This window comes from Epinephelus fuscoguttatus, linkage group LG5 (genome assembly GCF_011397635.1).
Source record: "Epinephelus fuscoguttatus linkage group LG5, E.fuscoguttatus.final_Chr_v1".
NCBI classification, from domain to species: Eukaryota; Metazoa; Chordata; class Actinopteri; order Perciformes; family Serranidae; genus Epinephelus; species Epinephelus fuscoguttatus.
Window position 1 is genome coordinate 36,992,445 of NC_064756.1, and position 66,049 is coordinate 37,058,493.

The 66,049-nt window shown below is 40.3% G+C and overlaps 2 protein-coding genes and 1 long non-coding RNA gene across 6 annotated transcripts; 2 read left to right on the top strand and 1 right to left on the bottom strand.

Moving 5' to 3' along the window:
- Nucleotides 1-4,051: 4,051 nt before the first annotated feature.
- On the bottom strand, nucleotides 4,052-48,974 carry eml2 (EMAP like 2). Of its 3 annotated transcripts, none has more exons than XM_049577518.1 (22): nucleotides 48,673-48,974; nucleotides 32,755-32,985; nucleotides 30,190-30,307; nucleotides 29,161-29,262; nucleotides 17,363-17,391; nucleotides 16,782-16,911; nucleotides 16,283-16,432; nucleotides 14,749-14,818; nucleotides 14,259-14,369; nucleotides 13,992-14,087; nucleotides 12,137-12,271; nucleotides 11,882-11,981; nucleotides 11,376-11,530; nucleotides 9,923-10,048; nucleotides 9,648-9,779; nucleotides 9,409-9,476; nucleotides 8,605-8,693; nucleotides 8,350-8,447; nucleotides 7,865-7,952; nucleotides 7,589-7,684; nucleotides 6,996-7,126; nucleotides 4,052-6,166 (listed from the first exon to the last, which is right to left on the bottom strand). In XM_049577518.1, exons 1-22 carry the CDS (start codon nucleotides 48,743-48,745, stop codon nucleotides 6,044-6,046), a joined length of 2,451 nt encoding a protein of 816 aa, XP_049433475.1. In that variant the 5' UTR covers nucleotides 48,746-48,974; the 3' UTR covers nucleotides 4,052-6,043. The 3 variants fall into 3 exon arrangements, with proteins under 3 accessions (XP_049433475.1, XP_049433474.1, XP_049433476.1); XM_049577517.1 differs by having other exon boundaries at nucleotides 32,746-32,985; XM_049577519.1 differs by lacking the exons at nucleotides 29,161-29,262; nucleotides 30,190-30,307; nucleotides 32,755-32,985; nucleotides 48,673-48,974 and adding an exon at nucleotides 26,136-26,267.
- On the top strand, nucleotides 12,989-13,497 carry LOC125889490 (uncharacterized). Of its 2 annotated transcripts, none has more exons than XR_007449456.1 (3): nucleotides 12,989-13,019; nucleotides 13,122-13,338; nucleotides 13,472-13,497. It is a non-coding gene; the product is annotated as an uncharacterized LOC125889490 (long non-coding RNA). The 2 variants fall into 2 exon arrangements; XR_007449457.1 differs by lacking the exon at nucleotides 12,989-13,019 and adding an exon at nucleotides 13,031-13,061.
- A 2,451-nt stretch (nucleotides 48,975-51,425) lies between the features above and the next one.
- Nucleotides 51,426-57,840, top strand: rhbdd1 (rhomboid domain containing 1). Its single transcript, XM_049577524.1, has 8 exons — nucleotides 51,426-51,715; nucleotides 52,662-52,826; nucleotides 53,431-53,710; nucleotides 53,941-54,073; nucleotides 54,426-54,514; nucleotides 55,451-55,516; nucleotides 56,315-56,518; nucleotides 56,649-57,840. Exons 2-8 carry the CDS (start codon nucleotides 52,674-52,676, stop codon nucleotides 56,753-56,755), a joined length of 1,032 nt encoding a protein of 343 aa, XP_049433481.1. The 5' UTR covers nucleotides 51,426-51,715; nucleotides 52,662-52,673; the 3' UTR covers nucleotides 56,756-57,840.
- The last annotated feature ends 8,209 nt before the right edge of the window (nucleotides 57,841-66,049 follow it).

Genomic DNA, 66,049 nt, shown 5'->3' on the forward strand with positions numbered 1-66,049 from the left:
CGGATTCCAGAATGCAACTTTTTGGAAACGGCAGCGTCTCCGTTGTCATGTAAACTTGCAATATGCAGTTCCTCTGAAAACGGAGACTTTTTGCACATGCGCATTACGGTTCCAGTCACTAGGCATGCCGACCGTCATAACAACAATGCTGAGCTCTGTTTGTGCTGCTCACCCTGTTGATTTGAAGTGAAGTGTAGATCTACTGTAGCAACTCCACCTCCAGAAAAAGTTATCTGTGCATGCTTTTGCCATTGCGTATTCTTTTTTTTGGTTTGTAATTACCATGTTGTAGAGGAAAGCGCTTCAGCGCAGGCGCAGGGCGTCATGCCGTGGTGTTGCTTTGCAAATTTACACTGCCACCCATTGGCCTGGCATGCATAATACAGCATTTCCAGTAGATTTTGCGGCTCTGAATGAATGGGGATCGTTTCAATAATGTCATCATATAAACGCATACGTTTTTTAAAATGCAAAGGACAGACTTTTCCATTTTTAGAGAAACCGTTGTCGTCTAAACAGGGCCTAAGATTGGAGAAAAAAACGCTCCGGCTTTTTTTTATTTCTTTCAACCAATCACAATCATTCTGGGCGGTGCCACAGCAATGGTGCGCTTGCAAAAATATTGCCAGGGGGAAACAGGTTTTGGTGTAACACGCCCACAAAAATATCGCCTACGGGACGCGAACCATAGCAGAAAAATGGCTACATCCCCGCAAGATCAAACACTGCAAAAGTTAGTAAAGGACGTGTTGAAAACTGCTACACAACTGGAGGTGGTAGGGCGGGACTTCAGCGGGTGGCTCGTTCTGCCCAATGAGAGGCTGATCTATGCAGCGAACTTCCGCCCACTCAGACTAGCTTAGCATAGATGCATGTCCTACACCGTAGCCCCCCCAGAAATGTAAAGTCATGTAGCAGCCTCCTGCTTATTTTTGGTAAGATGGAAACCATTTCCCATGGTGGAAACAAAGCATGTATTCACAAATACATCACAAACAATAAATTGGGAAGGCAGTAAAGCCCCCACAAAATGGAATTCAGTGTCTTCTGTGTAATTTATCCTGTTTTTATTGAGTAGGGGACAGTCTGGTAGCCTCTAGGCTAATTTATGCAATGTAAAATATCAGGCTTATGCTAGTAACTTTAGCATGATGTATATGTTGAAAAAAAAAGTTGAGACAAGTGTACTACTGTACTAAGTGTACTACTGGTGAATCATGCGGGTTATAACTGAATTTTGTGACACTACCTTTGTAAAATGTTGCTGTTGTTCCTGGCTTTATAGAGAAAACGTCTTTAACTGCAAGGCTAATTTATGCAATGTATAATTTCATAGGCGTATGCTAATAACATTAGCACGTTGCATTTAAACGTGTCCTGTCGCTGTCCAGCGTTTTGGAGGCGTAGCTGCAGTATAAATGTTAACGACAGCAGAGGCCACTTATGCACATTTATATAACAGCCTTCATCGACACATCATCACTCTTTGTGCAACATGTTGACTGTTTATGACAAAGTGTTGTAGCTGACCCTTTTACACCCTCACCTACTTCTGTTTCACTTGTACTGCCCATCACAGAATATCTTTCAACATCCCCAGTAAATGTGCCTGGATCTGCTGAATTCAGATACAGTTGCACAGTATGTGGGTGCAAAGAGTGATAAAGAGAGAGTTGTAACATGATGCAGTGCACTCTGGTCTATATGCTGCTGTAAAAGAAGATATCTCTGCCTCTTCTATAGACAGATGGAGAGTACAGTATCTGCATGTAATTATCCCCCATGGTTATTCACATGATTTCTCTGTCGTCTCATTACAGAGTAATCATTTGCAGTTTGTCAAGATTAGAAAATCATACAAACGTTTTTTTGTTAAGATTCCCCAATTCCACTTCAGATACAGTGGGGAAAAATGCCTAAAGAGAAACAACATAAAGACAACGGAAGTTGCTTTACCAGCAAGAAATAATTATTACTGAAGGAACCAATTAAGTTACAGAGAGAGCTCTACAGAGCGTCTGCATACATGATGCAGCCACTCACTGCTGCAGGTAAGACTGAAAGTTCTTGTTTACTATGCACCCATCCAGATTACCTTGAATGACCTGATTATCTGAACCAGCAACCTTTGACCATAAACTGACTTTCCTTTAACCATCACACACACATGTTGACTGTCAATAGGTTGTAGGACTGTCTGCTTGCAGCTTGACATCATCAACCTCAGTTCAGCAAAACTGTCCCAGCTTTTGCTTTTAAATTCCCACAAATATATTTGTATTAATAGTTAAATTTTAGCTGATTTAAGAGTTCAGCACAACATGATTTATTGTGTAAATCAGACATAAAATTTATCATTTAAATTAGTATTAATATTAAACCACACACTGACAAACTTACCAAGTTTTTGGCTCTTTTCAACCAGCTGGAAATCTAAGCTCATTTGCCAGTGGGGGTCGCTATGGGTTCATGTGCAAGGAGATGAGCGAGATTGCCAATTAGAGTTGCCAGTTCGAGATGAACTGCGCCTCGCCTGGAAAGTAGACGAGAGCAGGCGGCTGCAGCGGGGGGCGGTGAGAAAAAGCTACGGTGAAGTCGGACAGTTTCCAGCTGCCTTCAGTCAGTACAGGAAGTCACAGACACACTTGCATACTGTCTGGAATGATGTCAATTCATTAAATAAGTGATCAGACCCATATATCAGTTTGTTTTCAGTCTCCAGTTGTTTTAATTATGATAGATTAATTTATTAAAATGCTTTACAGGTGATCTGTAGTTTATGTTCATGGTTTATCCTCCATTTGATATGAATTCTCCTGTAAATCAGCATCATATCAGTTTGACCTGTCCCCTCAACTACACAGGCTAAATAAACTATGTCTGACTATAAGGTTCATATTTTCAGAGGAAAAAGAAATACAAGACAACAGCTTTCATTAAGGCTCAGTCAGATACAGTCAGGGCTTCACAGCTGTACACGTTATTTAAGAATCCTCACATCCCACTGACCACAAGTCTCCGTGTTGCTAAATACTTCAATAATTAAACCGTCCAATATTAATATACAATAGACTATAGTTTATGATGAATGTATTTAGTCTCTGATGACTAAACTTCACCATCAGTCACATATATTTTCTGTTCACACAATAATCCTTCAAATCAGACAAATACAATCTTAATCTCTAAAATTCAACAAAAATGAGTAGTTTATCTAAAACGTACTGACATCTAAACCAATCAGCTGTTAGATCAGGTGAGAGCCAGGCGGTGCAGTCGGTGGAGAGCAACTGCGGCGCCTGGCTCTAAAAACTGCAGCCGCCTCGCTCTCGCGGTTTTATCGCCATCCACTTTCGTAATATGTCAGAGCAAGTTGAGATGAAGTCGGACACAAAACTAACCGGCATGCATTGTGCGCCAATCGCCGGTGATCAGATCTGCGCAGGAATGGCTCATCTTGAACAAGCCTGACAGTGGATGAGCAGTCTCACTCAGAGGCCCCTGGTGAGCTCAGGCAAGGAAAGTCAAACACTGTTTATTCACACACACTGCAGTGACACATAGCCGGTTGAAAATCGTAAAAGTTTCCCTCTGACAGTCGAAAACTTGATCAGTTAGTTTTTGGTTTACATTTTAAATGGAAGTAATAAATAATAAATGCCAGTTGGGTGAGCGGTTGACTTAATATAATATTGCTCTATTTTTTAAATTCACGTCAATTTTATCAATTCTGTAATTAATTTGTACACATTTCCTTCACTTCCATTTTTTTCCCCAAAAATATTTGAGACAACTTTCTTTAAATGATAAACAGGAATTTTGTGTTGAAAATGTTAAATGTAAGATGGGGAAAAGAATGGAACTTGGCGGTTTTCATTATATCACTACTGTTCAAATCAAATCGGCTTTATATCAATCAAATCAATTAAATCAGTAATTTATCACTTTTTCATTTCGTATCCATTTTTACAGATCCATTTACAATTAACATACATTTTCATCACCTAGTTTTATCAATTCATTTTTGTTACTTTAACCCATCATAAAAGGAAGACAATGAGCCTCCACTCAGTGGTACCTGGGTAAAAACTTTATTAACAAAACAAAAGAAGGCAAAGCACAGCTCAAGCTCACTTTCACAGCACAGCAGAACTAAATTACCCTTCTGTCAATCGCTAAAAGTGCCACAATAATATTAATAACAACATCCATCATTGTTACAATTAAATATTAAAATAACACAGCCACTCGGATATAATGCATAATATATAAATTTACTCTATAGACCTTTGCAACATTAACAGCATCTACAGGAGGAGGACAGCCTCGGTCATGCTCATTCTCTTGCATTGCAGTGCCATCTAGTGATACATACAGTAGTAGTACAATCAGAAACACAGCAGGGGCGAAATGAGAGGCTCCGCACAGAGCAGCCACTCCGTACCTTTACAGTTGCCAACAGCAATCTGTAATACTGCACCAGAAGAGTTTGTAAATCAGGCTGAGGGATGGAATAGTGGAAGATAACAAGGCAATGGGGTTATAGTAGGATTTTTAGAGGGGAATACCACCCATTTTAGGAATTCTAATACAATCTTCCTTTGCCCCAGGACAGCTCAGTCACTTCTTCTAAACATGCATTACTTTTTCATAAAGCTAAAGCCTAATTGACAGAAACACTGACTTACGGCTTTAAGAATGAGCAGTGCATACTCACAAGAATCTGTTGCGCTCACCTGGGGTGCAGAAATGACATGAATTCTTAAAGAGCAATGTGATTTTACATGTTTTAACCCTGTTATTTCAAATCATGTATACTTTACATCACAGCTCACCATTTTGCAAACCCAGCTGCTGTTTTAGATAGTCAAGTATATTTATCTTCAGTCTTCTCAATCCATTGGTTTCCATACATTTGGTATGGAATAAAAATCTATTAGAAAATATTTTTCTGGGTAATACATTACAAGTACTGTAGTGGTCAGGCAATATTTCACCTTCCAAACACTTTACTTTGGTGTCTGTCCACAGACTGTTGTTCCTCATGTTTTCCTCTTTAGCGCTCTGCTAGTAGCCGCACAGATCTGTTTAGCACGTCTGACACTCGACCTTTGACGTCGTCATTGTGTGTTGTGATTTGAACGGACAGAGTGTCTGGACTGAGACGCATCTGAAGAAAGCCGATTGGAATTGCATTTCAAATCACCTCCAAATGTAGTTTTGATCAGATTTGCAACAATCACCAGATTGTCAGTGACAGATAATGGATGGAATCAATTACAGTGAATCTCAGTTCTACATAATTCTCTGTCAATCTCACATTCTTGTTGAGTGGTGAAGCTGATCTAGTGTAGAATGATTTGAGAAGTCTGTACTACATTAACCAATTAACCTTACGCAAGTTTTAAGAGTCTGCAAACTGATTTTCATACTTTATGGAAACCAAAGCTGCTTGGAAGAGTAAGAAACATATCCTAATATAGAATACTAAAATCTGAATATCACCCTAACCATAACTGTGTAGCATGCATTCAAAACTGGTCAGCACAACTGTAAAGTTTACATTATTTGTAAATAAGGAACTAAAACTTGCAAACACACTTTCCCTTTAAAGCAGGTGGATCTTCCATTAAAGGGGGTTAAGATACAGTTTAGGCACAATTAGTACTAATGCTAGATCACAGGTTAACTGTTTCGTCACCACCAGCAGCTTCAGGCTGGGTTGGTGTTGCAGTAGTTGATTTTTTGGGAACAGTTCACTTCCTGCATGGCAACAAGTCATTTTCTCTACATTCTATTACAAACAGCAGGACACTAAATATTTCATTTATTACAATGATACTCGTCATCTCATCTGGTGTGACATCTATGGGTCAAGTTGTATGTGTGTGTGTGTGTGTGTGTGTGTGTGTGTTTCCAGTAGGCACAGTGGAGATACTGCCCCCTGGTGGCAGGAGGATAAAACAGTGAAGAGGTGACAGGCGTCAGAAAAGATGCTGGTCCCCACTTGTGGGGGATTAGAGATGTGGGTGGACAGCATTGCCTAGACCACCCACTGCAGGATGCTGGTGTCTTTCCCACCAGTGGAGATCAGGTGACTGTCATCGTGCAGGAAGGCAACGTTGGTCACGTGACTGCTGTGGCCACCATACTCGTGGCTTGGAGCCTGTAAATTAGAGTGGGGCAAAGGGAGGACATGAAACGCAGTAGAGTTATGAATTAGTCAGATGCTACATGGTGAAGTTTACAACAACAGGGTCAGTTATGGATATAATACAATAAGAATGCTTTATTTAGTGAACAATCACCCAAAATTAATAACTGATGAACTGTTTACACAGATCAGCCAAAATATCAAAATCACTGGCAGGTGAAGTGAGTAATCATCTCGTTGCAATGCAGTGTTCTGTTGGTAAACCTCAGGGCCTTGCATTCATGTAGGTGCCACATCGACATGCTCCACCCACCCAAACATCATTGCAGACCAAGTGTTTGGGTGGGTGGAGTGCGTCATGTGGCACCTACATGAACGCCAGCCCTGAGGTTTCCCAGCAGAACATTGCGCTGCAACTGGCTGATAAATGTTCATGAATATTCACTTCACCATCAGTGGTTTTAATGTTTTGGCTGATCGCTGTAAATCTTCATAGGAAGCTCTGCCAAACTGCACCTCCATGTTTCTACAGTAGCCCAAAACGGACAAACCAAACATTGGCTCTAGATAGGGCCATTTACGTTTTTGCGTCGGCCACCACACGTAGCAGCCCCTCCACAATGGGCCGAACGTGTGTTTTTGTACAACCATTTTATTTAGTGCTTTTACCAGCCTTAATCACTTGGTCCTTCTGTTTTACAGAGGAAGAGACCTCTGCAGATTATTTCGCTCCTGCTAAAAACCTTCTGAACTACAAACCTCCTGAGCAATATGTGAGTACAAACACACAGAAACTGATGTGTTGACAGTGTGGAAGTGCTTGTGAGTGAACATGACTGACCCTTGGTTGAGAGCAGGGGAAGGTGAACAAGTGCACTTTGCCAAAGTCATCAGCAGAGGCCAGCAGGGATCCGTCATGTGACCTGCACACGGCGTTGATGTCTGTGCCGTCTGCTCCATCTGGCCAGATTCCTGAGAGATAGAAATACAGAATAAGTCAAAGGGTGAGAAAGAAAAAGAAACATAATATAATACTGAGATTGTCTTCATGTTCTGCTTCTGGCTGCAGCAAAATGACGCTCGGTGGTTCGATCAAAGGTCAATCTGGACTTTTCTCCAACAACAGAAGTGAGTGTCAAAATTTTGCAGGTTGGTGAAATTCACAAAGTATTAGGGTCTTTATATCGACTTGGAAACTTCAGAAGGTTTGAATTTTTTGTTACAATTTAGAGCTGCCAATGAGCACATTTGCTTGGTGCAGCTTTATGCTTTTTGTTCTTCCTGTCAACTACTCTGAGCATCAGCCAACTAATGCTAAAATGCAAAGTATTTAAAACTGAAAAGTGAATTTGATAATTCACCTGGTGACACTATGGAAAGAGTCAGCTTGTTGATCTCATGTGAACTCATGAGTTTAGAGTTTTATGGACTTACCAAAGGTGTTGAAGCTCAGAGTGCAGGTGGAAGTGGCCCACTCCAGGTTGCGCACTGTGTCCATGTTGGTCACATGTTTACCACTGGATGCCTCCCCTGACAAAAAAAAAAATACCAAAGAATCATCATGCTCTGTGATTAAAATGTCACATACACATTTTATCTGTCTTTGAGACATGAGTGATTTGATTTGATATATTTTAGCATAAACTGTCATTTTGGCAATAAGATTAAAAAGGTGATCTTTAAGTGTATGTGAACAGAAGGAGGACCCACAGAAGAGGATCTCGTAGTCTCCTGAGTTGGTAACGAGGTACTGACTGTCTGCAGACCAGTCCAGATGGGTGACAAAGCTGGAGTGGCCCTGGGGAAAAGGAGAAGTTTATGTTGCTTGAAAAGTGATCACACAAAGACGGAGGGATTCATTCCAAACACTCCATTTTGGAAAACGTGACTGAAATTTCAGTAAGTGTTTTACTGAAACTGACTCAAAGGAGTCAGATACTGCTTATTATTCATTTATGTCAGGATGGAAACATTTATTTCAGCACTTCAAGTTAAAGTACCAGTTAAGTTTAACATTAAATAGATTATAAAGTTATCCATCTTTCAACTTTTCTCCTCTAATACAGTTGCACATCAAGAGCGACCAAGTGTGCACAAAACTGCTGCTACTGCTCAAATGAAAAAAAATATTTTAAAGCTTTCAGACAAGTGAGACATGAATTGTGAGAGGGCTTATTGTAGGAATGTATACTTACAGTGCATTTCCCCACACGGCTGTACTTGCGGCCATTCTCCGTCACAGCATAGATGTAAACAAAGTTGTCATGGGAAGCAACAGCCAGGAAGTTACCGTCTAAAAGGCACAAGAGTTAACAGTCCTGTTAGCAGAGTTAATACAGCACTGAGACATGACCATTCCTGAGCCATGTTATACCAGCGGCTCTTGTCACTGTGTCTACAGTTTGTCTTTTATGGATCAGGGTCAGTGATGTGAACAGCTTATGTTATACCTGGAGAGTACTTGACGTTGGAAATGATCTCATTGCCGTCAGTGTGCATAGAAACAAGATCCCGGGTGTCAGCGTCCAGCACCAACCACCTGCAACACAACACATACACATCAGAAATCTGGGAAAATGACCCTTCACAGGTTGATGTCTTTAAAAGAACAGTGTGTAAGATTTAGGGGGATTTAGTGGCATCTAGTGGTGAAGGACTGGAGATTTCTCCAAGTTAGTGCACATTTACGCACAAGGAGCAGCGAAACTTTATTATTCTAGAAGCTTAAAGTTTTTCTGTTTCCTCCTACAAGTTTGTAACTACAGTTTTTAGTTTTGTTGCCTAAATGTCCCACTATAGTTGCTACAGTGACATTGCTGCTCTGACTGCATTACTCTCAGCAATAAAACGCTAGCTTCTTCAATTTGCCAAATCAGCCATGTAAACAGCAGTGCGCCAGGTGCATACCCACCTAGGATTAATTACGGGACTAAATACAACCCCCTTGCCCCTTGCACTTTACTTTGTGCCCAGATTATGCGCCGTTTAACTTGCAAAAGTGGATTAAGACACGCCCTAAATGCAATTGTGCTATGTACTTTAGACCATGTACTATAGATGGTTTAAATAGGGCCAAAGACTGTAAATATGCTTGGCCAATTAATCCAAATAAATATAAACTCAGTAATGCCTCTTTACACAGTCTATAGCTTTACATGGTTGCTGCTTTTAAATAATGGATTAGTTGTCTTGCATGATAGTTGTTGCTGTGAATGTTGTGAATGGTGGTTAGTGTTAAGTTCTGTGAAGCTGACCTTCCAGTCATGGTCCCCACAGCCAGAACAGCCCCACTGGGATGGAAACCTACAGACCTCCCTGGATCCTGAAGCAGAGAAGATGATGAATCACTTTAATCAATTTATGACTCTTATTATTGAAAACAGAATTGTCCAATTGCTTTTAAATTCTTTGTTATATTCTAGTGCTGTCAGGTCAGTGCTTAATGTTCTGATGTTTAAGGCACAAAACAAATCTACATTCTACAACCAGTCACCTCGATGGTCTTGCTCCAGAGGGGCTGATGGGAGATAGTGTCCCACAGATGAACCTGTTTGTCCTGGGAACAGGTGACAAACTGCTCCATGGAGGGATGGATGTCCAGACCCCACAGCTCATCTGTGTGACCCTGTAACACAGTACATGTCTTATTTAATATACTGGAGACCACCATGTGCACACAGTTAAAATGTTTGTTACCACATTCCATTATAAATAAAATTATCAGTGTGCTCTTCTTAAAAGAGAAAGTGTCAGTGTGTGTGTGTGTACCTGTACAATAGGAGTTAATGTATCAGGGAAGGCGGCTCTGATGATGGCGTTCTTAGTGGTTCCTACAAAGAGCTCTCCAGGTTTACCTTCAGCCAGAGCCCGCACAGGACCGAGCGACTCGCCCACCTGGACACACACACAGCACAGGCTGAAAGAAAGCCTGCATGTTCCTGTTAAAGAGTCCCACACATTGTTTAGATCACTGGTTCCCAACTTGGGGGTCCTGACCCCCACTATGGGCCTTCTTGATTTTAAGAGGCTTAAGAAAACTTTTTAAAAAATATATACAGTGGGCCAAATCTCAGCCTTTCATATTTTTTCTGTGCAGAAAACAAAAAATGACTTTTTTAGAACCTTATCCAAGATATAAACTCAAAAATATCTCACAGGATAATGGCACAGTGAAGACCTGAACACAAGCTATATTCATAGAGTCTTTACTCTCTGCTAAACAGCCCTGTCCTGCCTCAGGAAAAGTATGCAGTAAAAACAACCAAAGAATTAATCGAACGTCAAGCATCAGGGAGAAAACACTGAATTTGTCAAAAAAGAAGCCCATTAAGTATATCAGTATAAAGTTTATATGACTAAAATATGACTAAAAATATCAGGAAAACTCATCTATGACGGAATATTCACAAGAAATAATCTGCTTCAAAGATTCAGTCAAACTGCTTGTTTTACACAAACTTCTTGAAGTTACTGCGTTCACTATTTTGGTTAATTGTACAGTTTATCAGTTGTTTTGCACTGTGGTAGTTGTTGTTATGCATTTAATATAATACGATATGTCCGTAAATTGTCACCTAGTCATGGGTCGTCAGTACTCCATGATTGAACAAAAGGGTCTCTTAAGGAAAAAGGTTGGGAACCACTGGCACAGATCACGATAGAGCTCAAAGAAAAAAGGACTAGGCCAACAAAGTCATTCAGACTTAAAATACTTGGCAATGTCAAGAATGAAGACACCATTTTGTGTTAAATTCAGGGCTGTCCCAAAGGATTCCAAGTTTTGAAGCTTTAATCGTTGCCATGGTAATCAACATCAAAATCAGTATTCCAATTCCTCATTTTTTATTTCGTTTTTTCACCAGCAAACTGGTGAAGGAAACTGAAAGTAAGTGTAAAGTTATTAATAATTTAGTGAAAGTGCTAATTCCTGCCAAAGTCAGGGTAATTTTAAGTGGTTCAATAGTGTATCTGAATATAAACCCCCCCATGTTCCTGAGGTCCTGTCACGTCCAATTGAAGCTTTGAATATCAATAATAGCAGTAATATTAATATAATATAGTAATGATTACAGGGGATCAAAGCTCCAAAAATGGTATTTGGGACAGCGCAAGTTATGATGCCTCCCTAAAAGGCTCCAATAATATCAAAGGGACACAGATTTTCTCAGAATTATTCTGACTGTGTCCCTTTAATGTAGACAGGACACTTCAGCTCCCTTACCTCCATCTCCGCCTGTTTTCTGTAGTCGTGGTCCCACAGCACCACCTTGCGGTCCTTCCCTCCTCCAGACACCATGGTGCCGTCTTTCAGGACACAAACAGAGAAAATCCCTCCCTCATGAGCCCCCGACACCATCTGGCTAATGCGGTTCCCACCTGTCAATCGGAACAAGGAGCAAATTGAAACACAGAGGACACAGGTCCTTTTATATTTTCAGGCTTTTGAATGAACAAATGAAAACTGCACATTACAGTCACTTGATGATGAGCCCAGGGAACATTTTTCTGCCTGAGTTGTGAAGGAATGAGTGACTTCCTCTTAAAATAAAACTGTGCGCCACAGTTTTATGGCTTTGTTTAAGTACTGATCCATGACTGGGATATTGGTTTGATTTTTCTGTATCTTTACAGGTTGCTTTTCAGCTCTGCTGCATTAACATTTTTCATACTTCAGTGACCAGCCAGTCTTTCAGTGTTTGAAGGTCATTGTTCTCATTGCGATTCTACCTTTGGCCCAGACATAGATGTTTCCACTGGAGTCTCCTGTGATGGCATCTCCATTCTCAGCAAATGCCACACACAACACATACTTTGGCTTCTCATGTTTCTAGAGAAAAAGAAAGAGACAGGCAGAGAGAGAGAGAAGAAATAATTTATTGCATATATGACTGCATTTATTTTAGCCAACTGTGCACAATGAAACAACAACTAAGTGTATTTTAGGGTTAACTTGAGGTCAAAGGGTTGTTATCATGGCCGTACCTCGAACAGGCCCTGTTTCTTAGTGAGAGTGTTGCCCTCCATGGTCCAGAAGTTGATGTGAGATTTTCCACAAGTGACAATCAGATTGGCATCCATGGGATGAAACACAGCGCCCAGTACAGAGTCATTGGAGCACTGCAGAGACACGAGGCATAAAGATGCAAACATGTTTAGTGGTCTGAGAGGAATTTGTAATATTGCAATCCTTTTGTCCTGGTTATCCATACTGTTTGGTAATTAAAGGGCGGGTCCATCTGTGTTCCTTTCTGTGTTTCTCAAATGCAGACTTCAACTCAATGGTGACGTAGGTTACAGTGCCAATAGATCAACAGTCATTTTATTACCTACAGTTACAGGGCAGCAGAGAGATTACCTGGGAACAGAAGCTACAGTACGCAATGTAGCGTCAAGGACCATTCTGAAGTCATCAAGTACCATTCTGAAGTATGGGGCGTCAGTGACTTAGTGGTAGAGCAGGCGCCCCATGTACAAAGCTGTTGCCGCAGGGGCCCGGGTTCGATTCCAGCCTGTGGCACTTTGCTGCATGTCACTCCCTCTCTCTCTCCCCCCTTCACGCTCGTCTGTCCTATCTATTAAAGGCTAAAAAATGCCCCAAAAAATATCTTCATGTACCATTCTGAAGTCATCAAGTACCATTCTGAGGTCATCAAGTAACATTCTGAAGTCATCAAGTACTATTCTGAAGTCATCAAGTACCATTATGAGGTACCATTCTGAGGTCATCAAATACCATTCTGAAGTCATCAAGTAACATTCTGAGGTCATCAAGTTACATTCTGAAGTCATCAAATAACATTCTGAGGTCATCAAGTTACATTCTGAAGTCAAGTACCATTCTGAGGTCATCAAGTTACATTCTGAAGTCATCAAGTACCATTCTGAGGTCATCAAGTTACATTCTGAAGTCATCAAGTACCATTCTGAGGTCATCAAGTTACATTCTGAAGTCAAGTACCATTCTGAGGTCATCAAGTACCATTCTGAGGTCATCAAGTTACATTCTGAAGTCAAGTACCATTCTGAGGTCATCAAGTACCATTCTGAGGTACCATTCTGAGGTCATCAAGTACCATTCTGAGGTCATCAAGTTACATTCTGAAGTCATCAAGTAACATTCTGAGGTCATCAAGTTACATTCTGAAGTCAAGTACCATTCTGAGGTCATCAAGTTACATTCTGAAGTCAAGTACCATTCTGAGGTCATCAAGTTACATTCTGAAGTCATCAAGTAACATTCTGAGGTCATCAAGTTACATTCTGAAGTCAAGTACCATTCTGAGGTCATCAAGTACCATTATGAGGTACCATTCTGAGGTCATCAAGTAACATTCTGAGGTCATCAAGTACCATTCCAAGGTCATCATGTAACATTATGAAGTCATCAAGTGGCCTACTGCTGTGGACACCACATTAGTGTGGTTATGAAAGTCACATAATATCATAAACTAACTAAGTGATCAGTGATAAGCAGTAACTCCTCGTATTCTGTGACGTAAAATTACTGTTTCTGTCAGGAGTCTGGTGGCTTTGAGCAGAAGCAGGTGCAAATTGTATTTTAGCCTCCTAAAACAAGAAACATCTAAAAAAATAATCAAAATCAGGGCTTGAGAAAATAGCATTTGGATGCTAAAACATATATACTTTGACCAAAATTTGAATTTTCGGATTTCAATACATCAGAAACACTACTGAAAATCTACAAAATGATATGAAAACAAAAAAATAAATAAAAAGAGAGAACCGCCCTTTAAAGTTTCGAACCAGGAGCTCAATAATGTTGCAGCTTTATCAGTGGGATCAGGATCAGGAGGTCAAAGGTAAAAGCTTTGGGTACCTTGACATCAGCAAGTTGCTTCTCCTTCTGCCAGTTCCAGACTGACAGGATGTGATCATTGGCGTCGTCCACAGCGCAGAGGAAGTTGCCGCCATTCTGAGAGCAAAACAAGGAGTAAGGTTTTTAAAGAGCAAAAAGGCAGTTACATGTATTTATTAGCATAACTTAATAAACATTTACTCTTTTGTAAATCACCAGTCAGTGCCTGATTGAACTGTGCACAGCATCAAAGCCTCAGTAAACTCTACAGGATTGGAAGCTGCTTACCGACTTAGAGAAAGCCACACAGGTGACCGCCCTGTCAAACACTCCCATCCCAATCACATGGAGCGTGTTGAGGCTCACAGAGTCCCAAACACGAACATGAGGAGCCAGCAGCTGAACAGACAGGCAACAGGGTTTAAATCAGACAAAGAAACAGTGTCAGATAAACCAATTTAATAGATGGAAACAAAAAACTGCAGTAAGACAAAAAAGGATCTGATAGCATAATTTAACAGATTCTTTTTTTTTTGCTTTATTTTAAAAGTTTTGTTTCATGTAAAACTATAAATCTTCTTACTCTTCATGCTACAGCCCTTCCTGCACAAAATAAGTCTTTAACAGGATTTCTTTTACTATTTATAACCATTGGCATTTGAATGCTCTGGATTTTTTCCTCTCTTCAGCCTTGTTCAAAGTCAGCTGTATCAAAATTTAGCAGTGAGTAAAACAGTAAAACTAAGTAGGAGGATGTGAATGATGGTTTTCACAGTACCTTTCCATCTTTAGAGTTTCCAGCCACTTGCCCCGTTGCTATGGTGACCATGTCAGGATGAACACTCAAGCTATGGAGAACAAATATAAATCATTACTTCATTTTAATTTTTTAATGATGCTCCTGGCTTTTATAGGAAAATTTTGTGAAATCGCAGAGAGACGTTCCACTGCAGATTTAAACAGCTGATTCAGATTCATGTGAACACTGAAATGATATGACAACTGGGGATTACTTCTACTCACAACTGTTTTGCATAGACTGAATCACGATGTTTGTTTAAAATAACTTCCGCATACAAGACTCCTGTATCACGTATATAAAATCAATCGGTGCTGAGCAAACGCTGTCTCAATTGTTTCATTTTTAGCCACGTAAAAAAAGTCCCACTGAAAAATATCAGCATCAGTTTAAGTGTACACTTTATTTAGAATATTTTCACCATTTCCTCTTGCCTTTTCTGAGGGGGAACTGAGGCCATTATCTCAAGCCCCCAGACTCCATTAACAAAAAAAATGTAATTTTACTTAACAGTGACACTGATCTACCGCTGCCTCAATGTAAGATAAAGGGGTTAAAATATTCCAAATATAGCATACACTTAAACTGATAGACTTTTTTAGGTGGTATATTTTGCTGTGGGCCCCCTCCACAGGAGGACGTTGTTTAGCTTCCATGCCCGTAGATTTGGTTAATCAAAGACAATAGCAAAGGAACACGGCACATAAAATAAGTGTCGCGGAAACGTCTAATGGGTTTAACTATATATCTTTAAACATTACAGTTACGGCTAAAAATCACAACAGTAAAAAACAAGTTTGCTGATTTGTCTGCAATGCAAAACAGCTGCTAGTTGTCTACCCGTAAATAATTGTTGTGGTTAGCATGACATCACAGCGATTTGGTCTATAGCAAGAAGAGTACTTAATGTGACGCTGTGGGAGAGGAGAACACAATTGGTTCCCTGTACAGATGAGTAGCTTTCCCAGCATGCCCCAGGGGGGATTCAGTTTGTTTACATCCCAGTGTTTCCAGTCACAGAGCTCATTCAGAATGTCATCTGGTGCTCATTAAGTAAACCGAAAATCACATACATGATAAATACAGTGAGCTGCATGAAGCTGTCAATAACGTGTGAAATATGTGAGTTTCAGATTTGACTGAATAACAGATGAGATGGATAAAGAAGACTTGCATGAAGCGTTTAAATGTTCCAACAGTGCTGATGTGTTGTTGAAAAGTCGTCTCACAGGAGATACAGAGTCACTGCTCTGTTTAAACAAATGTTTCCTCATCCGGCTGCTTTCTGTGTCCTGTGTGTTATTCTACGTGTGTGCTGAACACTGTACTTATGTAAATTATTTTTCAGCACAGGCTTTAATCAAAGAGGATATGTGTCCATGCACACAAGAACCAGGGTAAACGGGAGAATCCAGGTGAAGCAGGAAGTCAGACAGCAAGTTAGTCTACCCTGACCTTATGTTATATGTCAAACCCCTGGAGTACAGCTCTTATAAGCCTGCTGTCTTCTCACCATTTAACATCGTCATTGTGGCCCAGGTAGTGTCTCTGCTGCTGTTCCTCGGTGTTGTACAGCACCACCACAGAGGCGTTGAAGTAGACAATCTCTCCTGTGGGCAGCAGGTAGAGGTTGGAGCGGCAGTCACGTCCACGGTAGCCATACCTAGTCCACGCTTAAGTTAGGGAACATGACCAGGACCAGCAAATGAGAACATGTAATATTCAAAAGAAAAGCTTGAATGACCCAAATATTATATTTTAGATTTACTTCCTTCCAAATGACTGTGTTTCATTAATGGAGTTAATTATTCATATTTCTATCCATCTGTGAATGTCTATCCCAGGGGTTTTCAAAGTCACTGTGCACTGTCCTCTGATACAAACACAGGATTAACAGACAGACAGATAATAATTCATTCATTTCTCATCCATTCAAGCACTCTCTCCTAATCCATCAAAAAAACAGTTTCTGTGTGTATTTCTTAGTGTCCCTCTGCCAGTCTGAAGGATACACCCACTGCAGTTTAAGCTTGCGGTCAGGTAGGGCCACCTTCTGGTCGAGGCTGTAGCTCTCCCTCTGCTGGTCAGGGATGTGCATGGTGACAGGACGACCTCGGAGGAACATCCTCACGTAGCCGTCCTCTGGAGGGAGAGAGACAGGGAAGAAAAAAAGAGATGCAAGTTTATGTTGAGGGAAAGGAACAGAGAAACAAAAGTCAAGCTTCAGAGACACAGAGACACGTGTCTCTTTTGAAAATGACAACACTGCATATACTGAAAGTTACAAAAGCTCAGAGTCTCCATTTAAACACAGACTCATCCACACACTGACTTCCATCCTCTTTCTTCTAATCCTCTTTTTTTAGTGTTTTAGTGCTTAAAAAAAAAGTAGGTTTTCCTGACCTGACTCTACAAAAACAGGTGAGAGAATTGTGGCTCCTTGAAATCTAAAATCCATCGTACAGTAAAACACATCATCTACTCTGCAAAAACAGAAAGGGGCTCTTTCGAAGGATCACCAACTGAAGTCACTGACAGTGACTACAACAAAAACAATTAATTAAAACATGAGTGGGGTAAAAGCTCCTCTTACCTGCATTAAAGGTGCATTCTTTGGATTTGCTGAAACAGAAAAAAAAAACCCCAGAATGAAATGTTTCCTGTAAAGATTGTTGAATACCATGAGATAATTCAGGGTCTGGCTGTCATCATTAATGGAAAAATAATGGTAGTGCAAGCAGTAGTGCACCACATGTGTCAGCAGGTAATCAGACAACACACACAAGCTCCTGAGACTTTGTTCCATAAGATCACGAGTTCCTATAAGGTTCTGAATTATTTATTCTTTGCTCAACAGGCTGCAGCCCTCATTTTCACATTAACTGGATAGTAGGGAGCTGCAGAGCACAGAGTCAGCAAAAACACACAGGCCATGCATCATATAATTCAGACTTAGAAGACAGATCTTATCCTTTTCTAATTCTTTTCTGAGATGATGGACTCTGGAGGCAAGATGAAGGTCCCTCATGCTTGGAGAGATTCTTTTTCATGTACAGTGCATATTAACTAGAATGTTCAGTATGCATCAAACATGTGCAATTGAACAGTGGCATGTTTTTAAAAGGGCTGCCCCCTGAAAGTAAAAGATTTGAATCAGTTGGGGACCCCCTCAATCATCTAAAATTCCTTCAATCTGAGCAGCATTTTTATTTTTTTTTGTTCAGTCAGTATACAGTATTTTTGGGGACCGTGATCCTCAAATTTAGCTGGAGAGTGAGAACTCTTTGCTTTCTGCTCTCAGCTCGCAGCTGCGGATCCAGACCCATGGTAAGTCTGAGTGAGATGGAGGCGGCTGCCCAGAGAGAGAGAGAGGCTTTGCCCGGTCAGGCTCTGAGATAACGTTATCTTCTGCCTTCTGCCCAAAAGTGAAATTACAGCTCACAGCAACTTAATACGACATAGTCTCTGCATTTTGTTTGATATCTAGTGTTGGCAAAAAATTATGCTGCACATTTCTGACCGGTCATCAGTGTGTTAGCATGCATTAGCTTGGAGGGCTAACTTGGCTTGTATACGATATCACATGAATGTTGCGGTCACTCTGAAGTTCCTGCTGAGCCTTATTCAAACTCTATATGGAAAAAAGAGCACAAATAGTTGAATATTTGTATTGAACAGACAAATCCGATTGACATGACTAAGTCGAGTACAGTCCTAGTTTCCAATGCAACAACAGGTCGCTTGAGGTTGTTTGTTCAGGCATCAGAAATATTAAGACCATGATTTTAAGGTATGTTCATTTTTCTAGAGGTTTTTGTTATGTCATTTTGTTTTGTTTATTCATTTATGTCCAAGGCTCCTATAGACAGTTAATGCTACCCTGGGCATACATCTTTGTTACTGGATGAGACACAAAGCTAAAGACACATCTCTGCTTTTCTTTGATGAATACAGAAAATGAATAAAGCACTGACTCTTTAATGTGACAGTGTATACAAGTTGATAAAGACAGTCTTTGATGGAGTCTGCAGACACAAAGTAAACAGAGAGGCCCTATTATTTGTGTATCCACACATGAATGGTGACACTATGAGTTAAACACACCGTGAATGTGCTGTGCAGCCAAACAATGTGACAGAGGAGGATCACAGCAAAGACAAGACGGAGAATCATGAGTGTTTTGAATGTCAGACAGAAAAGCTGAGTGTGTTTATATGAAAAAGTTTCTGCTTTAAATTTTAAATGACAATGAATGAGTCAGCCACTTTGCCAAAACCCATAATTAGACCTCTCAATCAAAACCTGTAGCTGCCTCATCAGTTTGCAGCAGCTGAGCTATAGCCCCAGCTGTTCCTGAATCAGCTGTCTGTCAACCCGCTGAGCATTTCAGTGCATGCTGACCACTCAACCTAAACTGTCAGGATGTTGACAGTGATCAGGATGCTGAAGCGCTGCCTCAGCTGCCAGGTAGACATCACCATGGCAGCAGCAGTAAAAGTAGGGCTTGATAAGATAAGGGAGACTAGGGGCTTGACTCTTCCTGCTCAACAACAGGAGAGTCCACAACGATGTGTTTGACTTTACTTTGTGTGAGTGAAAGCACATAGATAGTCAGTGGTGGTAAAAAACTGAAGTAAGTGAAGAAGAGGATTTAAAGGTCCAGTGTGTAGGATTTAGGGGGATATATTAGCAGAAATGTAATATAATAAATATGTTATCTGTAGTGTATAATCACCTGTAAATAAGAATCTTGGGTTACCTTAGAATGATCTGTTTGTATCTACATAGTGAGCAGGTCCTCATCCACGGAATACGTGCGGATAATTCGGCTCCTGAACAACCTCCTGAATATGAAGTTTCAGTTTGTTGCAATCTGCAGTCCTCACAGCTGCATGCCACTAAAATCTACACACTGCAACACGAGTTGCACTACTGTAATCACAATTTTTGCTTGTCAAAAAAAAAAACAAACTCAACAGGCCACACACCAGGATGAACCATGTGTGTCTTCTTTCCCTGACATTTGTTTAACAGGGAGTTACCCAGGAAAAGACTCACAGCACTGAGAAGTCTCAGTGTCTCTTTGTGCTTGTCAGGTCATGTCAAGTGAAATGTATTCTTTTTTTTCCCTTTTTTTCCTAAACCAGGTTTGCCACAATGTGTTTTACCTGTCAATAAAGGCAACAAAGGTGAAGAGAAGAGAGAATAAATACTAATATCATAAAAGATCAGAGCCTGTATGTGTGTGTTTGAGCATAAAGAAGAAGATTCAAAGACAGTGCAGAGCGAACAGGCGGCTGATCTGACGACCTCACTAGTCACTGTTGTGTCCCTGAGCAGCTGGAGGCGAACAGCCAGGCTGTCGGCTCTTTAAAGGAACCACATAAAGGCCCGTTTGTCTCTTGAACTGTGTGAGTGTGAGTGTGTATGTGGGGTCTGCCAGGAAGATGAGGCGTGGCCCAATACTAGCCAATGAGAAAACAAGATTGATCCAGAGACAGTAATTAGTGCAGTGCATGCTGGGTAGCTGGCAGCCGGACAGGGCAAATAACTGTGGATCTAAAAGCCATGCGGCTGCAGCCCTTAGTCACAAGATTTCCAGGGAGAGGGAATGCACAAACAGACCACTCATTAACATGCAGCACTGGGTGCATTGTTGGCATTTTCTGCTTGCCTGCACTCTGAAAACCCAACTGGTTTGTGTAGGAACCACAGGGGACACAGCAAAGACCCTTCATGGTTCCTCTGAGTGTTGTGGAAGTGCCATAAAGATCCCTAAGACTCTTTGTGGAGAGCTTCCATAAAATTTTCCTCAAGTCGGAAGCTCCCCCAAAAGTTTCTTCTTTCAAATATGTTTATTGGGAAACCAGTCAGTTAACAGTGAAACTGACAATCGACAGTTACGTTTTCTTTCTTTCTTTTTTTTAAACAGAAAATAAAAAATAATAATTCCACAAACACAATCCCTCAGTTTATCTTTCAGAATAAATCTAATTCTCTCCAAATGTAAGGTGTCTGTCAAGTCAGTCAACCAGTGCTTGAAGGAGGGCACCTCTTTCTTTTTCCAGTAAAGTAAGATCAGTTTTTTTGCCATTATAAAACCATATGCCAGAAGACGCTGCTGTGCAACATTTAGTCTCTGTAGCTCATCAGATGTTCCCAGAATTATTAAAATAGGATCTGGTTCTAATTGGACCCCCAAAATCACAGAAAAAAATTGAAATATTTCATACCAATAGTTTTGAAGTTTGGGGCAAAGAGCATAACTATGTGATAAGGTAGCCTCCATAGACTCACATTTCTCACACAAAGGTGAGACTTCAGCAAATATTTTATGCAACTTCGTCTTGGAATAATGTAGTCTGTGCAGGATTTTAAATTGTATTAAGCAGTGTCGGGCGTTAATGGAACATTCATGGATGTACTCCAAACTCTCCTCCCACACGTTGGGAAGTATCAAGGCTCCAGTCTCTCTTTCCCACTCTTCTTTTATCTTGTCCATTTTGGGAAGGCACGTACTTTGTAGTGACTCATATAATTGCGAGATTATGTAACGTGGGTTAGGGAACAGATTAAATAAACTCTCTAGCTTGTCCGGGTTTGCCTTCTGAAAATTAGGAAGATGTGTTTTAACATAGTCCCTAATCTGAAGGTATCTGAAAAATTGATTCAGGTAATAAAGGCCCCATCCAGAACAGAGGGAGAAATGACACTGTATTGAGCTTGAAATGTTTCCTTAGTTGTTTCCATATCCTAATTGAGTCATAAATTATAGGATTATGTTTAAAGCAAGTTCTATTGACTGGCACGGGTGAAAGTATTACCGCTCTAATAGAGTATGGTAGGCAATCCTCCCATTCCATCTCTAGTCCATCATGGGGTGATGGGTTGTCATCTAACCAATGTACAATAGAGCGTATCCCAGTGGCCCAATAATATAAAATAAGATTAGGCAGTGTCAGTTATGTCAGTTATGTTTGAAAAGATGGTCGTTTTTTATTCTATGAGACTTATAGTTCCATACAAAGGGGAGAATGATAGAGTCCAGTTTACTGAAAAAAGATTTAGTAAGGTATATAGGCAGGTTTTGAATAAGATAAAGTAGATGAGGGAGAAAAATCATCTTAATAGCATTCACTCTACCCAATAGAGAAATGGGGAGTGTTTTCCAGAATTGAATATTGCTTGCTAGCTTATTTAACAGGGTGGGGAAATTAGCCTTATAAAGAGCATTGTACTTCTTGGTGATTACTCTCCCCAGATAAGTTAAGCTGTCAGATGCTATTAGAAAGGGAAGCTGTTTGAGCCATTCTTGATCCTTAACTTGTATTGGTAGTAGTTCGCTTCCCCAAAAGTTTATAACCCCTTTGCAGCCACACCAAATGTTTTACTTCCCTCAGTGTGGTCTGGAAAGGCCAAACAGACGTTTGCTTTAGCCTCGCTAATGGGCAGAGACATGGCTTTGCAGGTGATTAGAGCAGCCCTCAACCAACAGACAGCAACAGTAATTAATGTGCTCTGCTTCTCTGAAGACGTCAACATGAGTCCTTCCTGCAGCCCAGCTGAGCTTGGGGTTTGCTTCTGGTTTTTAAAACAGAGACAACACAGCAGGTGTTCTGCAGAGCTGTCACATTTTACCACAATTATTCAGAAAAAAAACAACATCTGAATAAATCTGAGGCAAGAAATAGGCCAATTAGGGCCCTATGATTCCTGCAGCGTGGATAACAGGGACAGAAATGAACTTGTTGACAGAAATGGAATCAACTGTAAAACACAAAACAAATTGTGGAATTTCCCCACAATTATAAATGTCTTTTTACAGTGTCTAAGCCAACTGAACAGAAAAAAAACTATACAGCTATATTTATGGGCTGACAGTGGGCCCTGGACGCAGACATGCAGAGGGCACCACCACCCCTCCTGCAAAGGAAAAAGGAACACAGATTTTATTGTTGTTCAGCCTTTTTTTTTTTGTTGTTGTTGTTTTGCAAGTCTTTGTAGTCGCTCTGCATCTCTCTATGGTTTTATGTCTCTTTGTAGTCGTTTTGTGTCTCTTTGTGGTAATTTTGAGTCAGTTTAAGGTTGTTTTACCCCTTTTTATAAGTTGTTATATGACTCTTTGTGTCTCTTTGCAGCTATTCAGCATCTATTTGTGATATTTTTGACTGTTTGTAGGCTCTATTTTTCTTGGAGGTCATTTTGAGTCTCTCCCTGGTCGGTATGTGTCTCTTCAAGTGACATTTTGCAGGTGAAGGACAGGGGGGGCCTGAAAATTAGGGCCAGCAAGCCTTTGCTCTGCAGGGTCCGTTCAGTTATCCATCCATGACTTTATTTTGCTGTCATTCTGGACACGTTCTTTCTGTGCTCTGTTCCCTGTGTGTTTCACTGAGGGTGGGGCTCAGCTCCTCCACACACACCGGCAGGTCCGCTGACAATGGGGAACACAAGATAATTTGCTGGAGAGACTTTGTTCTGTTCTCCCAATGTCTGTCTCTACTGTTAATGTCGGCAGGTTTGATCACAGAGACATGAGTGACTGCTAGCTTTACAGTCTTTTACTCGGTTAGCCAAGCTAGGTCAAATCTTGACCTTTTGTGCTTCTTGGATTGTCCAAAGGCAGCGTCCAATGTTTCTCGATCAAGCCAGCCGTCGCTCACATCTCTGTATTCAAACTGGCTGTTGCTAAAGTTGGAGTACCCCTGTTTTCTGACCTGTTATACATATGACTGTGGCCCATAATACACATATGTCCGCTTTTCAAAATGAGGTGTTAATACAGTGGAAATACAAATGGAAATGAGGTTGGATGGATTATATTCATAAATTTCATTCATCCACCACATTAAGTTCCGATGACAAAATAGGCTTGAATTGTAAAACACAGAATTCTAAAAAATTAAAATGGAAACCACAGATTATGGGAAAAACTAAGACAGATTTCGTAGGGTCCTGGACAATTATTAAATGTTGAATTTTTTTTTTTTTTTTTTTAAAAAAGAACCATTTCAGTGCCTTACGCTTGTTCCTGGGTCATATTTTGACCAAATCTTTAAAGTAACATTACCTGGCCTGCAATGTTTAACTTGCCAAATACAATCCATTAAATATAATTAAGCCTAGTGTGTACAATTATATTTATTAAGACTTCAGCTGATAATTTTGTCCAAAACTTGTCTTAATTTACATAATACGATTACAAGAGGTTCCTCATCAAAGAATAAAGTGCTTCATCAGGCTGTGAGATACTGCAGTGATGGATGTTGCAGTAAATCAGTTTTTATCACAGCGATGCAGACAGAGAGAAGATGGATATTGCGGTCATACTGATGGGTCGCAGCCCCCTGAATTGTGGGAGTGGTCAAGTGTGCATCCATTTCTTGGTCCATTATGACTTAAGTACTGGGTGATTTAGATAATGGACACAAACATGTCTGATCATCCCCACTCTTTAAAAAAAAGTACACAAAGACACTCAAGTTTTTTTCCATTGTACATTAGACTAATTCACTTTGAAGTTATTGTGGTATCAGACATATCAGACGAAATACCTAAGAGAGAGACAAAGAGAGTGAGCGAGAGGAAGAGAGATCTGATTTGACAGAGGGAAAAGATCTTAATCTTTTCAACATGACACTAATCTTTTCATCTTTTCCTTCATCAGAATTTGCATAGCTTCAATCTGACGGAGGGTTATCTCTTTAGTTTTTTATTACACTTGTTAAACTTTATTTACTTTACAAAGCTTATGTTGGGGACACAATTATATACATTACTATATGCATTAACTTTAAATTTAAATCCAGAGACAGTCATAGTGATGTTTAACCGGTTCATTGTGGCAAAACCTGGTTTAAGTGGTGCAGAATGCTTCTCTGCAATCAGAGACGATGTCAGTATGCTTGTTGCATGTTAAACAGAAGGCCCAATCAATGTTATCAGTGGTTCTGCAAACGAAGCAGAATAGGTGATCGTAACATCAGCTGCATCAGCCTCCTGCCTGTGGTCACAATGCTGCAGGATACTGTCTTTCAGTGTTTAAGGAGGGGGAAACCTTAGTTACAAGCTCAGCTAAGACATTATTCATTTAGAATCCCTTTGAGGAAACTTAAAATTAATGTGCAATCAAGATACAGATGTGCACCACCCACAGCAGCACATGCAAATAAAACTACATGAGATGATTTGTTCCACATGAACATACTGTACAGCGTGTAATGTCATCATTTCTTGTGAACTTCTATCAATAAAAGCAGGAGCTGTGTCCTGTCTGCTATCAGACTCAATCAGATATAACAAAACCGTCACTTAACTGACAGAACTGCTGAGCACAGCGTGACTGCAGTCTTCTGTCACTTCATATTTACTCATCTCCTATGTGTGTGTGTTTCATAATCAGACAGAAATGTGACATGGTTGTTTGTTTCCACCATCATTAGAAGCCAGAAGACAAAAGAGCCACTAATGACACTTTAAAAGGCGCATAATTCAAAGTATCTGTGACATAACGAGACCTATTAGGAAGCGTACCACATTTAGAAAACGCTTCATTATGGTTTCCATGAAAGTGATTTTAAGCAGGGGGTGTTGAGCAGTGTGTAACCCATCCTCTGAGAGCTTTCTTAACGAAAATTTGAGTTTCACATAACATAGCACAACTGACTTTTCCTTCCTTGTTTGACTTACACAATTAAACTATGATTAATTCTTCTGAACATGACATCATTTAGTATGTTTGTGTTTTCATCAGACCTGCCTCTTGCCTTTAGATCCATGGTTTACTAACACAGCTGGCTCTTGTGTCATGTTGCGTTCATGTTACTATGCTGCAGCCCCTCCCCACAGCAACCCACAGCAACCCACAGCCGTGCAGACGGGGCAACCTACTGCATCAAACCGTTTGCATGACAACAGAGTTTCATAAAACAACACAACTTCCTCAGGCGGTCATAAAGCCAGAGCTACTGACTGCTGACTTTTTGTAGACTGAAAATGAACCAAAACTTCAGATGCATGTAGCCTGAATGCATTTTATAAACCAGCCCTCCCTGTGTTTTATTGTGCAATCTGTAATCTATTTAAGCTAGTCAAACAACAGATGAGAGACCAGCTGCATGTGGCACAAAAAACACACTCCTTTTTTTCTAAAATGTATCCATCCAATTTTAAAGGCTGCATATGCATTTTTCCACATACTGAAGTTACACACCTTCTTTCACACACACATTTACTTCATTTATGACTCAAAGCGTAAGACTCTTTTCCAAAAAAGCTTTATCAGTAAATGCTCTTTGCTCACTCACTCTCTTTCTCTCTCTCTCTCTGTCTGTCAATCATTGATTATCCATTGTAAAGAGACAATTTACCTGGAAGATCTCTTCATGGCTGAGAGGTTTCCGTTACAGTAACAGTCAACAGTGGTGAGCAGTCAAAGCGGTTCCTGTCCTGTTCAACAGCTACAGCAACACACGACTTCCTCCTTCACTGAGCAAACTTTTAGCTCAGCCTGAGGAGGCCCCATCATCCAATCAGAATGCAGTTTCTTGACTGTGCGGACCCACCCCCTCTGCCCAATGACCACACCCCCCCATCATACAAGGAACTACTGGAAATCTGATCCATCAGCAGAAATAAGGGAGGGAGAGAGAGAGAGAGAGAGAGAGAGAGAGAGAGAGAGAGAGAGAAGAGGAGAGGAGAGCAGAGCAGAGAACGAAGCAAAGTGGAGAGGAAGTGAGTTAAGGTAAGCTAAGGAGAGGAGAGGAAAAGACAGAAGAGGAGCAGAAAGGAAAGAAAAGGAAGTGTGAATGTCAGAGAAACAGCAGCAGACATAAAATGGAGAAAAGAATGAAAAATTTAGGAGAAATATAGAGTTAGAAGCAACACAGTGTATAATGAAAGACAGACAAATAATAAGAAAGACAAGAAAAACTGCTCTGTATAACAGAAACTAAACTTCCGCCATGTTTTTTTTTTTTTTTTTTAATGACGACAAGTAATCCGCATGTTGAGTTTACTTGGCAGTGACACGTGGATACTTCACTGTCCATCAGACTCACAGCTGTGGCATCACAAAGACTAACAACCAGTTAACTGTGAAACATAATTCATGGTGACATCTGACATTTACTTCAGGCGAACAGGGAGCGCTGATTGTGGAAACTGTGTAACAGCCACAGACGATGATGAGACAAATCAGACATCAGACGACACTGATGATGATGCTGTGCAGAATTCATCTCTCTCTTCTCTAAAACACAGTCTGAATAACTGAAGCCTGAGTGTGCTTTAAACTTCAGAAACTCTAAACCAGCAGTTCTAAAAGCCGCAGCAGGTCCCACGCTGAGGGCTGTAAATGTAAAACGGCTTCATCACAATCAGATACAGATGATGATGAGGGGCGGTTGTTCCCTTGTCTTTTCAGCACCATTTCTCTGTTTCTTTTGATTCAAGGACATGCACAAGACACATTCTAAAAAGGTGGACAAGCCAGTTGGTCACACTGGATTTCTTGGCCTTAACGCTAATAAAGAAGTGGCTGAAATGAATCAAGGAAAGAGAAAAAATGTATAAGATCCTCTTCTCCTGTTTAACAAAGACCCAATGTATTTAGCTGAATAATGAAATAATATAATAAATCTACATTACGACCCTCACCTATGGTCACAAGCTTGTGATCAAAAACGAGATCTCGGATACAAGCGGCCAAAATGAGTTTCCTCTGTAAGGTTGCTGGGCTCAGGTTTAGAAAATGGATGAGGAGCTCAGACATCAGGGGGGAGCTCGAAGTAGAGCCGCAGCTCCTTCGCATCGAAAAGGGACAGTTAAGGTGGTTTCGACATCTGATCTAGATGTCTCTTGGGTGCCTCTTGTTAGAGGTTTTCCAAGCATGTCTAACAGATAGGAGGCTCCTGGGCAGACCCAGGGGGATCTCATCTGGGCTGGGAACACTTTGGGATCCCCCAGGAGGAGCTGGCAAGCGTTGCTAGGGGAGATAGGTCTCGAGTGCTTTGCTCAGGATGGATGGATGGATGGATGGATGGACAAACTATGTAAACTACATATAGTGTCTGGAAATAGCTAACAAGTGAGCCATTTCGCTTCCCTGTCATCTCTGTTGAGTTACATATGTGCAATACCCCAGGCAGGACATACGTATCGGGCAGTGACACAGCCAATCATATCAATCAATCAATCAATCAATTTTATTTATAAAGCCCAATATCACAAATCACAATTTCCAAAACATCTCAGGGCTTGTGACAGCATAAAGAGGAAGAGAGGGGAGAGAGATAGAGCATTATTGGTTACTGTTACTGCCACATGTTAGGGTTCTGTGCATTAATAGCCCCTTTTTATTCTATTTCTGCACTTCGTGATGTGCCGCGGTCAAATATGTGACAAAAAATACTTTTTAGTTCAACAGTTGAACAGTAAACATTACTATTTTTTTACTACATGAATTTGCATTTGCCTGTCATACATATTTGACAGAGTTTCCAGAGGTTAAAAACAGCTGGTGGGATAAGGTTACCCTGGCTCTGAGCATAACCTGTGTGTAAATGAATTTGATCTACGAAGGGTTTAAGATACTGTCCCTACTGTTGTAATACCCCCAAAAATTTAATCTTACTATTTCTGTCAGGTGTTCATTTTGTAGATTTAGCTACTATTTAAAATCAAGAGACAGTAAATACTTTGCATTTGTGCAGCTTCTGAAACAACAATCATTTGATGGTCTTAAATCTTGATCTTGAGAAGTGACCTGTCTTGTTTTGTCCTGGTTGTTGCAGTAAATTTTAAATGTGACCTTTATTGTGTGGTTCCCTATCAAATAATCTATAGACTGACCCCAGAGAACAATTCTATTGTAAATGCTGTTTCTGAGTACATGTGTCTTTAATAATTCATCCATCCATTTCCTGTACCTGCTTATTAGGGTCATAGGGGATGGAACAATACTCTGATATCTAAAATCTGGATATATAAATATCTAAAATGTAAAAATAACTTTAAGTTCAGTAAGACAGGCACTCTGTGTCCAGACCGACTGACTGCCTGAATAACAGAAGAGAGTATGGAGCTCAGACAGCTCATTACTAGAAGCGACCCACTGAACTCCTCCACAACCCTGCTGACCCACGATACACAGACATGTTCTCTGAGCTTGTTAGAGGCAAAACAGGAAACAACAGAGGTTTATTTTTCCTGGCAACATCGACCACAGTATTATGTTTTCTCTGCTTCATCTGCCTTTGTGTAAAATGTGACTGATGGTTTGTTTTATTAAAGTATCGCAGAGTAGAAACGTCCCTGATATTAAGTGCCAATGAATTAAGAGACACAATGTATAATCTATACAAGATACACCATCACACTGGACAAGGCTGTTACCTTTTGCCTCCGGAGGAGCTGCTAGAAGAGGTGGTTCGACTCCGACTTTCCGCTCCCATCTCTCTCCTCACCAGGGTGAGACGTTCTGTGGACATACTCTTCCTGAAGGAGAGGAAACAGGTGCTGTTTAGGAGACATTAGTATATTTTGACATTTGACACTATCTTTATTGTTCTTCACCTCTGTTTTCCTAGTGTGGTGAGTCCATCCTGATGAGATGAGCTCAACATTTTGTTTGTTTGTTTTGTTGTTTTCTCTGTATCAGTCTGGACTCAGTGCCGCCCCAAACACTTTGAGTAGGCAGAGTACACGCCTTGACAGACAATTTCCTATGTTAATCAGCTTAACAAAACAGCAGGGAACATCTTCTTCATCACTAATGGAAACAGATGATAAATCGTGCTTTTACCAAATCCACTAGGAGGAATGACTAAAAGTCTTTTCTTTCAAGAAACTCCATGAGTGCACCCTCTTGTTCTTGTTGTTATTGACTCCATTTCTGCATTAACTTTACTTATTGCTGTGTTCACTCTACTAATGTAGAGAGTAAGCACTTGTTGCTTCGGTAGTTGCCAAAACAATACTGTTCTGCAAGCTGTGGCCTGCATTTTACAACATCCACTACAAAGCAGTCCCTGATTGGCTGTTTACATTAGTGCAGATCCCTGATTGGCCTCGAACGGATTTTAGTTTCTGGATATGTGGCAGAGTGCAGACTGACACAGAGAGCGAAACAGAATGTTGAGCTCACCTCGTCAGGATGGTCTTACCAAGCCACTGTTCCCCAAGACCACTGCTTAAAGATTAGATAATCCTCAATTAGTCCCACAGCAGGGACATTTGCATCATTACAGCAACAAAGGAGATGGTATAAGCAAGAAACATCAGTATATACTATATTAAAAAAAAACACAACGCAAAATGAAGTTATAAAAGATAAAGTGTGAAGGAACGTGGAAGGTTGAACAACACACACAAAAAAACCTGGTTGATATTTGTGGCAGCGTATCTTTGTGGTGTTTTGTATACCTCTTAATGGACTGTAGCACCTCCTTCTTAGGAGAGGAAGGGGATGAGAGGAGGCGTTTCTGTTGAATGTAGCCATTACTCAGAGGTCTGGAGGGAAGAGCTTGCAGGAGCTGACGCACTGAAAGGTGACAAATTGTTATTAGCTTCAGCTAAAGAGGACTTTTTTTCTTTATTTGTTTATGATTTCGTACAGTTGGGAGTTCTGGATTAGCGAAGCTAGTCTATCGTCTCCCATCTCCCTGCCAATCATGGGAATGCAGGGTACATGCATGATTGTGCTAGTGGTTGGTGGAGCAGAGGGAGGGAGGCAGGTTTGGCCCACAGGTGATATAACCTATGCTGTTGCTGTTGTTACCAGGGCTGCTGAGTGAGAGCACTGTTCTCTGTGAGACACTGCGCTACATCTCTTAATTTTTCGACACTGTTTTGAGTGGTTTAACAAACTGGTTAAGGCAAGAACTTTACTCGTCTTTCTCGTCAACTTGTAGTCATACATTACAGTGAGCATGTGTTTACAGAACTTTGAATAAATGGATTCCTGAATCGAAAGTTTTACAGTGCACTGGACGTCGGTTTATTTTTAGCCCAGAAAATGCATTTGAAACAAGTTCACCCTTTTGTCGGTCAGTGGCTATATAGAAACATTACAACCCCAATTCCAAAAAAGTTGGGACACTGTGACAAATGTAAATAAAAACAGAATGCAATGATTTGTAAATCCTTTTTCACCTATATTCAAATAAATACAGTCCAAAGACAAGATATTTAAAGAGAGTTTAAATTGATAAACTGTATTGTTTCTTGTAAAATCTACACTAACTCTGAATTTGATGGCTGCAACATGTTCCAAAAAGTTGGGACAGGGGCAACAAAAGACTGGGAACATTCCACAGTTAAACAGGTTAACTGGCAACAACTGATAGTATCTCTTTACTAGGTATGAAAGGGGCATCTTCAAAATGCTCAGGTGTTCACAAGCAAGGATAGACACTTTTTGAAAAACTGTGGGCAAACAGTCCAACAGTTTGAGGATAACTATTCTCAACGCACAGTTACAAAGAATTTAGGGATTTCACCATCAACAATCTATAATATCATCAAAAGATTCAGAGAATCAAGAGAAATCTCTGAATGTAAGAGCCAAGGCTGAAAATCAACATTGGATGTCTGTGACTTTTGTCCCCTCACATGGCAATGTATGAAAAACACACTTGATTGTACAGTATAAAGGATATTATTACATGGGCTCAGGAATACTTTGAAAACCATTGTTGGTAAACACATTTCATCCCTGCATCTACACATGCAATCTCATCTGAGATGGACTGACACAGGGTGGAAAAATGTGCTGCGGTCTGACGAGTCCACATTTAAAACTGTTTTTGGAAATCATGGATGTCATGTCCTCTGGGTGAAATGGGAAAAGGACCAGATTGTTACAGTGCAAAGTTCAAAAGCCAGGACCTGTGATGGTATGGAGGTGTGTTAGTGCCCATGGCATCATGGGTAACTTGTTCATCTGTGAAGGCACTGTGAATGCTGAAAGGTACATTCAGGTTTTAGAGCAACACATGTTGCCATCCAGACAAGGTCTTTCGCAAATCCTTATTTACATTTTACACAGCATCCAAACTTTTTTGGTATTAAGGTTGTGTATTATTTATATTATCTAAATAAATTTAGATATATTTGTTTTGTTGAAAGTCATGTCAGATTATGACTACAATATTTCTGATCATGTGTAAAAGTATGAAGATTGTGTGAGAATGTGTGAATTTGTGTTTCTGTGTGGCTGTTTGTGTGTCGTGTGTTTGGCTTTCTGCATGACTCTTCTACAAATATGTGCTACTGTAGGGGTGCTGCAATGATGATTATGTAAACCAGGCCTAATGGCTGCTATTTGAAATTAATGCAGTAGGCTTATCAGAGTTTATAGTGGCGGTTTAGTGGTAATGTTAGTGCTTGCTCACGCTCACTTAGTAGACTGTGTATGAGTGAGCACTGGATCCTGGCTACAAACAGGCAGGTGCCGGGTGGGCACCAGATGGTTCTTGTGTGTACTGTGAAACAGAATCCTGCCGGCGTCACTGTGTGACAGTGTGCACAGTAAAACTTTAATTTGCTGTGTTTTTAAATCCATGTCACTGAGAACAATTCACCAAAGATTTAGTGTATTTGACACTGCAGGTGTTGTGAACTGGCCTCAGGTGTCACTTCTGCAACATGCAGTACATTCAAAGGCCATCTATAACTTCCATTGTATTCATTCAGGTTATGGGTTTTTCAGGATTGGTGTGTCATTTCTACTGGCGACACTGGGGAATACAATGACAGTATAATCCTGTATGGTGTAGTGATGAAAGGACAGCAGCTGCAGCAGAGACTCATGGGACTTACTGAATGGCTGCTCAAATTTTACTGTCCATCACAGTGGTAGACACACATTTATCTAAGATTATGAACATAAAAACAGCAGGAATATGTCTACAGTATTACTGATGATGCACGATGACTGATGATGAGCTAGGAACGGACGGCTCTCTTTTCACCAGTTACCTTTCTTACCCTTGGTAGGCGGTGCTGAAGCTGTGGTGGCCAGTGGTCTCCTCCCAGCAGCATGGACGCCTCCAGGTTGCATCCCCAGGCTCTGCTCCTCACAGTAGCCCAATCTGCGCAGAGCGTCAGCCAGAGCTGCCTTCAACAGCTGGATCTCGTCCTCCTGCAGCTGCAGCTTCTGTTCCAGGTGGGAAACCCGGTCCTCCATGTCCATGTTACTGCTGGCTGACACCGTGTCATCTGGACAGGAGGAAAGAGGGTTTTTAGTTTAGATTCAAGTCACTAAGACTTAAAGCTCACAATACAGTTTACAAGGGGTAACAATCAGCAGGTCACATGCTGGGCAGTCATTTTCTGGCTATTTGAACATTTGGGCTCATTAATTTGGATATAAACACAAGCAGCTGCTTTAGGTGAGTGTTATGGATATCTGCCGCTGCTGCTTTGTGAATCAGTGGTTTAGAGTTTCTTAGGGGCTTATGAGCACACAGGAAACTTGACTGGTTTTAATAATTTAGACTCCATGTGTGAGTGTGAGTCAGAAAGTAAGAGAAGGAAAACAACACCAGATACCAGGTTGTGTGGTTGTTTTGTATGGACGGCATGGAGGAAAGGGAAAAGAAGGGAGGGGGATGGAGACAGAGTTGCAGACAGAGAAACAAAGCTTTGCCCTCTTCATTACATTGTTGTGCACTGAGATCCTAAAAGTGCTCTCTAGAGTTTTCAGCCACCTGTTGTGCTTTGGAGAAATGTACCAGTAATGTAAACAAGAGGAAAATGAAGAGGACTCATGTTGACACTGATATAAACAATGCAGATTTCAAAATATTCACAAATATTTGTTTTTGTAAATGTTTTATGAGGTAGGAAATTTATTCAGTGTGTTTGTTTGGCCTCCAGGATACAAGCACTGTGTTTTGGGAGCAACATTGATTGCAAACATGAATAATTAGACGGGAAATCCACAGGATACCTGTAAATGTCAAAATTTACAGAGTCAAAATTTCCATTAGTCTAACAGACAAACGGATGGATGGATGGATGGATGGATGGATGGATGGATGGATGGATGAATAGATAGACAGAGATAGATAGACAGTAAAAAAAAACACAGTAATACACATATCACATCAGAAAAGAGAAATATATATCAATAAAAAAAACTTAAGCATACTTTGTCAGTATAAAATATATATCTGTGGAATATCTATAGAATATACAATTAAAGAATATACTATAACACACTATAAATATACTAAAATACAAATACTAAACTATAAAATGTATCCATGGTATAACATACTATCAGTATAAACATGAAATTAATGTGCAAATTTGTTGAGTAGGAGACTGAGATGTGCAAATTTTACACGTGCAAGGTTACTGAAGAGCAAAACTTAGTGGAGTTTGGGACAGAAAACTATAAAGCTGACACTTCTGTTAGACAGAGGTGATGTGTTGTACATAGTTGTTGCTTTGGGTAGGAAAAGATTGCCTGTATTGGTCCTTGTGACAGCGAAGCTGAACCAGTCTGTTAGAAGAAGAGCTCTGCTGTCTGTCCAGTAGTTGGTGGAGACGGTAGTCAGGTTTATCTATTATGGATAACAGTTTGTTTAGTGTCCTCCTCTCCACCACAGCCTCAAAGGTGTCTGGTTTGTAGTCAGTAACGGAGCAAGTCCCCTTAAAAGCTGCTTCTGTTGGTGAGCCTGATGGGAATGTTATTAGTTTTGCAGGTATTTGGTCATAAACCAAAGTATTAGCAGCACTGTAACCGCCGACATGAACAGATTTAAAGGGAAACATCACCAAAATGAAGAATTCCAGTATGTTATGTCCATGGCCTTGGAAAGTTCAATCAGTGTCAATCAGTGTTTGTGAACATGAACAACTCTCTCCCAAATCCAAAAGCCAGAGGGCTAACAAATCATTTGTCATGTCATAGGGTATCCACCTTACTCCTGAGGGCACTACTGTAGAAATGATTACATGCGCAACTTCCAGTGAGAGACCGGAAGTTAGCAATAAGCTAGTTAGTCCATAGACTGTCTGTGGTTAGTCCCAGTGGCTACTCTTGGTGGCTAATCGCCAGTGCTGGTTCTTTTTGAAAGTAATTTTCCTTCAGTTTAACAAATACTAATTTATTTTTGTTAGAGTTGGTGGCTACAATGCTTCTAATACGTTGGTTTATGACCAAATACCTGCAAACCTGTTTACATTTCCATCAGCCTAAGCAGTACACTGTGTGCAAAACTAAGAGAGTAAACACAGTAGATATTAAACCTGCTAACATCTTCATGTAAGCATTGTCATTGTGAACATGATTGCATCAAGCTCTGTCACACTGTGCTGAAGTGCAGCCTCACAGACGCTGACATTGTTGCAGACTCCTGTTAAAATCTATACTCAGCAAGAGATCTCATCACTCTGACATGCAGAGGATTTGTTTTTGTTTCCCAAATTAATTTTGAGAGCAAAATATAGTAAATATATATAAGAGCAACTGTTGCTTCCACCCCCTCACATCCTTCCATCATCTGCCTTTATTCCTCTCTTGAACTCTTTCCAGCTTAATCGTCCACAATCATCACACCCACCATGATTACATCACCAGAGGCTGGCTAGATTATCAAAGGCAAACTGCCCAGTGCAGATTATTAATCTGTGCCCCACATTAACAGATTACAACCTGATAAAAACAAGTTTCTGTTTGGACAGAAAGTCTCCACTCTTCATGCATCCTAAATTCTAAATTCTGTCCTCATGATCACAAATGCAGATTTTCATTCCAAAAAAGAGACACACTTTTTGAATATTACACCAACTGAGAAAGAAATTGCATTCTGTTTGAACCTTGCAAATATGTGCTTACAGTTTCCAATGATCTGTTTAAACATTTACTGTAGATCTGAATATGCTTATATTCTTGCTAATTTGTTCTTTATTCAAAAGCCCGGCCATCAAGGTATCTGTTGCAAAGATGTGGTGATACACAAAAAGATTTAAAAGAAAGTGTTAATCCGCAATGAACTGTTTCAGTGGCTTTTCTATCCACACAGGAAGTACACACTGAATACTGACTATTATTTAAGAAAAAAAGGACTGAATCTTGTCATAAAATATAAGTACACAACATATCAGGATCAGCCCTCAAATACCTGTTTCAGCAGAGACTTCAGTGATTGTCTAATTAGCTCTATACAGTAAAATTAAACAAAAAAGTCACAATGAAATGAAAAAAATATCACAATAATATCAAAGAGAAAGTAGACAGACTCCTTCTATCATTGAAAGTGACAAGACTAAAACACATCTGCATAACACAATAAAATAAGATCAAATGAAAACAACAATAACCAGCAGACTCTTAAAGTAAACATCTACCATGACCTCATTCTTTTAAATGCAGAGGTCACGCTCATCATGTGTACACCATTCAGAGATCAGAGCTGCAACAGTTTAAAATAGCGACTTTAAACTTGCAGTAAAAGTGTATGCACTTCAAAAGGGATTGTACAGGACACACTGCTTCAGCGCAAGTCAATACAACGCTCCCAGCATGCATCAGTTCAGCGCTGTAAACTGAGCCGGGGGAGACAAAGAGTACTGTTACTGTTACTGTATCACGTCCTGCAGTCAAATGAGACAGGGCCACAGGGAAATCAAGCTTCAGATTTACATAGAGAAGTCAAGCTAAAAAGAGATTTGCATGGCAGAACAGCCAGCATAATGTCAGATTATCTCAAGCCTTCGTCATCGTTTCACTTCCTAACCATCTCCAGCTTTCTGCTCACATATCTGATGGAGTAGGATTAGACTGGTTTATCCAAATAACATTAATGTTTTGTTGAAAAAGTTTTAATCATTCTGCCTTTCACAGATTAGTTTAGTTTAATGCATGTACAAAAAACATTTATCTTACACAAGGAGAAGAGATGCATTGTACCAGATTTGACTACAAGCTAATTTCTGTCTGCAGTCCTTGAGCAGGTAGTGTGTGTCTTTCAGACCTGTGTGTAATTGACAAACAAGAGTGAAAACATTGAATTTCCCCTCAGGGGATTAATAAAGTAAATAAACTTAAACTTAGACACACACAACACTAATACAACTAATGCCGGCCTTACACCAAACGACTTCTCAAGCAATTTCACTGTCGCAGACAAATTTCTAATGTCGGAATAAAATCATGGTTTCAAGTTTTACTTAAGCTGTTGAGTGCTCCCATGGTCTTGATCATTTGGCATAAGGTGGCCCGAGCTGTCTCTGTGTTTAACTGGACATGTATCTGATCCACAAACAAGCACTTATTTTAATGAGAAATCTTCTTATTTTAAATGGTTCAACTCTCATTCCCACAGTTTCCTTCCACTAAAGTAGCACTGTAAATCAATGGTGGCTGGTAGCAATGCGACAAAATCCAAAATGTAAAGTTTGTACATAAATACAGTTTATCTTTAGGGTTATATTGATGCCAAACTGACAAGAAAATTGTCAGTATATGACACTTTTTTTCTTGTGTTTCTACAGTTGTATGTTTTTGCAGACACGTAAGCAAATGTTAATATGTCATATTTCCTAAAGGGAGTTCGATGTCATATTTCCACCAGGAACAGGATGAGAAATAATCTCAAAAGGAACCCTTGCAAGACCCCCAGTCTTTTGCAAAAACTTTTATGTGAGAATTAAAACTTACATTGTCTTTAGATTTAAGAGGGTGTCAGACTTTAGACATTAAAACTAGTGTGTAGGCATAATGATATTAATAAAAATACGAGTTAAAACTGCAGTCAATTATTGATCCAAACACATTTCAGTCATTATACCCAACCCTGAGAGTTTCCATTTCAATTGGAATGGTGGGTCTCTCTTTTTTTAAATAGCTGCTAGCTTCTAAGAGCCTTTCATTCATCTTCATTAAATGACGTTTCAGTGTCAATGACCCACTTGAAAATTAAACCTCATCCAATATGAATGAATTATGGAAAGCTAAACCATTAAAGTATTATTTCTATGGATATTTTGTATGGTAAAACAATATAAATGAAGTGATGTCTCACCTCCTGAGGGGTGATATTACACAACTGTCTTCATACTGTCCTGCTACTGTATGTTAGCTACTCTAACATTGCTCCATAATCACACAGCTGATACAGACATCCAATTTAGGTCAGCCATAGTTATTCAAGTTATTCAAGAGCAATCCAACTCACAAATACAAATAATACAAATAATAAAAGCAAACTGAATGAGAGAGACTGAAGAAAGAGAGGACAGATTGTTGGTGGGAGGAGACAGAAAGTGAGAGGAATGATTCATCTTGAACTAAATGCAGCAATGATTGTGTTTATGTAAACTGCCATTAGGTACAGAACAGAGCAGAGAGAGGGAAACAATGAGGAGGAGATGCTCAAATAAAAGAACCTGTAGGAGACAGTTTTACTAACCAAAGACAGTCTCTAAAATTTTGGACATAGCCTAAAATTCTGTAGCAATTCAACACTACACTTGTCAATCCCAGGTCCTCAGGAAGCACACCGGACACTGGAGCCAATTTGACATAGTGGCCAAACTGTGACTTAAGCCCTATTCACACGGGATTAGTATTACCTGGGGACCTCTGGTAATTTGTAATAATTGCGGAGAATGTCTGTGATCTTAATCCCATGCGAATGCACCATGTCTGTAATTTGTAAAGTAAAAATTCCACCGCAAATTACCAACTATATTTCGCCAAACACAGACGTCCCGTGATAATACTTGTCCCGTGTGAATCTGCATCTCAGTGACTGGGGGGTATTTTAGTTGTTGTTGTTTTTATTGCGCTCCTTTTTTCTACCTCTTTCCCGGTTGAATTATGGAGGCTGTGTTGGAAATTATGAATGACAGTTTTGACAGCATTTTAGGTACAAATGCAGGAGTCTCATTATCTCGTCGTTACACAGTATGGAGACCCATTTGCAGAAACAGCAAGCTCAGATCCATCAGAAGAGCGAAATTTCGGAAGATATTGAGATGGATGACATGCATAGCAGCATGCGGTAAGGAAAATTTTTCTATCTTCCAACAGGCTTAATACAAACGCCCTGACAGCCCGTTATCCCGACAACAACTGCCCACTGTTCAGAAGTCCCGTTGCTGCTTTGACATTTTATTTACTGTTGCCATGACGACTAACACATACCGCGTTAAAAGTGATCATTTTAACACAAACCATAAGCTTTCCATAAACCTAACCAAGTGTTTTTTTGTGCCTAAACCTAATGAGACCCTAACAATAGCGTTGTTACAACATAAGCTTTTAACAGTGATGTATAAGGGTTTTGGAAAGCAGAGCTAAATGGTAAACAAACATGGCACCACACCGGTAAGGTAAGACAATACGTTTACATGTTATTTTCTATATGTTCTCTGACATTTATCTTAACGATATGAGGCGGTCTTTGTGGAAAAAAAAGCTTGTTTAGTGGACTAACTTTGCACTTGAATGTTGCCCGTTCACTTACGTTTTAACATGTCTGACGCTACTATGCGCCCTGGCTGTATCTAGGCTAACGGCTAACGGCTAACATGCTAACTATTATTTTTATGTCACTAGTCACTTGAAACAAATTTAGGACGATAGGAGACAGGTTGAAATAAACCGAAATTTCCCTTTAACCACTAGCGGGGAACAAAAAGGTAAAGTTTGTCTGAGGGGTAGCATCGCAGAATTAAGCCTCAGCTGTACTTTAAATTAAGTCCTAATCGTATGCTAATGTATAAACACTATTATAGTTGGGTACATGGCAGGCAATGCAATAATGCGAAAGTACAGCATGTAGTTTGAGCAACAGCCTGCTAGCCAATCTCTTTAACATCCCTACAATTAGCAAGTTAGCCTTCATGTTAACAACTCTTGCATCCTGAAATGCTGAATTTTCTCATTTGGATTCAAATACATTTTACATGAAATGTTTAACATACGCTCAGTTGAATGTTTAAAATGTCCATTTACTGTTTGATGTTTTATGAGAGGAAATTACCTTTCTGCCTGAAACATACGATACATAAAACATAACAAAAAATAAAACTGTAAAAATATTAGTATGTGAACATTTAGCACATTTAGTTTGAGTTGTAACATCACTCTTTACATTTAACCAGACATGTAATACGTTACATACCAAAGAGGAAGAGTGAGGGAGGAGACAGATGCACAGCAACAATGGAGACAGAGAGAGAGAGTAAACAAAGATGGGGAGATCAGCAGAGTTCACCTTCATCTCCTCTCCTGACAGGACACCTGTTTAAAAACACTGCAGAGCCTGCTACTTTTCAATTTGCCCTTGAATTATCACACACACACACACACACACACACACCATAACAACAGTTACACCTCAGCGGTATTCCATTACTCTCCTTATAAACCAGAGGCCACATCTATTTGATATTCAGCAGGCGACACACACACACACACACACACACACACACACACACACACACACACATTTTATGTTGCAGGCTAACTTCCCTCTCTGTCCCAGCACAGACATACATTACTGTAAAGTGATACTTGAAACCCAGCTGACACGAGGCTGATACAGACACATGACTACTGTAAGGAAACAGACGAATGACCAGAGAGAGGAGGAAGGATGATGAACAGAGGAGAGGGGTGGATGGTGAAGAGGAAGAAGCAAAGTGGGAGTTGGAGGGAAAGGAAAGATGGATGGACAGATATTGATGCTGATATGCAGAGGAGGTGGGCTCTGTGTGTGTGTGTGTGTGTGTGTGTGTGTGTGTGTGTGTGTGTGTGTGTGTAATGCTGCCAGAGAGAGACAGTGAGATGGACAATGGGAGGTCGGCGCAGGGCAGTAAGAAAATTGAAGGCTGCTGAAATATTCATGGTGCAGTGAAGTGATGATGAAGGTGGAGCTCGTCTCGCCTACCTGCCATTGTGCCACGCTAAGTGCCTGGTCACTCCTCCTGTCAATCAAACCAGTGTGTCAGTCCACAGCAAACACTCAGTCAGTCAGTCTGGTTCGCCACTTGCTTCCACTCTTCTCCCCCTAGAGGCTTTCTGGACTCCTCCCCTCCCCTGTCTGGGATCAGTGCTCGATCACTCTTTCTCTCTTTTACACACACACCGACACACATTCACAAACTCTCATCTCCCATCCTCTCCTGCTGAACCACTCCCTCCACCGCCTCCACTTCCTCACTCTCACCCTCTCTTCCTGGACAACTCCCTCTTCCTCCTACAATCCCCTCCCAACCTTTTCTCCTCCTCCCTTTTCCACTTCTTCTCCTCCTTCACTTCCATCCATCCCTCCTCCTCCTCCTCCTCCTCCTCCTGTCTGGTTAGCTATAGGCAGTGAGGACACAGGCAGAAGGGGTGGAGCCTGGCTCAGGGCCACATACACACATACACACAGGCTGCACCAGCATCAGCATCTGTGCAGCCAGGCACCACCAGGAAGAGATGCTGCAGAGCCAGACTCCAGGATCAGTGACACACTTGCACACACACTCACACTCTCACACACTCTCTCTCACACACACTCTCTCTCTCTCTCTCACACACACACATAAAAGTGACGCAGCACACATGCCCTTACTTTGCATTTCCATGAAAGTGAATTCAGAATGTACAAAAATGACTGACCATCATGGCACAAAATATTTGATCTCTACAGGCTCTCATGTGAAATTGTGAAGACCTAGTAACACCAATAATGCTATTTTTTTGTGTTTTAATTCAAAGGCAAGTCTGGTGATATTCTACATTTTCCTTTCGTCAACAAATCCCATGGAACATCCAGAAACCAAGAAGTGTTGTCTGAGCTGCCAAAGCCTGGGGGTTAGTTATTCCTCTGTGCCATAGAGCTCCATTGTTGTCCCAAAACCTATTGAAAAACACATCAGTGAGCCACACTATTGCACTGGGTGACATATTCCTTCATAGAGAGCTGCAGGGATTATGTTTTTTTTATTGTAGGCCAAAGTTGAAATCTCATTCCCTCGTTAAAAAGCCAATGGGAATTTTTCATTGGATTTTGGACTATCGCAGAAAATAAACTCTGTGGTGAACAAAAGTTTATGATACTTACATGTTTTGTTCAGCAAGATAATCTTCACAAATGAACAAGTTATGATTTTTGAAGTGTAAATGCAATCGCCAGAAGTAAAAGGCTAATGTTAGGCTATAAACGAACTACACCATGCTGGCATGACTTAACATTGCCACCACTACAAGGCTGTAAAGCTGATTTCATTTAGCTTCTTATTAGCATCAACTTTTTTAAGACACATAAAGACATCAAAATTCATGAGTTTGGTATTTACTGACGTTTTCATGTCGGTTTGATTTTCATGAGAGTCTGAACTACAGACCTATTTCAGACGTTTAACCAAAAATCCATTCAAAAACCCACTGAGTTTGTGATGAGGGAACTGGATGTGCTAAATGCTAACTCATTTATGGAATTTAGGACTCATTCCTTCAACACTATTATCATGAACACACTCACACTGTAGTTTATTTTGACTCAATCCCATATACACTGTCCTACTTCCACAAATACTCACCAGTGCACCAAATGTGTATTAATCTACAGCTGAAAACAGTCCAACATTTTTTTCTTAAATTAACTATATTAATGTGCCTCACTTTTAAAAGTTCACATCTTCTGAAGGGAACAATCGATTTAGGTCTGAGTTCTGCCAACAGAATACTGACACTCACCCTACACTGTTGGTTTTAGTATTTTCATATGACGATAATAGGGGAAAAAAGACGCCAGCCTCATCCTTTAACTTGCACTGAATGAGCAAAAATGACACCTTAATAAACCTGATGAGAAACTGCATGTTTTCAAATAGATGGAGTTCTATAAAAGCTCTACAGATTATACTCATCCTTCAGTATCCTCTTCAAAACCTGTTGGATAAACTGAAACCAGACATTTCGAAGATTTTCACTACGCACTAACACTACAGCACAATGAGCTAAATGAGTTTTATTTCTCTGTCTATAGTAAATGCCTACAAAGTTGGCAAATGACAGATCTGTGCAGCAGTACAGTGCTCTGTGATTGGCAGCCCTTGTTGCTGAAGCACTGCTTACACTGCTTCAGTCGTTTCATCTCAATCTACAGCTGAAAGAACATACTGTACCCTGCAATACTGGCATGCACCCAGAATGCATCTATTCACTGTAAATGTTCTCCTGATGTTGTTACGCGCTGTGTTCATGTGTGTTTTTTTGGGATACATACAGATTGCAGTGGCATAATCTAACTATAAAACAAGGAATCTCTGCCTGTCTGTCTGTCTGTCTGTGTGTCTTTGCATATCTTGAAAACCGTTCAACCGATCTACTTCACACTTGGCAGGTTTGTTGCTGGGAAGGGAAGGGTGTGCAGTGTCAAATTTGGTGCAATCTGGACACAAAACCTGCTCAATATTAATAAACTTTGAATAAACAAGCATACGGGCTCTGTGGTTCTGTGCAGCAGTGGGGGCGGGGCTTCAGGGCTCTGCGGAGAGGGAAGCATGTCTCTTAGGTGTGATATTCTTTGCCATACTAACTTATAAAACAAATAACTTTACCACCTGGAAAATACAAAAGCTAATTAGATCGATGCTCCACTTCACAACAGCAGTGATACAGACTGAATCGAACATATCTTAACCAACGCCCGTTGTGTAAATAGAAATAGATTAAGTGATTTAGGGGTCGCCATCTTACTTTACTTTTCACCCTTTATAAGAAATACTCAGGAAGTAAAACCAATAAAGGTCCAGTGTGTGAGATTATAAATAGAATATATACATATTCACGCCAGCCACTAGTTAGAAGCCCCTTTGTGACGAACTGCATTGGAAAAACACTAATCTTTTAAAAATGAAAGTGCTTAATTCTGTGTTTTTACCAGTTTTAATCACCTGGTCCGTTTGAATCGGAGAGGAAGAGACCTCTGCTTATGATTTGGCTCCTGGTAAAAAACCCCTGAACAGTGAACACTGAAGGAATTCTAATTCCGAATAGTTTCAGATGGTTGCAATCTGCAATCCTCACCACTAGATGCCACTAAATCCCTCCAAATATTACACACTGTTCCTTTAACTATTTATAGTAAATCTATCAATACCACATTCAAATATTTTATGTTAACTAAAGAGTGAAAGAGAGGAATTACCAGCACAATGTACTGACATTTACTGAACATCTCTTCATGGTGAAGGTTTCAGTTCTAATATAATGCTGGATAGTTTAATCAATAACAATGTGTCATATATATTTTGTGAAGCAATGTAACCAGTAACATGTCTCTGACAGGTAACGGTAGTAGTACATTGTTTTCCTGTGAAGTAGAAGCACACAGTAGGTAAGAAGTATTCCATAGAGTATCATATTTTTTTAAGTGCTTCGAGGGCCTTTAGTGTATAATTGCAGGGTACAATAGGTTAGAATAGACATATAATTTAATATTCGTCATATCTAAAAACTCTATCAAAGCTATAGCTGTTTGGGGTCTAGGTGTATTGCTCAGGACCCAAGGGAATGCAGTCAAGTGTGAAGTTGTCTGTATGAGCGGTTCTCGGGAAAGCTGCAAGCAGAAATACTACAAGCCAAGCAGTTGGCCCATTACAAACAGGCATGTTCTGAATGGATACTGTACTGTGATGTTTAAAAACACCACTCTTACCAAGCTGAATCATTAAATGGGACAGAGGTGCAGTTTTCTGTGGTTTAACCATGTGTGGCCCTGTGTGACAGTTACCCCTTACTGCCATGTGGGGCTGCTACCGTGCAGCTCTGCACAGTTCAGATTCAAGTCATTTAAGTGACTGTAAAGGGTATTATGTTAGTGTGTTGTTTCACGCTGTAGAGCCTTTTTTTCCATATAGTTCTCTGTGCTGATGTTGGGACAATAAATATGTGATTCACTGAGCAGTGGCATACTTTCAGTGCAGTCAACTTGTTAATGAAGGAATAAACAATAAATAAATAGAGTGTTGCACAAATCCTTAGGGTTTGTTTTATGCTGCCTGGAGTACCAGATAGGTGGAGTTTACATCAGCAGGATCATTTTGATAAATCCATGAAGGCCGTCAGCACCAGAGAAGCTAAATGGACTCGTTATATTGCCCCACACAGACATAAAACATCTAAATCACACCCCGCAATAAAACTATAAAAACTATAAAGGGATAATGCAAACTGCTTTTGCTCAAGATGTGACCAGGTGGCCGAGGAGAGCAGATCTGATCAACACACTGCAGAGAATCTCTGGTTACACTGAGAGGACAGATGGCAGAGGAGGAAAAGAAAGAAAAGAAAAGACTGATGGACAGACACAACAATAAAGAAAGAAAGAAGTTTGTTGATTGGAGCTCACTTGGCAGATGTTGCACTGCTGAGTTCAACAGCACATTCACACTTCATCTCAACATGGCTGACAACACGTTACCTTCCAAACACATACACTCTGCCATACTGTCTTATTATCCTCCAGTGTGCTCTGATCTGTCTACCTGCATCTCACCTGCTGCAGCACAGCAGGGTGGAAAATCACCAGTCCCTTCCTGACTTCACGGCATTCTCAGGTTTGCTTCACACTTCACACAGGCCTATTTTCAGCAGCAGTTTCAGCACCTATCATGGTAAATGTGTTCCACTGTACTTCAGACTGTTGGTTAACTGCTGTTAGGCTGCCCTTATTTTAGGTGGAGAAATTACCTCCACTGTCTTTCAGAGCTTTAAGCACAAGGGGCAACTCTCAGTTTTTCCAGTAAGTCACGACACGAAATGCCTAAAAATATCATTATCACGTCATGCTATAATACAGTGGTTTATTACGGCATGAAATCAAGCTTGAAAACACTGGTAAGATGGGAAACCTGCAGACTCTTCAGCCTTAACAGCATATATTAACAGGAAGGGAGGTGGTCCTGTCGAGTGGGGAGAGTTCTGGCTGAACAGTCTGTGCTAAAATACTGAATTTCTTCCAGCTCCACAGAGTCTGACCTCTGACCTCTGAACAGAAAAAGCATTTTTTTTCTTTCCCTTTGGGCCTCAAAACAATATCTGCAAATGTCAGCAAACACATACAGGCATGTTTTACTTGTGAGGGCCTTCCATGTGACGTGTAATCTCTGACCACTGACCTTAACTTAAAGGTCCAATTTGTGGGATTAGGGGGATATATTGGCAGAAATGTTTTCTTTAGTGTATAATCACCTGAAATAAGAATAGTGTTTTCATCACCTGAGAATGAGGAGTGTATATTTACATGGGAACAGGTCTTTGTCCACAGAGTCCACCATTCATGTTTCTACAGTGTCTCAGAACGGACGAACCAAACACTGGCTCTAGATAGGGCCATTTGTGTTTTTGCCTCAGCCAGCATGGTTAGAAGCTCCTCTACGACAAGAGCATAAAAACACCGACCAATTCTTTACAGTAGCAATCCCTCTCTGTCATCACTTACGACCCACTAGAAGTGTATGGCAGTGTATTTATCGACAGATACTCTGCCCTCTGCCTGTATTGTATTATGTTCTTGAGGTTGCCTTTTACTTTCACTTTCGCTGGTGAGTGTGTTCACAAACAGTGACCAACAATCCTGCATAGTATACCTTTAAAGTGAAACAGCTTAATTCAGTGTTTTGCTGGTTAAAATAGCCAGGCTGTGTGTTTTGGAGAGGAAGTTACTGCTGTGGTTAATTTGGCTCCCAGTAAAAACCTCCTCAACATCTAGATCTGACATTAGCAGAGAGAAAAAAGGTGGGCACACATTAGAAGGTGCTGGGCCGACAGCCCGTCTCCGACATGCCAAACAGCATCAGAGACACATTGATTTGTAATGCAAAACTGTGTTATTCAGTGTTTTTGCCGGTTTAAATCAGCGAGTCTGGAGAGGACTTTTGGAGAGGAAGAGACCTCTGTGGATAATTCGGCTACTAGTAAAAACTTCCTGAACAATGAATACTCAAGGACTTCTGACCAGGAGAAGTTTCAGCTGGTTGCAGTCTGCAATCCTCACCACTAGATGCCACTAAACCCCCCTAAATCTTATATACTGTCTCTTTGACCCAAAAAGAGAAACTTTAAATCATCAGTCAACCCTCGCAGAAATAAGATAAAACATTTTTGTTTCTGAGGATTAAGTGTTACTGAATTATTAAATTTAACTTAATAAACTGCCGCACTGTTTAAAAAAATCCTTGAGAGGGGCAGACAAAACAGCATCCTACTCTGGACACACTTGGGTTTAGCAGCTGATCCCTCACTGCAGGACCAGCTGTCAGTCGACAGGATCACGTGGTAACCTACAGCTGACATTATTCAATTTATGATTTTACTTTGTTCTATTCCATCACCTGTACATTTGTCTTACAGTTTAACTTCAGTCCTGACCTGGGGAGCTGGAGGAGGCTTTGGACCACAACGCTCACCAAATGGTCTGAATGGCACATGTTACGTCTTGGCTAACACACAACACCACAGCTCTGACCAGACTCCCATGACCCCTCGCTGTCTCTGCACCTGTCACTCAATATGGCTGTCTGTGAAGTTTTGCAGGGACTGTGTCAAACCACAGACAGGTCTCTTTCAGATCACAACATCATGCATTTAACTCAACACTTCATGATTTGTTTTCCTCCCAAAACAAATCTACCCTGACTGTAATAACACGGAGAGGAAAAATGGCATCTACTTTTTTTGCAACAGTTGGATTAACCATCACCATCCTGTTCAGCTGACAGAAGACACATTTAAATATTTGGCCTTTGTCACCACAGATATGATCTGTCCCAGAAGCAGCAGCAGCAGGTTATTTGCATTATATTTGTAAAGCAGGATGTGACGGCTACAGTGATAGAAGGCTGCACAAGGGAGAAGAGCAGCTGTGACACCTGCCATATGACCATCACAGATCATATTCAAATCCAAAAAATGGACCAAATGTTAGAACCATCCCTCTAGTGTTGGAGGGAACCAGTCAGGGAACTCACCACTTCAGGTCTCTAGACAGGTAAGGGAAAGGCTTACAGGCCACCATATCTGACAGCAGTCTGGATGGGTGTTATCATTTGGCAAATGTCTGTCAAACCCAACTTGTGTGCTGCTAAATTACCATGCTGCTTCACTTAGCTCAACTGCTGTGATGTTGCTCCTATTTGCCTTTGCTTGTGTCTGTTTTTGCACAGCAGTGATGTAATTTAAAATGCTCTGTGTTGTTTGTTTGTGCCCCGTTGAACTGTAATTGATTCTGCTTTTGTTGCTGCCTGTGTCTGTTTTCAGCTTATGTCTGTCTTTGTGTGTTACCATAATTGATATGTTTACATCATAATTATTGTTCTTGTTCCTTGATTTTAGGCTGCCAGGAATCACCTGGCCAGGGACTGCAGATAATAAACTAGGCGATTTAAAGTAATGTTTATTAATATGCACTGTCACTGAGACATAAAAACATAAAAATAAAAATATAGATTGTGCTTTTAGACAGTATTTTGTAGCTGTGGACTGACAGGACCTTCAGTCATACCTGACAGCCTAATAAAAGGTAGGTATCACTGTTCAATCCTAACCTATAACCCAAAACACCAGTCACAACATTAAACAGGGACAAAAAAAGCCTCAAAGTAGCGAAAATAAACCTAAAATATCTATAAAAGGTGGACACAAATTAAGAATAAACAAGCTAGCATTAAATATCTATGATAAACTGTAAATTTAATGACACTCCTATACAGACTGGTGCATTCAATCAGGCTAATTTGCGCAGGCAGAAAACATTTAACGCCAGCAGTCAGCTGGTGAATATTATTTCTGTTCCCACCTACTGAATGTCATTGTCAGGACATTTTAGTGTCGCTTTAGTGTGTAAACCTCCATATTCTGTCAGTGTGGAGGTGAAACGAGAAACAGCTCACCGTTGTTGCAGTACTGTAGCAGCAGGTTGGTGCTGTCATACAGGCTCCCACACGAAGATATCCTCTCAGACATCCTTCCTTCTTCTCTTTTTCCCTTCTTTCCTTCCAGCTCTTCCTGCTCTCAGTCGCGTCCTTTGTCCTCCTTTCACCCCTCTCCGTCTCTTCTTCACGCCGTCACCCCTTCCTGTGTCCCCCACATTCATAAACAGACGAACATACGCACACCTTTACCTGCTCCGGCTCCCCCTCTGCTCTCCCGCTCCTGTCTCACTGCCAACGGTAACCTGCTCACTGCGTTATATACAGTACTTCCGCTTCTCTCTTTCAAAATAAGAGTCACAGCGGCAGCACATAAACCCACCTGACCATGGAGACTGTATTGTTTTTGTAGAAGAATCTTTAGTGTGTGCGCGCTCAAATATGATTTAAGCAACATTTAAATCACATAGACTCCCCAAATTTTAATTTCCACTAGCCTCTGTTCTTCACTGTTCTGTCCTTTTACATTACATTTTACATAACATAAAAAAGAAAACGTTCTTTTATCACGTGTTCACGCTTTTTGTTGCCTTTCAGCTCAGTTATTCCTATTAGGTCGATTGATATTGGTTTGATAAAACAAATGTTAGTGATAACAAAAGGGTTACATCCGGATATATTATTTTCAAAAAGTTTAACATTTCCTCTGTTGTTAATCATCTTTTGGCATAGCCTATTTCCAGACATTTTTTTAGCTTTATTGCCCAGTTTAAAACATTACTTTTCAAAAGTAACCTTCCCAGTACTGCTCCTTATTTTCTATCAGAGATGATAAAGGAAAGCAGCACATTATCACATTTACGAAGCTCAAACCAGCAAAAGTTTGAGACTTTTGCTTATAAAATGACTGAAATAATCAATCGATTATCAAAGACTTTTAACTCAAATTTCTAATAGACTAATGGATGAACTGACTAACTGCAGCTCTATAATTCAAATTGCTCTACGCATTTCAGCAGTATTAGTTTTATGTAGACTATATATATCTATACTACACACACAATCACACACACACACACACACACACACACACACAAAGATGGAGCTATAACAACTGTGCTAATCATATTTGGTAAAATATGCATCCATTCATTTATGTATTTATGCAATGTATTTCTTGCTGGCAAACCTACGCTTTTATTTTGAAAAAAAGAACTATCTATTTTCCGGTGTTAGTCTATCTAACTCTCGCTGACTTGACGAAACATCATCGCCTGTATCTGCCCTGCGTGCCGCTGTCACTATAGCAACAGCCTCTCCGCCAGCTCCGGCTCGTGATCATTGGAGGCGCGAGAGACAGAGATGGATGTAACTGTACAATTATGCTGATTTTATGTGAGTAAAACCGGAACTGCTGCAGTCGGTCTGTAAACAAGGAGGCTCATGTTTCAGAGGAGAAAAAGCTGATCCCGCTGACGGAGTTGTGCTGCTGAATAATTCAGTGTGAGACGGTGTGGTACACACGTGTTTGTAATTGAACCCAAAGAGTATATAGCAAGGCGAGATGTACAACCTCCTCTGTAGCCTTTATTAATGTGCAGCATGAAGACTTTAATGTCACGTTGGCACCGTAGTCATTTGATTTTATTTGTTCCATGGTAAGTTATTAAAGTAAACATTAATTATGTCTTGACTCTGTTTCAGCTGACTGGTTGTCAATATTTAAAAAGTCCTATAATAAGGTGAGAGGTCATATTTACGCTCCACCGTAAGTAGCCTACTACCAAATGTGCATACTATAACCCAGTTTTTCCTTTAAGTTACTGTTGATCGCTACTGTCACTTAGATTTATTTTGAAAGTATTGATGGGAAGTGTCTACTGCATTTAAACCTGATGTTTTGTCTTGCTGTAGTTTATCACTGTGAACACTGGAGGGCAGTGATGGGCTCTTTCTATTTTTTAAAATTAAAATGATTAAAATAAAACTAGTGCAAGAGCTTTGGTATTTTAAATGAACATATCACAATAATAAAATAAGAATAGTACAAGAGCTTTAGTTTTTAAAATAAACATTGAAATAATAAAATGAAATAAAATTAGTATAACGACTGTAGGCTGTTATCGCGCCCTCTGGTGGAAAAGAGCAGGAACTACAATTAGTGTGCAGACATGCATAGATCAAAACACGTTTACAGGTTTGTTCCTCTTATTTTATTATCTTAATCTCAAATGAATTTATCTAATGTACCACTCCAACCTCTTATGAAAGATTATTTATATTTTTAAAACTCTATTATTGAATGTATATGGCAAACAAAATATATTAAAAATAAGATAGATTAAAATACTTGTATAGTATTCAGTCTAACTTGTTAACACGAAGTAATAATCGATTCAGTAAAGAAATGTTACTGTTAATTATTTTGTCAGCCATATTTGCTGATTTTGAGAGTTTTTTTTTAAATAATGTATTTGTCATGATTTAATTCATTATAATTACTAAATTCAATTACAAGAATATTGCTAGGCATAAAAGTTTGGTGAACAAATACGAAATCTCTTTATTTTCTTTTTAGTTTACAGAAGGACTTAGAGGGGTAAACTTGGTTAGGATTACAAGATGTGGAATGGACGATGACATGAATGCTATCCCTTTGGGTGGACACTGCAACAGATCAAATCCAGTAGGTGGCGGTAATGCAGGGTATATGGATGCCAACTGTCATAAAAATCCAGAGAAGAAGAAGAAGGATCCACAACGCGCTCGCGCCAGCTGCGTAGATTTGTTGTTGTCACGTGATAGCTGACTCAACGCCACAAACTTTTATGGTAGTCACTAGTAAGTGCTAGAAATGATGAAACACCGAGAAACACTCTACTGACGTGTTACTAAGATGTATATGAGTAGATTCAGATACGTCTTAGAGCGTTAAATCGTTTGAAGCAGCCTCAATGTAACATTAAAACCCATGGTTAAAGTTAGCGTTAGCATTAGCATTAGTAAAGCGTCAACGACAGGAGGAACAGGTGTGTGAGCTTCCCGATAGCCGACCGAACTGACAGTAAGTTTGCTGCGATTACGTTTTTCTGTGGGGGGCTTCTTTATTTTCAAATGATGATGTTTTGCAAAGTACATAAACTTTTCATGTAAGGCTATTAGCTGTCGTTAGCTGACGTGCAGTATTTTGCTCTGTTCAACTGTTCACATATAATTATTAGAAATTCCTCCGCTAAGTTACCCTTCCAAACCATGCGTCTTCCTGAGACCCAAAGATGGGATAAAAGCCTCCCTGAAGTTTTGGTCACATCATATATGAGTCCAGTTATACTTTGTAAAGTCTCTATAGAATTGTAGTGCCTTCATGTAAACGCTGTACAGCTCTATGCTGGGTAATAATGCTGGAGCTGTAAGTAGTAGGGACAGCTAGATGAGTTTACTGCTGTTAATAGGCACATGATTAAGTGGACACTACTCCAGCCAAAAGCCAAAGTCCAGTGGATGCACAGATCGAGCATACACAAGTTTCCTCTTACATTATCCCTTTGTATCAAACCAGTGGGCAGATCCCAAAATGTGAGTCAGGTGACAGGTCTAACCAAGCAACCAAACTTAATGCATATAGCTCCTTTTAAAACAGACATTACAAATACTTTACAGAATGTAGGAAAGACAGGGAGGGAAGTTAAGCAATCTGAGCGGATGCTATATTAAAACAAGAGTTGTAAACCACAAAATGCAGTGTAAAGTCACAGAAAAAAGTGTGTTGCCTTTAGAGATTTGCTCCGATTTGTCTTCTCAACTTTGTGAGTAGCAGATCCAGAGTCAAACAGCGACAACAGCAAAAGCACAATCACTTTAGTTTTCAGCCTTGACCTTGGAACACCCAGAAATCAGAGCGTCCAACAACTCTGTTTTTTGTTTCATCGTCTTCATTGGCTTCTTCCAATAATGAATTTGTGGTGAAGCAGAAGAGACTGAAAAATAATCTCACAGTTGTCTCTTCCCAGGCTGTTTCCAGTATGCGGAACAGACAGAGGGGATCCCATCTGGGCTTGATGCTCCTGGCCTCCCAGGTGTTTCAGTTGGGTCTGGACAACATTCCCCCAGTCACCCTGGCTGTCCTGGGACTCAACGTGTTCCTGTACTTGTTCCCTGCAGCACCTCTGATGAAGGTAATGCAGTAAATCAGCACAAATTATAGAGCAAGAGAGAGAGCATTTATAATTTGCACACTTGCTGCTTCCAACTTTTCAAATGGGAGAAGTTGCTGATGTTTTCGTTACCTTAGAATGAGTTGTTTACATCTACGTAGGTAGCAGGTCCTGGTCCATGGAGTCCGTCATGCTGCACCGCCAGGTTTCTAAAGTAGCCCAGAAGGGACAAACCAAACACTGACTCTAGATTGGGCCTTTAGTGTCTTTGCGTTAGCCACCATAGTTAGCAGCCCCTCCGAGACGAGCTGAACAGCGGTGGAAAAACACAGATTATTAACGTCAAACTGCTTTATTCAGTTGTTGTTTTTTTTACTGGCTTTGATCGCCTGGTCTGTTTGTTTTGAAAAGGAAGAGAGAGAGGAATTTGGCTCCCAGTAAAAACCTCCTGAACAATGAACACTGAAAGGATCTTAACCAGGAGTTCACGCTTGGCACGCAAGAGGAGTTTCAGCCAGTTGCAATCTGCAGTCTTCACTGTTAGATGCCACTAAATCCGACACACTGCTCTTTAAGTTTATATTATTAGTACTAATATAAATACTCCTGTCTATCCCATCCTTAGGCCTGTGTGAGTGTCCAGCAGGCATACTGGTTTAACGACTGGCGCCGCCTGCTGCTGTCCCCGCTGCACCATGCTGATGATTGGCATCTCTACTTCAACATGGTGTCTTTCCTCTGGAAAGGTACCAAGCTGGAGCGACGGCTGGGAGGACCCTGGTTCCTTTACCTGCTGTCGGTCTTCTCTCTGCTCACGGGATTGGTCTATCTGCTGCTGGAGGCATTGTTAACAGAGCTCACCCAGGACCAGTCCTACAGCATGACCTGTGCTGTTGGCTTCTCAGGTACAGACCAAAAGTCCCAAAGATGTTCAGTGTAATTTGTGAAAAAGATTTGACTCTTTCTTTGTTTGCATTTTCTTCTGTGAAGGAGTAGAAAAGCAATATCACATTCTAGTATATCAGCCCATATATCGTATGTCCTCAAACCATGCAGCCAACTGCTCTGGTCCTGTCATGGTGACATTTCCTTATTTCCCCTGTGAATTAATCTTTGTACATATGACTGTCTCTAGGAGTGCTGTTTGGTCTGAAGGTGCTCAGTAACCATTACAACCCGGGAGGTGTGACCTATGTGATGAGTTTCCCTGTGTCTAATCGCTATGTTAGCTGGGTGGAGCTAGTGCTGATCCACCTTACATCACCTGGGTAAGTTACCAATCAGACTGACCTCATACAATCAACACGACCCACAGAAGGCCAGTAAAACCCTCCATGACCCAACACACATTAACTCCCCTCTAGCCCACGTCTACACAGCTACAGGCGCAGAACAAACAGGGAAAGGGTAACCTTTCTACCATTTGAACTTTGGGAACTTCCCACCCTCTTTTCCCTCGCTTCACTGACTGATGTACCCCTCACTTAGCACACAGTTAGTCTCAGCTGACAATTACTAAGTGTTCCTAGTACTACAAGCTGTCAGATGCTATGACTTTAATTGTTCACTAGATGGCAGTGTTTCATTAGCTAGGAGTTAATCTATGCTCTGTTTCTTCAGGACCTCTTTTGTTGGTCACCTGGCAGGTATCCTGGTGGGTCTACTCTACACTTCTGGACCACTGAAGGCCATCATGAAAAAATGTGCAGGTCTGAATTTATGTGCTTTTGTGTTGTTGTATGTGCTGACTGCAGTTCTGTGGACTGAGGTCCTTGTAACCTGTTCAAAGGTCCACTCTATAATTTAAAAAGTCTAAAGATGCAGGTGAGAAAATAATAATTTTTTATGCCTCTGCACTGATGATATCTGGAGACATTATGTTTTTGGGTTGTCTATCCATCCCATTTTTGTGAACGTGACATCTTAAGAACGCCTTAAAGGAATTTCTTCGAATTCAGCACAAAAGTTTGCTTGGACTCAACGATGAACTGATAAGATTTTAGTGGGCATAGGTCAAGGTCACTGTGACCTTGTCTGTCTCATTCTTGTGAATGTGATATTTCAAGAACACCTTGTGGGAATTTCTTCAAATTTGACACAAACGCCCATTTGGATCAAGATCACTGTGACCTCACAAAACATGTGTTTGGCTGTAACTCAAGAATTCCTTTGCTAGGTATGACAAAACGTCACACAAATGTCTAATAGGATAAAATGATTAACTGATGACATTTGATATTCAAAAGGTCAAAGGTAAACTTCACAGTGACATCATCATAATCTCCATAAAACACTTTTTCTTTTTTAATCAATGTCATAACTCAGAAACAGAAGGGAAGACATTTGGTCAGATACTGAATTGGTAACACTTATCTTGAAACTGTGCTGATTATATACATCCTCTGTGCTGTTAGGGTACAAATGTGTCTGAAGCATCCATGTTTTACAGACATGGATGTAATCTGTAAGAGAAGCATGACTGGTGCACTGAGGCATAACTGCGGGGTGGTAATTCTGGTCTTAAAGCCTGATAAAGTAATATTTAGATGTGATTTAGGTCATGTACAGCTCTTACCTCAAGACCCCTCATTTTCAGCAACTACCTAATAACACTCTGTAATAGTCTGTTTATATATTTTCACCAGAGTTTGTGACGTCAAATGGCTATAACTCCTGGCCCGGTGCACACTACAACTCTTCAGGCTCTTCAGGTACCCAAACATCCAAAGGCCTTTCCAGAATTTGAAGTTGTTAAACTGCAACACAGATTTTTGATTGTACCTGTTTGTTTGATCACTCAGTTCATACATTTATAACAGCAGAAGAGTGTGTTGTCTGTGACCTGAAGAGAGAGATTTCCAGAAAAACTTAAGACTGCAAATATTGTGGTACCTCAGCTTATTCCATTAGGGACCCCAACAGGGTTTTTTTTTTTTTTAAGGTCCAGTGTGTAGGATTTAGGTAGATATATTGGCACACGTGGAATATAATGAAATAATATAACAATAATCATCTCGAAATAAGAATAGTGTTTCTGTTACCTTAGAATGAGCTGTTTATACCTACACAGGAAGTGGATCCTCCTCAACGGAGACCACCATGTTGCACCACCATATTTTTACAGTAGCCTAGAACGGACAAATTAAGCACTGGCTCTAGATAGGACTATTTCGGTTTTCACATTTTTATGTCTGCCACCATAGTTAGCAGCCTCCCTGCGACAAGCATCGTGGGGAAACACACATTTAATTTCACATGATTTATGATTTATTGAGTAACCTATACATTAGTGACCAGCTTCTAAAGATTGTTTTAAAGATTAAGATCTTTTGTAGGAACATTCAGAGTTCCACAGACAGTATCGGGAAATTGGAACACATTTTAGATTTTGGTGTTTTCACAGGTTTTTTTGACAATGAGAGGGCTGGAGAATACACCAGCCTTAACCTTTAACACGTTTGATCTTCAATTTCAATATTTGTGCCATGTGTGCATGTGTGTATTTGCAGGCTACAGTGGCACTGGTGGAGGATACTCAGGATACCAACAGCATCCACCAGGTTACACAGCAAGTCATCAGTATCCACCAGGTTACACAGCAAATCATCAGTATCCACCGGGTTACGAAGCAAATCCTACAGCATCTTACACTGGTGGAATGACAGAGGAAGAGCAGATAGAGGCGGCCATTAGGAACAGTCTGAATGACAGAGGTAAGGGAGGATTTACTGGTGGTTGTAATAACACTGAATTCTAAAACCTACCTGTTACAGTCAAAGCTACTCAGCGTAAGAGTCAGCCAAAATCTAAAGTGTATAAATCTAGTAACATTTTGTTTTGTAGGTCAAAGCAGCCAGAGAGGAGCTCCTCCTCCCTATGGTTTCCACCTCTCTGAGGAGGCTACAGCTGAGGATATCAGGTTGAGGAGACTGAGGAGGTTTGACAGCTGAACTGCCAGGCAGCTGAGGGGAAGAAGGTGTATTTGACGAGACAGAAGAGGAGTTTCTTCCTGAAGCCTGGTCCAAACTCTGCTTCACAGGCTGAATGAGAAGGTCCAACCGCACAGTCTTACACTCACAGCAACTCTTTCACTGTGTGGTCCTGTGTGCCTCCACCTAAGTCTTTACCAAAGAGTTCATGTTAGCTGTGGAGCTGCTTCAATGTGAATACTTAAGAGAGTTCATAGGCCTATATGAGCAGGTTAGGGTGGGCAGATCTGTCAGCTTCAGATTGGGAAATTTAGAGGAAAGTTCAGGAGCACTTCACCTGCAAAATGACCATTTGTATATCTATCACGCACCACTTGTTACCATGAATTTGTGTTTTTGTGGCATGCCTTCACATTGAGCAGAGAATGCAAAAAAGGTGAACATTCTTCATGAATTGAAGAAATGGGGACCGCTTTACTTATCCCGTTGTATGCTCAGTACTTCTCAAACAGGTGCATTTTTGCTAAAACATTAAGGATATAAAGCATCAGTACAAACAGTCTCATATACAGCTGAGTAGTGTGCCTGGGCATAGGTGTAGTTTGAACCCTGTTTTAAGTAGAGCTCATGCACACGCACCTGCTCAGGGCGAGCCACTCATAGGCAGAAGTCTTTTATATTGTTAACGACTGGATAAGTGACACTTTGATTATACTGTATGAGTTGCGTGAGAGTTGTAAACAGATGTTTTGATATAAATTTGCAGTTGTTAAACGTGGTCCTTAATGTCTGCAGTTCATAAAGAATGTTTGCTTTTTTTGGACTCTCCATCCACCATGAAGGCATGCGAGAAAAACAGTTTTCTCAGGAATTCAGTGTAACACATGGTGAGCAATTGATAGACAAATGGTCATTTTGCAGGTATTCTTTTAATGTTCAGAATATTTTTAAATGCTACTATTTTTATATCTTAAAGTTTATTGTATCTCAAACAAGCAAACTAATATGTAACCCAAATGCTGTATTGTTAAAACATTACAGATGCTTTGAATGTTAGAAAGCAAAGGAGTTCTCTTTCATTAAAACATGCTGTTTATTAACTTAAATTTATGTCAAAGTTTTCTTCACAAATTTATCCCCAACACATCCACAGCAGCTGTGAAATCAGCTTTTTTCTGTTCTCACAAATACAATAAAAAGAATTATTAATGGGATGTCAATGATTGGCGATGGATTTTCAAAGCAGGTTAAGATGATCGACACCAGCATTACCCAAATTATGCTTTTGAACTTGAGAAAAGCTGTGGGTCTCTCCATGCTGTTCTTGATTTGACATCTGGATTTAATCCTTGTTTCCTTTTACAACCCCAATTCCAAAAAAGTTGGGACACTGTGACAAATGTAAATAAAAACAGAATGCAATGATTTGTAAATCCTTTTTCACCTATATTCAAATAAATACAGTCCAAAGACAAGATATTTAATGTTTAAACTGACAAACTGTATTGTTTCTTGTAAAATCTACACTAACTCTGAATTTGATGGCTGCAACATGTTCCAAAAAGTTGGGACAGGGGCAACAAAAGACTGGGAACATTCCACAGGTAAACAGGTTAACTGCTAACAACTGATAGTATCTTCAGTAGGTATGAAAGGGGCATCTTCAAAAGGCTCAGGTGTTCACAAGCAAGGATAGACACTATGTCAAAAAACTGTGGGCAAACAGTCCAACAGTTTGAGGATAACTGTTCTCAACACACAATTGCAGGAATTTAGGGATTTCACCTTCTGCAATCTATATTATCATCAAAAGGTTCAGAGAATTCTCTGCATTTAAGAGACAAGGCTGAAAACCAACACTGAAACAAAGTGCAAGCCATATATCAAAATCATCAAGAAGCGCTGCAGACCTCTCTGAGCCAGACCTCATCTGAGATGGACAGACACAGAGTGGGAAAGTGTGCAGTGGTCTGATGAGTCCACATTTCAAATTGTTTTGGGAAATCATGGACGTTGTGACGTTATGACACGAGAGGATCATCCAGGACCATCCAGATTGTTACCAGCTCAAAGTTCAAAAGCCTGTGTCTGTAATGGTAGGTGGATGTGTTACTCTAGCAAGACAATGAGAAAAATTCTGAATGTGTTGCAACAGTATGTCTTCATAAAAAAAGAGTTCAGGTACAAGACTGACCTGCCTGCAGTCCATACCTGCCATTGAACATGTTGCGCATTATAAAGCACAACATGCAGTAATGGAAACCACGGACTGTTAAGCAACTGAAGTCGTATCAGGCAAGAATGAGAAGAATTTCACTTTCAACAATTAATCTCCTGAGGTCCTAAACACTTATTGAGTGTTGTTGATAAAAGGTGACGTAACACTGTGGTAAACATGTCTCTGTCACGTTGCAGGCATCAAAATCAGAATAAATGAATATTTATAAAAATAAATAATGTTTACAAGTTTGAACATTAAATATCTTGTCTTTGGACTGTATTCAATTGAGAAGAGGTGAAAAAGGATTTGTAAATCATTGCATTCTGTTTTTATTTACATTTGTTGTGCAGTGTGTCAGCTTTTCTCTGATTACGAAAACACAATATGATGCCAAATAGTCATGCTTAACAATTAGACTGCTTCTGACATGATGATACACATCTGGTGTCGAGGCCCAGTTGGCTTGTATAACTGCACATCTGTAATAAATGTTCTTTTTAGCACAAAATGTACTGCTCATGGATTTGTTTATCAGTTGGTACAATCCATTCTGACCAGTGGTAAACATATTCACCAGCAAACACATGACTGCATTTCACCCTTATAACAACCAAACGTGGGTCGTATTACTTTCCTCATGTCCTACTACATCTATTTGAGAAAAAGCTTTAAGGGTCTAGTGTGTAGGATTTAGGGGGATACATTGGCAGAAATTGAATATAATAAGTATGTTTTCTTCAGTGTATAATCACCTGGAAAAAAAAAAAAAAGAATTGTGTTTTCGTAGAATGAGCCGTTTATATCTACATAGAGAGGGGTCCTCATCCATGGTGTTTGCCATGTTGCACCACAATGTTTCAACAGTAACCCAGAACGGACAAACTAAACACTGGCTCTATACACGGCCACCAGCATCTGCCAGAAGCCCCTCTACGATAAGAAACAAAAGAAATGCACTACTTTTTTCACATGAAATTGATTTATTCAGTGCTTTTACTGATGTTAATCAATGGGTCCATTTGCTTTGGAGAGGAGGAGACCTCTGCAGATAATTTGGCTCGCAGTAAAAACCTCTTAAAGGTCTGGATCGGCGAGTGGCTGACGACAAGCCAAACAGTGTCGCCTGAACTCTGATATGTTTCATGAAACTGCTTTATTTAGTGATTTTACACCAGTTTTAATCACCCTCTTCAGCCTCTGATAAAAACCTCCTGAACAGTGAACACTGATTGAAACCCAACCAGGAGTTGATGCTTGGCCCACAGCAAAAGTTTCAGTTGGTTGTAATCTGCAATCCTCACCGCAGGACGCCACTAAATCCTACACACTGCTACCTAAGATTATGCATAATCTCCATTTTAACGACCTAAACACCATGCAACTCCTAAAAAGTCACACATGAGAGTAACACTGCCTGTAAGCAAAGTTACAAAAGCAACGTCAAAGAAGTACATTGCTGGCTCTGATCTTCCTAAAGCCCTGAGGCATGATGGGAAGTAGGACAGTTTAAATTAGAGCCAAGAAACCCAAGAGACATCACCCCACATGGATCTAAAACCATGCTGCAGTAGATTCAATCGAACTGTATGTCCCTGATGTGTCATCTCAAGCAAGAAGAAGGGGTGAAAAGGTCATGTGTTAAATATCCAGATTCAAAAACAAGTCAAGTCAGTTTTATTTACCACTCCTTTGACATCAGACAGATCTGACAGTTTGCATAGTTTGATTTTGCATACTGTCAAGAGGAGCGTGGGAGCTGAGTGGAGCACAGGGCCCTGGCAGAACATGAATGGGGGAGGCTGAGGAGTGATGGAGGAAGTGACAGGATGGGGACAGGGATGACATGCACCACACAGCAGGTGCTGCTGTCGCAAGATGTGAGTGCCTGTAGCATGGGTGTGCATTAAAAGCGTTTCTTAGCGTGTCAATGTTTTTATTTGCTTTTCTGTGTCTGCACATAAAGGAAAGCTGTGATGCAGTTCATCATCTCTCGTCACATCTCATCTGTCATATTGGTTCCATGAAGTAATTTGATTGGACGAGAGGCATTCCGTGAGTGCTGATATAGAGTATAACATCACTGGGACTTGTAACAGTAAAATCACTCCGCTCACAGGTGTTATAAATATAAATACAACCGTTAATTAACTAACTGTCACACTCGCTACATTGACGCAAACTGACACTATAGCTTTACACCAAGAAGATGGATATTTTCCCCAAAATTACATTTGAATTAAGTTATGAGTGGTCGTCAGGAGAGCCAGGAGTCTTCTGTGCAGACCTCCAGCTGTGTTTGAATCCGGCCATGCCAACATCCATGTTTAGCAACGTTTCATCAGCCGAACTGGATGAAGTTACACAGTTGCAGATCAATGTAAATACAAAGTAGCTTGTGAGTTCCTGGCATGTGTGCTGCGTTGCCTGGCAACAGACTGGGGGATCTTTTTTTCGCGGAGCTACACAACATACTTAATAATGTATTTCATCACCTTTTGTTAACATTTCCTTACTCAGCATTGCTGTTTAAGCTGTTGTTGAAGTGTTGTATAAAAGTAATATCACACTCGAGGTCGTGATGTTGTACTGTATATCGTCACGGCCTCCGCCCTGCATTTTGACTTATTCCCATGTGGCACTCCTCCCTTTGATGGCATATGATGCTCAACATTAACCTTATGATCAGCAGCGATGTTGCTGCACTTGTTACCACTCCTCTAATATAAGTGCAGACTAGCAGGGAAGGAGCACGGATTGCTAACGTTAGCCTACATAGCACCACTAGTGGCCTGGTTATGAACATAGACTGAAGCAGGCCACTAGCAATTAATGAGTTGTTTGATATTTTTTGATCGATTGATAGCATGAAACTTAAGTTGTGAATGGATTGCAAGTGTCCATACTTTTCTACCTCCAGATAAATGCCAAGTGTCGTGGTAATACATTACTGGCAAAGTTATGTCTGTTTACGTAAATGCCATCAATGATGATGATGAGGATACTGATTGGGGTCTTGAAGGGTTGTCCCATTTCAAAGAGGAAGATTTCAACTACTACCTCTTGTAACTCAAGAGGCAAGGTGGCACCTGAAAATGAGGGGTAGGGGTAAAAACAGGAAGCAGGATCGTGTCTTACTCTTGACTAACTACTGGAAATCTGAGTGATTACCAGTACTTAGAGAAATATGCCACCATGGCAGAAAAAGAAAAACTGTAAGCTTGGAAGAAATCGTTTCACCCTGTTAAAGAACTTAAAAGGCCATTTTACAGAGAACTGTGCTGCTAAAGTTACAATGTTTGATTAAAATGTCATCCTTCCAACATGGTGACCTTGAAGCCTCTAGTAAACAAACGCACCATGACAGGCCTCTATTTTAGACAGAGACATGTAGGTGGGTTGAAAACTTGCCTGTAACTGACCTAAAATACCCCTCGGCTCTCTGACTGAGCTTAGCATAGGCGTGCCACGCCACTGCTATGTGCAGCATACCCATTGTGATCCCTTGGAAAAAAGAACACCCTCCACTCAATCCAACGTGAAGGTCAATTTGTCTTTGCATCTGCCAAAGCCAGCTGAGATAACAATAGACTCCCATGAGCCCGATAAATGTACCACTGCATGAATGAAGCAGGCTTCTGGTAAGAGACGGAGCCAAAGTTTTTGATCACACTATTTTTTTCTCCCCACAGTGCAGTGATTAACTTCATTACACTCAAATCCTACTCAGCAACTCCTAAAGTCTCGTGGAGAATGGTATTAACTTGTGCAGAGGTATAAGCCTGGGGCAAATTTTTAGAACAGTTTTATCATTCGTGTGCCAGAGTTACATGCTGGCGTTGATGACTAAAGAAACTTGCCACACTATTTATAGGATAATCTCATGAAATCCCCCATCACTCTCAACCCACCCTCACCCTCCCATTTATAATTATCCTGCAGACTTTGTTCTCCTCTCTCCCTGTTCTTCCCTGACACATAGTGGAACTTAATGGAACTTCCTGTTTATCTATCAAAGGTCCTGCACACCCACGCAAGAGCCTTGAGTCAGCCTCGTTGATTAGAGCTCAGTTCAAGACGACAGTGAGGGAGTTATCGGTCAAACATACACAGTCACAAGATCTAATCAGTGTAAGTGTAGAGTCAGAGACTTGTGAAATGCTTTGCATTTTTAGTGTTCCTACTACGCTGAATGGAACAGGGTGGAATTTGATTTAGCAATTTCCAGGTCTTCATAAGTATGGAAAAATATTTGTTTTTTCCAGAATATTGGTCCTACTCTGTTTTTTTAAATCTAAAATTATAAATTTCCAAGAATAATTTGTTCACACATGTGGAGGTCATAGTGTTTGGAGCAGGCACGCGCAAACAGAAAGGTGGCTGAACTGAAAGCCGTGCTAACAGTGCTAAAGACAGAGCTGACATTGTTTTGTTTGGAACCAGAGGGAGGACATCACGCTTCCAAGATGATGCTGTCCTGACCCACAGTGGTAACCACCGTATGAGCACGGTGCAGACTGGCAGCGATTAGCTAGCAAGAAGCTTGGATTAGGACACACACGTTGAGTGAATTCTTTCTCTGCTTAGGTTGCCATCACTCATATCTTTACATAGCGAATAGATGTTTGCTGCTGTATTAATGCTCTGAATCTCGTAGAACCCTTAAGCATGTCCGAGTTTTTTATAAGTTAAGCAGTGATTTAGTTATCACAAAAGTAAATGGACTATCTCTTCTGCATAAGGAAACCTTTATGGCTGCATTCTTCATTGTTTCCATGGACACAGTGCATAAACAAGGCTGCACAGGCAGTGTGAATGTGATTTAACTTTTTCAACTCATTTTAACTGTTTGTGCTGAGATTGCAAATATGGTCTAAAAAAATCTACTGAAAAGTCTGGAAATTTGAGTCTGGAAAAGTATGGAATTCTAAAATGGAAAATGTGGCACCCTGCACTCTCGAGTCCAGGCTTTTCAAAAGATAGTGTCAGTGGCATGTAACTAAAATCAACAGTCCCATGACATAGACAAATTGCCCAAACACTGTCAAAAAAGTGGGAGTGACTCTTAAGATGCAAAAAGTATTGATTTATTCAATGTACAAAAGATGACAGTGACAGGTTTTCACAAAGGACCATCGTCAGCACAACTTACCAAAGTATAAACCCTGAGAGGGTTTATCATGGATGTATATGGTGTCTTTGATTATGAAATTATCCTGTCTTCAGCACAGAGGGAACTGTTCTTGTATTAAGGTCCTGGCATGCACCAATTGAGGAGATGACATCATCATTACCCAGACACTAACATTTTTAAAAAAAACTGCACAAGTAGGGTTAAAAAATTCTCTGTTTTAGTGATTTAAAACTGCATTTACATGTCGACAAGAGGCCAAATCATAAAGGACAATATTCATTATCAAAAACATCTGTATAGGTGTAGACAGGGCCTGCCTTTACTGTGAGTTCTAGGTTTGCATTTTATGTCCTTGTTGAAGGTCCAGAGCTGAAATGCTGACCAAGTAAAATGTTAATTTAATATTGTATACAAGTTGTCCTAAATATGTCGGTGCCTCAAGGTTATAATTATGAACCATATCTTGTAATACAGAGTGTAGAAATAAACAACATCATTCAACTTGTCGCTAAATATGTCAGTGCAACAAATGTGCAATTATTTTCAGCTATTTATAAAATACATTTAGTTTGTTTTTTAAGAAACATGCTGTCCTTTAGGGGTCAGTAAACAATCTTATCCTCCTCATCTGCCATCAGAGGGTGTGTACAACATAACATATTCTAACAGGGAGGCAAAGGGGAGGTGTCCACTGCTAAAAGTGTGGCTTAAAGTTAGTGAACATAAAAACAAGACATGAGACAAGAAGAAAAGCCTTAGCATGTCTCCCACTCAGCTGTCCTCCTATTTGGTAGGTATATCAGATATGCTCTATAGAATAATATTTCTCTAAGCTAATGAGTTGCTTTTGGTCATTTTTTATGCAATCAAACAGAAAAGGGATGGGAGCACAAGTGCCTAAACTAAGCTGGCTACAGGCATAAACTCTATAGACTCATCACCACATGCACAATGTCATGCTAATAGGCTTATCACAGATTGTTAAAAGAATTCTAGATGCAACTCTTTGAGTCTAATTTTCTTACTAAAACTAAGACGGAAGTTATGTGTAAACATACAGTGACCATCTGTCACCTCCCTCTGGCCATGGACTTTGAAGATGTTGTCAAGCTGTTACTCTGATCAACACCGGCCAGTAGAGATGTGTCTTACATCTGTCAGTGTAGGCCCCGCCATCAAGTTTCAGCTCAACAGTAAGCAAGCTTTTGGATTTAAAAACAAATCCTTTGGATCGACAAAAAAAAACTTTTTGAATTTGCAAACAAAAGTTTTCAATTGACATCAATACATTTTTACTCACAAATTTATCTTACTTGCAATAAAACCTTTTTTGATTGCAGTGTCCATAGCTCTGCTTTCAAATCGTTACTGTGTGGAAAATTGTGTTCACTACCCTTTTCTATTTGGTTGCATAATAAAGACGCAAAAGCAGGTTAAGTCCATATTTCTCCAATGTCCTTTCATTTAAAATACAGCTTGTATAAAACATAATTTGCTCTTGACAACAATGAGTTACAGCCTACAATGCAAACATCAATTGTAACAAAGTGTCAACATGTCTGATTGGTACAGATTTAGTCAAAATTGGTAGGCGATGATATAAACAGTTTCATCGATATTTTGAAAGATCAACTTGTCAGTCCTCCCTGATGTACAGTTGTGACACTATTATGTCACAAGTTATGCTTAAGGTAGCAGAGGACTTTTCTATTGACAAAATTAAAATAATTAACACCATAAATTGATGCAAAAAAAAAGACACACATTAGCGCATAAAATTTACCAGCATGCAGGACATTAAGTGTTTGATTTTTGAATTCTTTGGTGAAGGATACCCAGACTCTCTGTTACATATGTGCCCCTCCACAATACTGAAACCAAATCTACGCAGTGGATTAATACAGATATCCAGTGTCTGCAATAAACTACCATCAGCGGGTAGATTGACTTGGCTGGTTTATTG

Coding starts and splice junctions, on each gene's coding strand:
- eml2 (XM_049577517.1), bottom strand. CDS start 48,745: ATGTCTGAGAGGATATCTTCGTGTGGGAGCCTGTATGACAGCACCAAC. Junction 14,819..16,282: donor CACAATGACGATGTTAAATG/GTGAGAAGACAG, acceptor TGTTCTCCATAG/CTTGAGTGTTCATCCTGACA. Junction 7,953..8,349: donor GCCGTGTGGGGAAATGCACT/GTAAGTATACAT, acceptor CCTTTTCCCCAG/GGCCACTCCAGCTTTGTCAC.
- rhbdd1 (XM_049577524.1), top strand. CDS start 52,674: ATGCGGAACAGACAGAGGGGATCCCATCTGGGCTTGATGCTCCTGGCC. Junction 53,711..53,940: donor CTGTGCTGTTGGCTTCTCAG/GTACAGACCAAA, acceptor GACTGTCTCTAG/GAGTGCTGTTTGGTCTGAAG. Junction 55,517..56,314: donor CAACTCTTCAGGCTCTTCAG/GTACCCAAACAT, acceptor GTGTATTTGCAG/GCTACAGTGGCACTGGTGGA.